Raw genomic sequence first — 72,089 nt, 5'->3', positions numbered from 1 at the left:
GAGCATGACTGCAAACAAACAGTAGCACAAACTTGAGCAGCAAGAGAGGACCTCAAGGAAACCCCCTTAGAGAATCCAGACTAGATTCTCTTTACAGATGGGAGTTCTTTTGTAGAACAAGGAACCCACAAAGCAGGCTACACAATAGTTACTTTAAACCATATGGTTGAGAATGCACTTCTTTCCTCAGGTACAACTAGCCGAACTAATCACCCTCATGAGGGCACTCAAACTAAGCAAAGAAAAGACACTTAACATCTACTGATTCTAAGTATGCTTTCCTAGACCTCCACACCCATGCCACTATCTGGAAAGAGAGGAACTTCTTCACAGCTAATGGGTCTGCCATTAAATACCATCAGGAAATTAATAGCCTATTATCCCCAGTCTTCCTCCCATGGGAAGGTGTCAGTCATACTTTGTAAAGGCCACCAAAGAGGGATAGATGAAATAGCTGAGGGAAATAGACTGGCAGACTAAGCAGCTAAAACAGCAGCCAGGGGTCCCCAGGTCTCTGACCCACTTGAAGCCCTATTGATCTGGGAGGGCCCCATCAGAGAAATAAAACTGCAATACTCTCCTGCAAAAATAGAACGGGCCACCTCTCAGGGATACATCCTTCAGTCTTCAGGATGGCTACAATCAGAACACGGTAAATTTCATCTACTTGCTGCCAACCAATGGAAAATTTTTAAAAGCCTTCACCAGGCCTTCCACCTAGGTAAGGATAAAACCTATCAAATGACCCAGAGATTGTTCTCAGGTAAAAACCTAATACAGACCAGGTGTGGTGGCTCACGTCTGTAATCCCAGCACTTTGGGAGGCCAAGGTAGGGGGATCACAAGGTCAGGAGATCGAGACCATCCTGGCTAACATGGTGAAACACCGTCTCCACTACAAATACAAAAAAAATTAGCTGGGCATGGTGGCGGGCTCCTGTAGTCCCAGCTACTCGGGAAGCTGAGGCAGGAGAATGGTGTGAACCCGGGAGGCGGAGCTTGCAGTGAGCCGAGATCGCGCCACTGCATCCAGCCTGAGGGCAACAGAGCGAGACTCCGTCTAAAAAAAAAAAAAAAAGAAAACTAATACAAATGGTTAAACGAATTGTTAATGCTTGTGAGAACTACATTAAAAATAATCCCCTCAATTGATAGCTTCTTCCTCCAGGAACCCAAAGGACAGTAGGCCACCAAGAAAAAGAGTGGCAAATGGATTTCACTCATATGCCAAAGGCAAGAGGCTTCCAGTCCTCCTAGTGTGGATAGAGACTTTCACTAACTGGGTAGAAGCAATTTCATGTCAGAGAAAGCATCTGAGATGATAAAAGTATTAATCAATGAGATAATCCCTCGATTTAGACTCCCTAAGTACCTCCAGAGCAATACTGGCCACTCGTTCAAGTCAGCTGTCACCCCAGGGTTCTCAAAGGCACTAGGTATACAATACCATCTTCATTGTGCCTGGAGACCACAATCCTCAGGAAAGCAAGAAAAGACAAATGATATTATCAAAAGGCACCTCAGGAAACTGTCTCAGGAGACTCATCTCCCCTGGACTACCTTTCTCCCCGTAACCCTGCTATGTTTTAGAAACACCCCTTCGAAGCTAGCTTTGCATCTCCTTGAAATGATGAATGGATGGCCTTTTCTCCCCAATGATCTCTTGCTAGACTAAGAAACCTCTGATTTAATTAAACACATAACCTCTTTGGCCCATTTCCAACAGGAATTGAAACAACCGTCAGAGGCCCAAGCCCATGAACCAGACCCACCTCTTTTCAAACCAGGTGACCTAGTGCTAATAAAGGTACGCCCTTCCCTTTCTCTCTCTAGAGGCCCAGATTGGGAGGGAACTTACACTATACTCTTTTCTAGTCCTGCAGCAGTAAAGGTCACTGGAATAGACTCTTGGATTCATTATAGCCAACTAAAGGCCTGGGAAGCCAGTGAAGTCATCTCCATTGACCCAGAAGAACACTCGAAGTACCAGTGTGAAGAGCTCAGGGACCTCAAGCTAAAAAATCACATAAGTGTTAATAATTAACCTTCCAAGGATATCTTCTTCATAGCCTTGCCCATGCTTGCTGTTCTTACCTTTGTTCTGTTCTATACCTTGGAGCACAATAATGTTTTCAAAATAATTAGTACATTTCATTTCTTATTTCTATAATCCTTGGCACTAGGTTCTTTCCTGTGTAATACACATGTTTAACCCATGCATACTAAACCTTATAAAACTTGTTTTTTCCTCTCAAGCCTAGAAGCCATCAAATTCCAGACGAGGTTCCCCTTTGCCAGGAACCCTTAGGTAGACCTCTGGGATGAATCTGACTGCTGCTTTTTCCCCAAAACAACACCCCCGTCATCAGGAAGTAGCTCATACCGGTCACCACCTGCATTCTTCTTTTTTCTTTTTAATTATACTGTAAGTTCTGGAATACATGTGCAGAACGTGCAGGTTTGTTACATAGGTATACATGTGCCATGGTGGTTTGCTGCACCCATCAACCCATCATCTACATTAGGTATTTCTCCTAATGCTATCCCTCCCCTAGCCCCCCACCCCGCAACAGGCCCTGGTGTGTGATGTTCCCCTCCCCGTGTCCATGTGTTCTCATTGTTCAACTCCCAATTATGAGTGAGAACACGCAGTGTTTGGTTTTCTGTTCCTGTGTTAGTTTGCTGAGAATGATGGTTTCCAGCTTCATCCATGTCCCTGCAAGGGACATAAACTCATCCTTTTTTATGGCTGTATATGTACCATGGTGTATATGTGCCACATTTTCTTTATCCAGTCTATCATTGATGGGCATTTGGGTTGGTTCCAAATCTTTGCTACTGTCATCACCTGTATTCTAATGGCAGTTAGATGTACCTCTTCAGAGGGGGAAAATGATATGGGCGGGAGGCAGGGAAGTGCTGAGTAGAGAAGGGTGGGGTCCCTGGCTAGGGCTCCACCCTCAGGCCTGTGCCCATGGACATAGGTGAGGATAGGCATTTTTATTTTTGCGCCCAAATGTTGCATTTTCCAAGACCACTCTGGACTGCCATGTCCTCCCAATCCTATGCCTGTAAAAACCCCGAGACCTTAGTGGGCACACACACAAGTAGCTGGACATCAAGAGGAGCACACTGGCAGAAGAACACTGATGGTGAGATGATGTGGACACTGAGGGAAATTTGGCTGAGGGTGGTTGGAGGTGAGCCCGGCTGCTGAGTGGCCTGACTCCAGGGGAGGACCACCTTTCCCCTCCATCCCCCTTCTGGCTTCCCACCCATTTGCTGAGAGCTACTTCCACCATTTAATAAAACCTTGCACTCATTCTCCAAGCCCACATGTGATCCAATTTTTCTTTTTTTTTTTGAGACAGAGTCTCGCTCTGTCACCCAGGCTGGAGCGCAGTGGCTGGATCTCAGCTCACAGCAAGCTCCGCCTCCCGGGTTTATGCCATTCTCCTGCCTCAGCCTCCTGAGTAGCTGGGACTACAGGTGCCCGCCACCTCGCCCGGCTAGTTTTTTTTTTTTTTTTTTAGTAGAGACGGGGTTTCACTGTGTTAGCCAGGATGGTCTCGATCTCCTGACCTCGTGATCTGCCCGTCTCGGCCTCCCAAAGTGCTGGGATTACAGGCTTGAGCCACCGTGCCCGGCCGCGATCCAATTTTTCTAGTACCCTAAAGCAAGAACCCCAGGACACAGAGAGCCCTCTATCTTTGTGATAAGGCAGAGGGTCCAATTGATCTGATTAACATAAGCCACAGCTAAGCTGAAAGAACACAATGCAACACGTGCCCACTGGGGCTTTCGGAGCTGTCAACACTCAACCCTAGATGCTGCCATAGGGTTGGAGCCCACACTCCCCACTACCTGCCCACTTGCATGCTCCCCTTAGGGGCCTGAGCTGTGGGTCACCAAAGAAGCAAGCCACTTCCCCATTGCATGCCATGGTTCTTGCTATGTAGATGAAGCCCCCAGGTATCAGTCTTCAGAGAGAACTGATGGGAAATATTTCTCATCAGACCTTAAAAAGTGTCCAACTCTCAGTTAAATCTCTCTGGTCAGGAAAAGATCTGGAAAAGGAAAAGGATTCTCCACAGAACGTAACTTTTTCCCACAAGAGATGGCTTTGCAGGGCCATTCCAAAACATGTCAAAAAAAATTTTGGGGTAAAATACTTCGATTTCTTTTAGAACCTGTTACCTGTCTTGCGATGTTATATACCAGAGGCAGGTTGTGGTGGGTAGCTTACTGCTACAAAGTCTCTGTTATGTCAGTGTTAGAATCTCTAATATGAATGCTCATCAGTTGGGTCTAAACGGCAACATGGAGAGGGTATAATGAGGCATATCCAAACCCCCACTTCCTGTTATTGCCTGAACTCATTTTTCAGATTTCTTTGGAATCCCCTTGGCTGAGAAGGGAGTCCATTCAGTCAGCTGGGGAGCTTGGAATTTTAGTTTTGGTTTACCAATTGAATATTTCACTTTTTCCTTATTAGTTTTTGTTTCCTTATGCATCCAGTAAATCAACTCCCAGAAGTTGAATCCATCTCTCAATGCCACTGGTAAATATTACCTTCAATAGCTGAGCTGAGCTTTTACCTTTAACAGCACAGCTGCAGCTCCATGTCACATGGCCACCCAAAAATCGAAGGCTCCTCATTCCTTCTCTTCTATCCATTTAGTTTTATCTATATCATTATTTCCTTCATTTTCAAACAACCTATACATTGCCTCTAAACTAGACAAAATTGCTTTTCTTTCAAGCAAAACTACATCTTCATTTTTTATGAACTTCTTTACCAAAAAACATCTTTCTTTCTATATTCCGTATATGGAATTGGTACTCTTACATCTAGTAGTTTTAATTACCTATATTAACTACTATTCTAAATCTTAGTAAATCTAATTTCCTGTGAAATTTCTAGGATTATTTAATTTAATATAACATGATGTTAAGATTTTAAATTACTCTACAGAATTTTGAAACTAGTTTTATTTACCAAAGATTACTAAAGTCATGCAGACCAAAAGGCATTTGAGCTAGCTTTTATTTTTCTGATAAAATACTTGATTTAAGTGCTTACTTTTCTTTAAGCCAATTGGTTAGACCCCTTTAATATAATTTGGTAGTGATATACCATACACATGACACAGACATATAGACATGTAGACAGAAGCAGATTTTACAGAATTATAAGATTCTTCTTTTGTCAGCTTTCAAAAAGTTTCTATCCCCCACTTTAGACTATGAATCTCTTGATTACTGGTTCCATTGCCTTAAATGATTGCTAACTAGGCAACTCTTAATTTGCATCTCCTATGGCATGACTCTGGTGAAACAAGGTAGAAAATGTACATCTCAAAGGCACAAAACTTAGGTCTGAAGAGAAGTAAGGTTTGTTGTGTAAACTTTAAATCATTACAGTTCCCATAATTAAAGTTCCTAGTGGTTTAGTTACAGATAGGGATATGCCCTTACAAATGGAGATTTTCTTTAGAGATGCAAATTTCTTTTACAATGAGTATCAAAAGATTCTGCTAAATATCAGAAAGCAGTATTTTGGCTTTTTTATTTGGCTTCCTTCTCCATTAGATTACTGGCTTTTGGGTGGAGCCCTTTAGTGAGTAGGGAAAAGTAAGCATGCAGTTTTTAGGGCCTAAACTGCACTTTTTAATTTGTTTGCTTGTTTATTTTTGTTTGTTTGTTTGAGATGGAGACGAAGTCTCACTCTGTCGCCCAGTGGTGTGATCTCGGCTGGAGTGCAGTGATGTGATCTCGGCTCACTGTAACCTCCACCTCCCGGGTTCAAGTGATTCTCCTGCCTCAGCCTCCCAAGTAGCTGGGATTACAGGCACGTGCCACCACACCCAGCTAATTTTTGTATTTTTAGTAGAGATGAGGTTTCACTGTTACGTGCATCTGTGTGAAGAGACCACCAAACAGCCTTTGCGTGAGCAACGAGGCTGTTTATTCACTTGGGTGCAAGTGGGCGGAATCCGAAAAAGGAGCCAGCAAAGGGAGATGGGGTAGGGCAGTTTTATAGGATGTGGGTAGGTAGTGGAAAATTACAGTTAAAGGTGGTTATCTCCTGTGGGCAGGGGCGGGGGTCACAAGGTGCATGGTGGGGAGATCATGAGACTCATTGTCCAGGGGAGAGATGTCACAAGGTCGATTGATTAGTTAGGGTGGGGCAGGAACAAATCACAATGGTGGAATGTCATTAGTTAAGGCAGAAACTGACTGTTTCACTTCTTTGGTGGTTCTTCAGTTGCTTCAGGCCATCTGGATGTATACGTGCAGGTCACAGGGGTTATGATGGCTTAGCTTGGGCTCAGAGGCCTGACATTCACCATGTTGGCCAGGCTGGTCTCGAATTCCTGACCTCAGGTGATCTGCCCACTTTGGCCTCCCAAAGTGCTGGGATTACAGGCGTGAGCCGCTGCACCGGGCCCTAAACCATGTTTTTCTTACCCAAATGTGCAAGAAACAAGTAGCCCACTGTAGTAATGGCCGTTTACCATAAACAATTTCCATCAGCCACCTTTAAAACTGTATCTCTTACCCAACCATTACACGCAACAAGGTTTAGTTTTCTCACAACATAATGTAATTTCTGGTACCCCCCAAAAGCAAAGAGATTAGGTAACAATTCAAAAGACGGCAGAGCGTTAGACCCAAGAAGACCATCACTCTTGAATCTTCACAAGGAAAACGGAAGACCTCCACAAAAGGGATGAGTAATACATTTTTCTGGGTTCCTTAAGGTGTCTGAGTCTTTTCTAGATCTTTTCAAACAATACTGAAAATGGCAAAGAGGAAGGAGAAGTAGGAAGAGTGAAAGTAAAATGGGAGAACAATTTTTAAGGAAGGAAATGAATAGGGGCATTAAGCATATGTGTTCATTTTTTGAAAAAGATGTTTTAGTCCACTAAAATATTTCCAAAAACAGGATCTAAAAAGAAAAAGCAGAAAGGACTTAAATGTATATATGTATATGTATATATATATTTATACTTATATATAGTATATATATCTATATATGTGTCTGTATATATATTTTATATGTATATGTGCATATGTATAGGTATGTGTTTATATGTAAATATGTATGTATTTATATTTTATATAAATATATCAGCTTTTAATTAACCTGACTTCTAACAGTAGGACTCTTCTTAAAAATTTTTTCAAATCTTTTATTACCAGATTTTAGCTGGGACAAATAGCCGATATTTCAAGTCAACAGAAATATCAAACCAAAAGGGACCGATTCCTCATTAGGAAGACAACCCAAGCCATGACGGGAATTTTAACCACCAAACTACAAAATGGACTAGCCTCCATGTTAATCCTGCATGGAGTTCAAAGTGGGCAGTTTCAGTGTAACTGTTTTAGGTCAGATTTTTGCTCTTTGACTTAGTCAAGATAATTTTTAAGGCTAGCCATGAAACTATTATATCTCCTTCTTTTCATTTGATCTTCCCACCAATTGTTAAGAATAAGAGCTCTCTAAAATCCCTTTCTTTAAAAAAAAAATTCAGGTGTCCAAAGGATCAATCTTTTGGCCAATGACAATTAGAATTTTCAGTGGTATATTTAATCCCAATAGCAGCTCAATTCAGTAGCTCACTCAATTCCAGTGAGTGACATCAATGAATAGCCACATGCCTTTAATAGTGTACACACCATACTCTGGGGAACATGGCCTCCCTAGGGACCAACTTGGTATCCAAAAAGGAAATGAAGTCTGTTTGTATGAACCTTTCTTAGGGGATGCTTGTCATTGTCTGTCCGTTGCTGAATTCTTTAATTTTCCATTTGTTATATAGCCAGATACAGAATTTTGCCAAGGATCAATATCAAGTTTAAGTTTAAATTAACCAGATCTTTGCTGTTCCCCTAAATGGAGATCATACAAACATTGTCAATTGCTATACTAGTTCTCAACACACACACACACCTGCGTGCACACACACACACGTTATTACAAACAGTGACAGTTATAATCAACTGAGCCCCTGTTACATGCCAGGTCCCCTGCACTCATTCTTTATAGTCCTGACAACCCTGAAAGCTATGTATCATCCCCATTTTAAAGATGAGGCAATGGAAGTTCAAAGAGGTGGCTTCAGCCTTTACTCAAATATACCTGTATTTGAAACTCAACTCTGCCACTTACTTACTAGTGGCAGAATTGAGTTCCATTGTTCTCTGAAATTTGCTAAATGTCACCCTGGAAAACCTCATACCTTGTAAATATACAAAATATTTTCTTTCCCATGGCTTTCTAACTTTCTAAAACTATCTACTTTTATAACTACCTGGAAAGTGTAGTAGATACTGTTAGTTGCAATCCAGCACCCATTCTCTGCTCTTCCTTCCCAAGAGAATGCCAGTTTCATTTAGGTTTGTATCATGCATATCACAGGACACAGGAGAATTTGGCGTCACTCTGAAATCCAGGGGTAGGCCTGACTGGGCTAAAGCTAAACCACTCCTGGTCAGTGGTTGGTTTGGCCTTGAGCATGTGACCTACTTCTGGACAATGAGACATAACAAGAGGCCTGCCAGAGGCTTTGGAAAACTTCTCTTTATTCTGAAGAAAATCTCAGGAAGTCACTTTTCCAAGGGATGTGAGCAAGCACCTTGAAAACTTGATTGCTACCAACAACTGTCCTAAAACCACAAGGGGAACCAGTCTTATCGTGAAGCCAAAACTGTGGCTTGCAGAGCAGAAAAACAGAAGTGAATCACATGGGTCCTTGATGACATCATCAGACAACACTGAAGGCTACCCTACCCTGGACTTTCTCTTTATGAGCTAGTAAATTATGTTTATTAGACATAAATCCATTTAATACCTTTCTAAACCAGTTTGAGTTCTCTTTTCCGTTGTTACAGTCCAAAATACCCTAATTGGATACTGACAATAATACAGCCAATATGGTAGACAATGGTTTAAAAAAAAAAAAGGCTAAAATGGAGCACAAAATGAAGTAAATGAAGTGGGAAATCTGCCCACTGGGGGATAAGGAGACCACCAGATGAAGGCGTAAACTCCTTGGGGTAAATAATCATGACTATGACCTTGGCATCAACTGTCTTCATTAAACAAATCAGTAGTTTTCATCGTGTTGCTCTGACACCAGCCGCATCAGCAACACCTTGGATCTTGTTAGAAATGCAAATGCCTGAGCTAAGCCCCAGCTCTAGTGAATCAGACAACCTGGGGTGGGGCCCAGCCATCTGTGTTTTAACAAGCTCTCCAGGGGATTCTTACACAAGCTCAAGTGTGAGAACCACTTCCTTAAATGTACTGGGAAAAGTGAATTTGCCTGAGTGGTTCTCATTATTAACTATTAGCACTTGACTTGAAGTCAGAGTTTAGAACCTGCTGTCTTTATTCCAAACTTTTAGTGTGGAGGTCTCAGATCCTCATGTGTTTAGAGTCTTAAGTCACTGAGTAGCCGCTTCTGGCAAACTGAATCTTGTGCATGTTGACCTAAAGCCAAATTAGAACTCCCTTTACTGCTGTTAAGAAACCAAACTTCACAAAGCACCAGTCCACCCTGCAGAGTAAATGGGAACAGTTTTATTTGGTACTGGAGGCACATAGAGAAGTGTGGTATTTTCTACCTCTTTAAATTGCCACTTCTGGAACGTTTCTAGTGTAGTTTTGGGCTGGCTAAGTATAGATTTTTAAATTAACGTATTTTTTTTTCTTGCTAAGTAATTTTACGGTTTGAAAAATTTTTAGTATGCAATTGGGAGGTTTAATGCTCTAAGCTCCATGAATATTTCTGTAGAGCAACCTGCTCATAGACAATTATTTTAGCAGTATTCTGGGACTGATCAGTATCATTAACACAGTGTGATCATGTTAAAAGGAAAGTCTTTCACCCAGGAAATCTAGCATGTGGTTAGTGTCTCGATAATTAAACCACTGCCCTTAAAAAAGAAGGTAATCAGAAGCAAAGACAATGAACTCCTTTCAGGCGATTTCCTTTGTATCTTCACTCCCATCTTAGAAATGAGATTCCAGAAGGACTTGAAGGAAACAAGACAGGGACAGTGAGATCCTATCAGAGGTGCTGATGAGGCCACTGTGCCAATGAATGTTAGGTGGTGCTGCCGGATGTGAGGAGGTTCTCTCTCTTTTCGTGATTCTACTCTATTCCTGCGACACCTCAGAAACATCAGGTGTCATGGCTTCCAGACAGGTGCTTTTTATTAGGCACCAATCCTCAATCACTCCCCATTTCATCACCTGTAAAATGATGATATGCCTCTTTCGGAGGCTGTTATCAGCATTCAGTGCAATAACTATACGCAGAAAAGATTTATAAACTTACAGTGTCTACTTATAAAAGACATTTTTGTTGACAGTTCATACTTGGACGGCTTCCTTTCAGAGGTTTCCGTACCTTCCATCAGAGCACTTCAAGGTGTATAGTAAGTCACTCTGCACAGAAAAGATAAAGATAATATCTGCTTTTGTTTTGTTTTGTTTTGTTTTGGAGATAGAGTTTCGATCTTGTTGTCCAAGGTGGAGTGCAATGGCACAATCTCTGCTCACCGCAACCTCTGTCTCCCAGGTTCAAGCGATTCTCCTGCCTCAGCCTCCTGAGTAGCTGTGATTACAGGCATGTGCCATCACACCCAGCTAATTTTTTGTATTTTTAGTAGAAACAGGATTTCACCAGGTTAGCCAGGCTGGTCTCGAACTCCTGACCACTGGTGATCCACTCACGTTGGCCTCCCAAAGTGCTGGGATTACAGGTGTGAGCCACTGCACCCGGCCCTATCTGCTTCTTAATATAAGGGACTGGAAGCGTGTGATATAATTTCAAGTTAAAACAGAGTCATGTTAAGTTACTAAAAACTGCCATTCCATGTGATGAGAGAAGAATGTTCAGAATGCTTCAAACAACACTGACGGCTGTCCTGTGCTGGACTTTCTCTTTATGAGCTAGCCAGTTCTGTTTATGAAATGTAACTCTTGCTGAGATAGGTGTGAGGTGCCGGGGAATGATTTCCAGAGGGTATGAAAATACGTGAGGAATTGAGCAATGTTTAGAGTTAGCCAGGTGAAGGAGGGGCAGGAGAGTAAACAGCATGAACAGCAGGTGCAAAAGATTGTGGAAAAAAAAACTGGAACACACAGCCCATCTGGGAAAATGCAAGTAGCTCAGAAAGGTTAGAGTGTAGAATGTATTGGGAGGGGAGTTGGGTGGGGAGTAGCAAAAGGTAAACTTAGAAGTGGAGATAGGAGCCTGCTTTGTAATAAGCTTGTTTGCAACCTATTTCAAGGGTTTATGACACACTCAGATACACATGCACACACTAAACCATAGAGACTGGATAAACCAGAGGCAGGGCCAGAAATAACCAGATCAAATGTTTGCCCGATTATCTATTTTGACTTGGCTTTTCATTAAATTAAATAGAATCTCTCCAGGATGGAAATCCTTGACTCTTAGGTTCATTGGATCCCTTCTGCACCAATCTCTGCCAGTTTCATTGATTCTGTTCTGCACCAGTCTGCCGGTTTCAATACCGTACCAACTCCTATCCCACCTATCCCTACTTCGGATGAATGGATGGCTAGGATAAATTTGGGATGTTATCTCAATGGAAATAAGAAGCCAAAATTTTCAGCATGTGCCACCACTTCTCTCCAGGTAATATGATAAAATCACTAGACAGAACCTGGCTTGTGAATAATTTTCTGAGAGAACTCAGTCAATCTTTGGCCTTTATTTTTCTGTCCATAAAATAAGGAAGAGAATAAATGTGCTGGGTATCTGAAAAAGTGATAGTGAAAAACAGAAAAGAAAACAAAAAGTAAAATAAAAATCAGAGTTATTCCTAGAAGAACTGAATCCTGAATGGAATCAGGATGCAATACTCCCCAAATTTCTCCCAACAAGTATCTCAAATACATGACAACTTTATGTACATAAATAATGGTCAAAGTGAACACTAAGACTGTTCTAAATCAAGCATCCTGAGAAAAAACAACAGGGGAGGATGAGTTAATTCCTAACAAAGCTATTTTATATGTAGTGAATAATTTCTACCTTCCTATACCCTATATAGCACCCCTCAGTTATGAGAAGTTTATGACAATTGTCTGCTTTGCTTCTGAAATTTATCTTACTCTTCAATGCAGCCTTTGGCCCCCCTGTTGCATTTTTGTAAGTGATAATATATTACAGGTGGAATGAACTGCAAATTATGCTGAACTTAGAGTTGTAACTGGTGGAGGAAAGGGGCTTGCTAGTGATTAAAATCTAGAGATGGCTCCAGTTTCAGGAAATATTGACCAAGCACATTCACACTGACTTTCTCACTATGTGCAGCTCTAAGTCCTGAACAGAATGCATGAAGTAGTTATTCAGGGCCTACGAAAAATAACTGGTAGCAGGTAAACTAGGAAAAAGGATTACAATGTGAACAGCCATCGGACTGGGAGTGTGAATGGATTTACCATCTTTCCTCTTATGGTGTCTCCAATATGAAATCAAGGAAGCTTGAAACCAACAGGGATCCATGCAGACAGACAGAGCTCTAGGAGAATCCCTCTAGTTCTGTATTGAGAAGCAGGAATGAAGTATCCTAATATTCTGGGAGAGTGGGGGAAAATCTCCCATTTTAAAATTTTTGTTCATTAATTTCTTATTTTTTTTATTCCCCTCATCCCAGGCCCCAGTGCCTGTAGTGGCAGCAACAGTAGTGGAAGAGGGGACCCATGGAAGTCTAAAATTCTGAACCATCCTTTCTTATCAGAGGAGTTGTGGTTCCAGTGGTGTGGAGATCTTTCCCTATTACTTTCTTCCTCTTTCTGCTCTTCTGCAGTTTGTCAGGCACGTTACAGAAAGTATATAGTAGAGCAACGCACATGAAACCCCATCTTGCTGATCATAGAACCAAAAAGAGAGCCTCAGGAAGCCTGAAAGTGCAAGGGTAATCACAAAGAGGAAGGAACTCAGGAAAGAGAACTGGACTTCATACAGGTGTTTAGGAATTCCCAACCTCACCCACAGGTTGTGTATGTGTGAATCTGACACTAAACAGCAAACCAAAGGCTTCGGGAACTATAATTAGGGATATACTCCCATCCAAGTACCAAACTGGCCATAGGGTAGATCCCACGTGTGACAGATCCAAATAGCACTGTGAAGGCACTGAAAATGTAGCCAGCACTAAAACTCCATCCATTGAAGGCTGATGAGACTGTCAGCCTGAACTCATGTGGTTGATTGCCTTTTAAAGTAAATATATTGATATTCATCATAAGATTTACTTAAGTCCCAAAGTCTCATATGATAATATTCAATATAATTAAAATACAACAGAAATGCATATAAAAATGTAAGAAATTCTCAGTTCAGATGGAAAATGAGAGTCAACAGAAGTGAATGAGGAGATAACACAGATATTGGAGTTATCTTATGAAGACTGTAAAGCAGCCATCATAAAAATGCTCTAAGAAGTAAGAGTAATACTCCTGAAATAAATGAAAAGATAGAAGGTATCAGTAAAACCATAGAAAACACACAGAATAATCAAGTGGAAGATTTAAACCAAAAAATACAACTAATAAAAATTTTAAACTTGCTGAAAAGGATGCATAGTAGAATAAAATGACATTGGAAAGAGGCAGTCAATTTGAAAATAGATAAATAGAAATTAACCAGTCCTCAACGGGAAGGGAAAAAAAGTTCAAAAATGAACAGAGACTGAGAGAACTATAAGATAGTAGGAAAAGGTTTAGCATTTGTGTCATAAGCATCCCAGAGACAGGGGAGATAATACATTGCAGGAAAAAAAAAAAAAAAACCTTAAATAAATAATAGTGAAAACTTCTCTAATTTGGCAAAAGATATAATCTTATAGATTTAAGAAGCTCAACAAGTCCCAGAAAGAATAAATTCAAAGGCTAGGCATGGTGGCTCACACCTGTAATCCCAGCACTTTGGGAGGCCAAGGAGAGTGGATCAGCTGAGATCAGGAGTTCAAGACAAGCCTGGCCAAGATGGTGAAACCTTGTCTCTACAAAAATACAAAAATTAGCCATGCATGATGACAGGTACCTGTAATCCCAGCTACTCAGGAGGCTGAGGTGGGAGAATCGTGAATCGCTTGAACCCAGGAGGCGGAGATTGCAGTGAGCTGAGATGGTGCCATTGCACTCCAGTCTGGGTGACAGAGTGAGACTCCATCTAAAAAAAAAAAAAAAGAATAAATCCAAAAAGTCCATGCCCAAACACGTCCTTTAAAAATGATAGAAAAGTAAATACGAAACAAAAATTTTTGAAAGCAGCCAAATAAAAATGAAAACAAAGAGAAACATATTTATTAACATAATACAATGATTCAAATGGCTAGATTGGCTCATGCCTGTAATCCCAGCATCTTCAGAGGCCAAGGTGGGAAGACTGCTTAAGTCCAGAAGTCCAAGACAGTGAGACTCTGTCTCTACGAAAAATTTTAAAAATTAGCCAGGCAGGGTGGTGTGTCCCTACGGTCCCAGCTACTCAGGAGACTGAGGCAGGAGCATTTCTTGAGCCTGGGAATTCAAGGCTGCGGTCATCTGTGATTGTGCCACCACACTCCAGCCTGGGCAACAGAGTAAGAACCCATCTCTAAAACAAAACAAAACAAAACAAAACAAAAACAAAAGAAGGAAAGAAAGAGAAAAAAAAGGAGACAATAAAGTTAATATTTTCAAAGTCCTGAAAGATATTGCTGTCAACCCAGTCATATATATATAATGTTATCTTTTTTATTTTATAGACAGGAAAATTAAAGCCAAATATTTACTGAGTTCTCACAGAAACTTATCCACAAAGCCAGGTTCTGTTTAACGATTTTATCATATTACCTGGAAAGGAGTGGCAGCAGATACTAAAAATTTTGGCAATCATGCAATATGAGAAAAAGATAACTAAAAACAAGAATCTTCAAGCATATGAAGGGTATTATGTAAAGGTAAAAATACAGAGATAATTTCCTCAACAAAACATATTGAAAGAATTTTCTTGACCCTCAGAGTTACAGAACTCCCAGAGGTCTATACCCAGTAAAAATATTCTTCAACACTGAGGCTAAAACAAAGATAGACTCAGTGAAGAAAAACTAAGAGAATCCATTTTCAGCAGATCTGCTTCTTTATAAAAGTAATTCTTCCAAAAGAAAAAAATAATACCAGAAGTCCACTTAGAGTATCAGAAATAAAGGAAGAGTAAAATAAATAGTAAATATCTGCATAAATGTAGTAGATTATTGTTCCCTTAAATTCTTTAAAACATAATTGATAACTGAAATTTGAAACTGTAACATTGCTGGGTTTTCAATATATGCAGATGTGATAAATAAGACACCACAAGATAAGAGGAGAAAATGATGGGAACTTAATGGCGACAAGGTTTCTATATTTAATTTGAAGTGGTAAAATATGTATTTTAAATACTGAGAAAAATATGTATGTATATTGTAATCACTGTAGCAATCATTACAAAATTATACCAAGAGATATTATCAAAAATAGGTAGATAAATTCAAATAGAATACTAAAAGTATTTAAACAACCCAAAATAAAGCAGGAATATAGAGCAAAGCTATGAGGATACAAAGAAGAGGAAACAGAATTAAATGGTAGACTAAAATGCAAATATACCAATATTCTTTCTTTAAATATAAATGCATTAACTATACTAAATAAAAGACAGAAACGATCTTTATCATGAACCAACTTTATATTGTCTAAAGACACTCAGTCTAAATATAATCATACAGGCAAGTTAAAAACGAACATGTATAGGCCGGGCGTGGTGGCTCACGCCTGTAATTCCAGCACTTTGGGAGGCTGAGGCGGGCGGATAACAAGGTCAGGAGTTCGAGACTATCCTGCCTAACACGGTGAAACCCCGTCTCTACTAAAAATACAAAAAAATTAGCCGGGTGTGGTGGCAGGCGCCTGTAGTCCCAGCTACTTGGGAGGCTGAGGCAGGAGAATAGTGTGAACCTTGGAGGCAGAGCTTGCAGTGAGCAGAGATCGTGCCACTGCACTCTAGCCTGGGCTACTGAGACTCCATCTCAAAAAAGAAAAAACGAACATGTATAAAAAGGTATATTATGCAAACACTAAATAAAAGAAAGCTGTAGTGGTTACATAAGTCTATGTATACATTAGAGCAATGAAAATTACCGGGGAAGCCGGGCGTGGTGGCTCAAGCCTGTAATCCCAGCACTTTGGGAGGCCAAGACGGGCGGATCACGAGGTCAGGAGATCGAGACCATCCTGGCTAACATGGTGAAACCCCGTCTCTACTAAAAATACAAAAACTAGCCGGGCGAGGTGGCGGGCGCCTGTAGTCCCAGCTACTCGGGAGGCTGAGGCAGGAGAATGGCGTAAACCCAGGAGGCGGAGCATGCAGTGAGCTGAGATCCGGCCACTGCACTCCAGTCTGGGCGACAGAGCGAGACTCCGCCTCAAAAAAAAAAAGAAAAGAAAAGAAAATTACCAGGGAAAAGGAATGATATTACATAATCCTAAATATACATGCATGTAACAAAAGACATTCAAAATGTATGAAACAAAAACTGACAGAACTGAAAGAACACATAAATAAGTCCACCATATAGCTGAGAATATTGATACAGGAGTGGGACAGGGAAGTGCTGGGTAGAGAAAGACAGGGTCCCTAGAGAGGGCTCCACCCTTGGGCCTATTCCCATAGACCTAGGTAAAGACAGGCACTCCTGTTTTCATGCCCAAATGTTGCATTTTCCAAGACCAACCTGGGCTGCCATGCCCTGACCCTGTGTCTATAAAAACTCCAAGACCCTAGCAGGCATGCACACAAGCAGCTGGACGTCAAGAGAAACACACTGGCAGAAGAACACACCAGCAGACACCAGCAGGGCATCTATGGCAGGACAACGTGGAATTTGGTTGGCAGTGGTTGGAGGAGAGTCTGGCTGCTCAGCAGCCCTCAGGGGAAAACCACCTTCCCACTCCATCCCCCTTCTGGCTCCCCATCCATCCGCTGAGAGCTACTTCCACCATTCAATAAAACCTTGCACTCATTCTCCAAGCCCAAGTGTGATTTGATTTTTCCGATACACCAAGGCAAGAACCTCAGAATACAAAAAGCCCTCTATCTTTGCAATAAGGCAGAGGGTCTAACTGAGCTGATTAACACAAGCCACCTGACGACGGCAAAACTAAAAGAGCATACTGTAATACATATCCACTGGGACTTCAGGAGCTGTAAACATTCACCCCTAGTCGCTGCCATGGGGTTGGAGCCCCACAACCTGCCTGTCTGCATGCTCCCCCTAGAGGTTTGAGTAGTTGGGGCACCAAAGAAGTGAGCCACACTTCCGTCGCACGCTCTGAGAGGGGAATAAGGGAACTTTTCCCATTTCAATATCAGCACTCCATTTTTAAATAATTGATAGAACTGGTAGATAAAATATCATTGAGAGTACAGAAGAACTGAACAACACCATTAACTAACTGTATCTAGTTGACAGTTAAAAAATATCTACTCAACAACAGCTGAATACACATTCTTTTCAAGTGCACATGAAACATTCTCCAATATGAACAACATCTGGATTCATTATAAAACAAACCTTAACAAATTTAACGGAACTAAATTATATAAAGTGTGTTCTCTGATTATAATGGATTCAGCCTAGAAATGAATAACAGAAATGTAAAGGGAAAATGTTCAAATACTTGAAAGTTAAACAACAAACTTCAAAGTAATCAATGCAATGTAGAGAAAGTTCCAAAAAAAATAGAAAATATTTTGAACAGGATAACAATTCAAAATTTACAGGAAGCAGCTAATGCAGTGTTTAGAGGAACATTTATAGAATTAAATGTGTAAAAAGAAGAAAATTCTCAAATCTATCATCAAAAGTTCTTCCTTAAGAAACATGGGGGGGAAAAGAACAAAACAGGCACAGCATACACTGAAGAAAGGAATTAAAAATTGAAATTTCAAAAATTAAACAAGATCAGTAAAACCAAAATGTGTTTCTTTAAAAAGATTGATACCTCTGGAAGGCTGACAAAGAGGAAAATAAAAGAAAATAGGCACATTACTAAAATTACAAGTGAAAGAAGGATCTTCCCATGACCACAGAGTCCACAAATTAGATAACTCAGGAAAAATCACTTAAGCTGCAGCACTAGATCAAAATAATCAACATTTTCCATTTCAGAGTATATAATATATCAAGTAAAATTAGTTCAGTTGCAAAGCAATATTGATTTCAGGACAATGAAAATACGGAAGTAGTCTGCCCAGAGCTGGCATAGTGCTCTAGCATATCAGAGTCACTGGCTCCTAAATTTTTGTTGCTCCACCATTCATAGCTTCCGTTCCAAGATGACCTCCTTGTTCAAGATGGCTGCCAGAGTAAATCATTAAACATCTATTCTGTCCAATAGGAGGGAGAAAGCTACAAAAAGAGGTAGGGATCATACCTTGAGAGACTCTCTTCAGAAGTTGCAGATCACTTTCATTCTATCCTATTGGCTAGAATTTAGTCACATGGTCACTTCTAACTACAAGGGAGACTGGGAAATGTGATCTTTAACCCAGATATCCATATCTCCGAGTAAAATAATAAAGGAAGAAGTAGATAAGTAATTGGGTACAATCTGTAATATTTGTCACATATCCTATTAAAGTTCTTCTAGATATTATCAGAACAGTGTGTACTTCAGAAACTGAAGTTCCTTCTGCCAAGAAAAAAAAACAATGCTCCTTGTGGGACCATATTAGAACTTCTACCTTTAGAATTCAAAATTCTATTCTGAGCTAAGTTCCTGTGAATAGGTGATGTCTGTTAAACTACTAAAGTCTTGTGTTTTTCTCTCATAAAATAAGCTCTTCATATTCACTCAGAACCATCCCCATCCACTAATGTTATTCTCTCCCACCACTAGGGACACATCAGCTCAAATATAATTCTGATCTAAAAACCATTCAGTAGCCATTTGGAAGAAGTTCAAAATGAGCCATGTCAAGGGTCTTTCAAGAATCCAAGAAGTTGAGGTGTTCTGCTTTGCACTGTGACCCTTGCCTAACTTCTCTTGCCTTTTTTTTTCCCCTCATATCTTTGATGTGGAACAGGCAAGCCCCAAATCTAGGGCTTAGTCTGGGGATGAGTTTTGGCTTTGCACAGCATATAATTCAAGGGTGAGCTAATGGTGTTAGACAATGTTTTACTGAATGGTACTGCTCCCTGTGGAGCAGGGCTAACTCATAGGCACTACACCCAAAGTTGGCAACTATGGGCTCTTGACAACTGTATTTATACTCAGAAAAATTCACTTTCAATTACATGCAAATTAAGAGGTGAGTCAATGCAAATTGAGGGGAGGATTATTTAGAACTTTCTAAGAAAGGGGCAGTAACTTCCAGGTCATTGTCTTGGAATGGGGTGGTAACTTCTGGGTTGTTGTCATGGCATTTGTAATCTGTCATGGCACTGGTGGGAGTGTCTTATGCCAATGAGTAATGAGGGCAGCTAGGGCTTACTTTTGTAGCCATCTGCTGGTTCCTGCCGGTTTTTCCACTTTATCTTGTCTGGACCAGATCCCGTTTTTGTCAGAAGGGTTGTGAGCCAAAAATAAGTCCTTCTAGTCTCCTACCTCATCTTCTCTTCCCCTCATAACCCTCATCCAATCCACCAGTAATGTTTTTTAGCATGAATCTTCAAAATACACTCTGAATCCTACCACTTCTCAATTCTATAACGTTGTCCAAGCTTTCCTGACTCTTGACACTTCTTTATTCTTTATGTCTAAAACAGACTTAACATTCTCATAGGTCTACATCAGGAGTTGGCAAACTTTGTCTACAAAGGACCAGTAGCAAAGTTTTCAGACCTTGCAAAAAATATGATATCTGCAACTACTCAACTCTGCCACTGTAGCATGAAAGCAGTCACAAATAATAGGTAAGCAAATGATCATGGCTGTATTCCAATAAAACTTTATTTACAAAGGCCAGCAGAAGGCGGGATTTGAACTGGCTATAGTTTGCCAACCCCTGGTCTAAACTCACTGTGGGAAGTCCCTGCAGCATATTTCACATTCTTTAAAACACATTTTTCTGTCTTCATTTTTACTCGTGATAACACAACCACATTTTTAGCACAGTATTCTATATTTTATTACATGCCATTTTCAGCTACATTATTTCATTTGGTCATACACACATCACAGTGACTTTTTCCATATAGTGTTGTAGGGTAATCATCCTAAACTCCTGAAATCAATATTTCTTCATGTCTGACCTTTCCAGATAATGATCTATGTGACATAATTGTTCCACAGATACCCACTTTATCCCTATAGGAAAACTAAACACTCTAATTAATGACTCCTCTAATTAAACCTTTTCCTTCACCCTGAACTTTAGCTAAAAATATAAGGACAGCCAAACTGAAAATAAATCAAGCTTGCATTTTTCTTTCTGTTGGAGAATATCTCAGGACTCAATATACAATTTGTTTCTAGAAGTTTTCCAGGTTTGGAATGAGACAGTCACAGCATAACATAGGAGGCAGGAATATAAAGTTAGGGAAAAAAGAAAGAATGAGCATGAGGTAAGAGAGAAGTGACAAACCAATGGTACCTGAGTTCAATCCAACCCAGAGACATGTTCCTTGGGCTTCAAAGTAGTTTTAAACAATTTGAGCCACCGCTAAAAAAACAGAATTATTTTGATATAAATTTACATGCCTCACTTATCTAAAAAAAAACACATGAGGTAATAGCTATTTCTGGCAACAACGGGACCAAGCTATTTCAAGGCAATAACAAGCTGGAGCTGAACAGTGCCAATTACTTTTAGATAAAAACTGTTCCCCGGTTTTCCACAGTCTCCACCACTCCATATTGTGTACTTAATACTGAAGCAAAGTATCGGCTGCCAATTACTATTATTTTTGCACTTTTTTTATAGTAAATATTTTTCTGTGCTCTTTTTTCCAACCAAAATCATGCAAATAAAAAACTGAGAAGTCCATGTAATTTAACAAAAAAAATGGAAACAAGTAGCTCATTTTGTTGCCTATCTGACCACTATAGGCATTTGAATTTTCCTCCAGTGCAAAAGAAAGAGCCTAGCCTGGAAACTGGATTTGAGTTCTAGTCTTAGTTCTTATTTAGTATGAGGGATTTTTAAGCAGGGTATACATCCTGTTTTAGCCTCAATTTCTTCTCCAACAAAATAAGAGTTTTTGTATAAGTTAGGGTGTCTTGGTTGTGAGAAAAAAGTAGTTAATTTCATATGGATATCCAATGTAATGAATTGATTCAAAAGCTAAGGAACCAAGTTTAAGAAATAATAAGGAACAAAGCAAGCAGTATCAACTACAGAAAAAGAAGCATTATAGAGCAAAAGTGAGCATTGACTGGGGAAGATAAATCCTGACCATTACTTTTACCTTTGCATTCTTTGTTCACTCTTCAAAGTTCCAGCGTATGATTGGCCAAGCTTGGGGTAGGCGGCCTTTTCACTGGATGTACCAGGTCAGAAAGCAGGAAAATCTAGGATGGTGCCCCAGAGACCCCTTTGATCTCCCACTGCAGAATAAACACCTAAATTTCCAGTCCCACCAAGACAGCATATAGCAGGGGAAGAGGTAATGTCTGGAAAAGAAATTGGGATGCTGTTGGGACAGGATAATCCATGCTTCCCAGACCAAAAATCAAAATAAATATTATCTTTTAGATTAAGCAAAATTGTATATGCAGCCTAAATATAAAAAGCGTAGGAAAGCACAGCAGCTCCAGCTGAAGCAGTAGTGGGCTACCTGGATCCCAATCCACTCTGTGACCCCTCGTTCTGCATTAGCCCCTGAAGTACTTCTGGTGACCCAAGATATCCCTGAAGCACAGGGTGAAAACCACAGGATGAGATGATCCCTTGAAGCTGCAATTTTGAGATTTGAATGACAGAAAAATTAGCTGAGTTTCCACTGGTTGACTTGGCTCAGAGACTCTAACTAGATGATGGCTACAAGATAAATCTTGACAGCCAACTGAGCCATGAGAATTGTTCCCCTGGGAACTGCAATAGCACTAGTAAATCATTCTCATTGACTGCTGATGAGAGAAACTGGCTTCTAGGTTACCACCACCAGAGACAGGGTTGGAAACATTGACCTCAATGTTAACAGCTGAAGGGTTGATCATCGACCCCTGAGCCTCTGAGCCCTCAGACATATGGAATGCCCCTGGTTTTGGATTGCTGAGGACATCTCTGTGGCCCACCTCTCTCATGCACATTAATATGTCTTCATTCTTTGTTTAGCATGGGAAAAAGAAAGGGGAAGAAAACAAGCTCTTGTGGCCACTTAGTGTGAGCAATCAGCAGGAAGAAATGAGGAATGGAACAAAAAATATCATATTTATCAAAGATCTGTTTTGAATAACCAACCACTCTGGGTAGCAGGCAGCTGGAAGCACATTATGAAACTATCACAGTATTTATACAGAGCTGTGCTAATAGTGAGCACAATAGTGCAGAAAACCCCAGTTGCAGAAATCATTAACTTTTTGGAGATTTCAGGATACTTTTTTTCTATTAAGGAAATATCTCGACCCCACACCGATCCGTTTACTGAGCCTTTCTTGGGACTGGTGTTTACATAGACCAACACAGGAAGCTCAGTGAGCTGATCAAAAGTTTTCTCCTTACAAAAGGGTCCTGTTTATTGCATTATCTTAATTTGTTCTTCATATGTGACAGTGTTTTACTCTTCTGGGTGAATTATTGCTGTGTTATGAATGTTTGTGCCCTGCCCCCATCCACTTCTCAAAATTCGTATGTTGACATTCTAATTCCCAAGGTGATGGTATTATGGGTAGGGTGTTTGGTGGGCCATTAGGTGATGAAGGTGGAGCTCTCGTAATGGAATTAGTGCCCTTATACTCCCGTGGGACTTCATTAACCTCTTCTACCACGTGGGGACACAGTAAGAAGGTGTCATCTATGAACAAGGATGCAGGCCTTCACCAGACGCTGAATTTGCCAGCATCTTGGTCTTGGACTTTCCAGCCTTTATAATTGTGAGGAATAAATTTCTGTCATTTATATACCACTCAATTTATGGTATTTTGTTATAGAAGCCTGAACAAATTAAGACAGTTATCAACAAGAAACTCCACTACCTTAGAGAGAAATGAGCCATTGGAGGAGCTCAGATGGATGTTACAAGCGTTGTCTCTTACCCAAAAGAGTTCAGCTCTCCAGGAAGATACAAGAAAGAAGCTTGGAAAGTTGGACTTAGTTTCATCTCTTCAGAAGTCAGAGACTCCTGACTACCATCATGAAGGAACATTTCATCACTCTCTTCAGAGGACAGGTCACTGTAATTGGTTCTAGGAGTCACAGTAAGACATCAAACCTTCCTTCACATAGTTTATAAGCTGTTCTGCCTGGCAGGATGTACATGAGTCAGATGGGAGAACCCAATAAATAGACGAGCTGAACAGCCTGTCCAGGAAAAAAAACAAAGCCCTCAGATATGTGACCCCCTGCACTCAGGCCCCATGTGGCCAGAAGAACCATAAAATACCATATACAGTAGCACAGGAACTGGAGACATGTCAAGGAATGTGGATGTGAATCCAGCTTTATCACATATAAGCTTCATGACCTCCACAATACTCAGTTGCTCAGTTTTTCCATTCATGAAATGGAAGTAAAATCTCATTGGGCACGTGGAGGCCTGAAAGAGATGATATATGTTGTAAAGATCCTCTCACAGTGCTTCGTGCATCATACGCCCTCAATAAATGGTAACTTTCATTATCATCAACCTTACCCAACAAATTGCTGAATGTTATAAATTAGCCTAGTGATTCTCAAAGCTGAATGTGCAGTAGAATCACATTTTTTTCAATAGAGTGATATTTTCAATAATCTCCATGGACTCTACCCCAGACCAGCTGCATCAAATGACTCAAATTACTGAGGATGGAGTGTGTGTGTGTGTGTGTTTGTGTGTGTGTACGTGTGTCTGCATGCGTTAGGTTTTCCAGATGATTCTGATATATGATTCTGATATAGCTCATGTCTGGACTAGAATTTGAGACCCAGTGTGTATAACTGGAGACAACCAACATATGCAAATGTAGTTAACGCCAATCAGAAGCCACAGTCACATACCTAGCATGATCTAAGAGAATAAGGAGAGCAGAGAAGCAGAAAGAAGGAGACACAGAGTCAACACATAGTGACCATCTCAAAACCGATCTAACCTATGTCAACTGAAGATGTTATTTATTAAGGCCTTTCTAAGCACAGTCTACAAATAATTTGCAAATCTCTCATTATTAAAAGGCTTAGTCAAAAGTGCTAAAACTACGTAGCTAACACATGCAGGGAAATAAAAGATTCCTTTTGTAAATTTAGGCAACGTAACAATGAGCCCTCCCACATCCTTTTTTCTTTCAGGAATGACTATCGTCACTCATTCGTAAAAATGACACAGCCTATGTTTGCCACCTACATTGAAAGCATCGTTCCAGGGGTGACTTTTTATCAAATTTAGCAGTGTATTGTGTAAACCAGAAACCATCTTGTAGAAGGCAGAATAGAGAACTGGCTACTTGTGTGATCTTAGACTGGGAAAGGCTTTCCAGACCCCCTTTTCTTTGTTTTCTAATGAAAAAATGCCTTCAAAGAATTAATATTTTGTGCTGTGCTTTTCAATCCTGGCCATGTACTATTATCTCCTAGCGAATCTTAAAAAATTCTAAATTCCAGCTTCAGATATTCTGATTCAGTATAGTTAGGGTGGGAACCAATTGTTGATTTTTTTTTTGAGATGGAATCTTGCTCTATCGCCCAGGCTGGAGTGCAGTGGCACAATCTCAGCTTACTGCAACCTCCATCTCCTGGGTTCAAGCGATTCTCCTGCTTCAGCCTCCCAAGTAGCTGGGATTACAGGCACATGCCACCATACCTGGCTAATTTTTGTATTTTTAGTAGAGATGGGGTTTCACCATGTTGGTCAGGCTGGTCTCAAACTCCTGACCTCATGATCTGCCCACCTCAGCCTCCCAAAGTGCTGGGATCACAAGCGTGAGCCACAGTGCCTGGCCAATTACTGATATTTTTAAAGCTCTTTGGAAGACTTCAATATACAGGCAAAGTTGATAATGACTGCTTCAATGAAAATTTCAGACCCTGTTAAGAACAACACCATATTCTCTCACATTGAGAGAATATTTTAAGCTATTAACATCTTTTTAGGCACTAGTATTTCCAACAGTTTCTTCTGTGAGGTACTAAAGGGTTGCCAGAGAAAATATAAGACGCCTGGTTAAATTTGACTTTCATATAAACAACAATTATGGGATATACTTATACCAAAACATGATTCATGATCAGAAATGCAAATGTATCCATATGCTCTGTGTTTTTATTTGCTGTTTCTGACAGACAACCCTACACTAAGGGCATCGGGAAAACTGGAGAGAATCTTCTAGCAGAATTGGAAAAAGAAAGAAACTGTGGACATCTGTTGGTTTTTCTTGGCATTCTTCCTTCATTCCACACTTGAATTTTCTTTAAGGAACACCCCTTCCCCCCTCAGTCTATGTGGTTGCAGTGGACACACAGTCTAGACCTGCCAAAGAGAGCAGTCCATCTCCCTGGACACAGTGATCAACATAGGCATGAGGGGCGCTTAAACCAGCCAAACCTAACAGACACTGTTCCAGAACTTTTTTTATGTAACTGTGGGGCAAGAGGTACTCTTTCCACAAAGGTAGCTGAGAAGATAGACTATAAACCAGCAGCTACTGGGGGTCTCCTTACTGTCGTGTATGAAGGGCCTCCCTGTATAAAGCCACTAAGAAAGAGTAGAGCTGGAAAATGAAGGGAGTCCAAGCCCTAATGGGCACATAAAGGAAAATTGGATATCCACATGCAGATGAATGAAACTAGATCCTTATCTTACACTGTATACAAAAGTCAACTCAAAATGAGTTATAGACTTAAACATAAGACCTGACACTGTACACCTACTGAAAGAAAACAGGGAGAAAGCTCTATGACACTGGCCTAGGCCTAGGTAATGATTTTTTTTTTTTTTTTGGACACAGAGTCTTGCTCTGTCACACAGGCTGGAGTGCAGTGGCATGATCACGGCTCACATCACAGGGCAACCTCTGCCTCCCCAGGGTAAAACAATCCTCTCACCTCAGCCTCTCAAGTAGCTGGGATTACAAGCATGTGCCACCTCACTTGGCTAATTTTTATATTTTTAGTAGAGACACGGTTTCACCATGTTGACCAGGCTGGTGTCAAACTCCTGACCTCAAATGATTCACCCGCTCCAGCCTCCCAAAGCACTGGATTACAGGTGTGAACCACCATGCCCGGACGGCAATGATTTTTTGAATATGATCCCAAAAGCACAGGCAACAAAAGCAAAAATAGCTAAGTGGGATTCCATCAAACAATACAGAGTGAAGAGACAACCTTTGAAAGGTGAAAATAGTTTCAAACCATACATCTGATAAGGGATTAATATTAAAAAGTATATAGGAAATTCAAACAATAGGAGGAAAACCAAAAATCCAACTAATGAGACTGTGGATCCAGTCATACCTGAAAATCCGTATCTTGCACTTTTTGTGATGCCAGTCAACTCTCTTTTTTTCTAGCTTATACCAATTTGAGTCAGTTTTCTGCCATTAACCCCCAAGAGTCCTGAATAATACATACAGTTACAGACTGAAAAGCTGGAATCCCAAGATAAGGTTTCAACCTATAAATGACCATGTTTTTTTAAGCCTATGAAATGCTTCTTCCACATGAACCAGTGTTTAACTCCCCTAATAACTTTCACTGACCCCCACTGTTCCTAATTCACTATTTCCTCCTTTGTTCCCCCCATAGCTTCTACTTTCTGTCACATCATATCTCACGTTATAGCTATTTATACCCATAGCGCCCCCAGATGGTTTCCTGATCATTGTATTCTTAGCTGGAGTCTGACACATAATAGGTACTGAATGAATGTTGCTTAAATTAAATTAAAGCAACTGTACAGACAGGTTGTGATGATGATGTCTTGGAAAGCTAAGTTGAGCCACAGGCTGAGGTTATTCCAGAAGTGAGGGAAGGTTGCAGAGGAGAGAACTGACCCCAGTTGCACAGAACCATTGCTTCCATCAATCATCCCTGCATATGTGGAACAGGGCCTAAGCTTTGGGCTTTGTGTTTAATCTAACCTCCAGTGTCATCAGATTTTGTTTTACCAAATTTATATGAGCCACATACACTATTCAGTTTACAATTACATTCTAGAGTTCAGTGGCCAATAGTCATTTCCAGGTAACTTGAACAAAAATGGAATCAAATTAGATAACTGGCTTTTCCCCCATGAAAATAGTCCTTAGTTACTGAGGTTCACTATGTGAAGAAACACAAAAAGATATATTACACAGATGATACGTGATAGGGTGGAATCTGATATTGAATGGTTTGAAGTGCATGGCAACCCTAAAGGGATAAAATGTTGCTCAGAGTACAAAATTACCCTGCTTATGTGAAGGATCAAGTAGTCCTGGATTTCCTATCACCTAATTCCTGGATCCCGAGTCCATTTTTATAGCTGCGCTTGCAATGGCAAAAATAAAAGGCATGCTGAAGAGTAGTGAATGATGTGATTTTGTTTTTCGTTTTTTTGTTTGTTTGTTTTGTTTTATTTTTTTGCTTCGCATTCAGATTGGATGCCATGAGGACACAGTCTCCTAAAAGCATGACATCTGACTTACTGTCTCAATGTGCATCATTGTAGATTGGCACAGACATTCCTTTTGAACTCCCCTGTGTTTTTTATAACTATGATGAAAATCACTTTCCCTCTCAAATTAAACTCACTACAAGCTCTGCACACCCTGCGGGGAGCCTCAACCTTGGCCACTAAGAATTCTACGCTATCAGGACCTGTGGAAGTACTTCCGGTAACCAAGCTGACTGTTGATCTAGCAAAACTGACTGGTACTTCTTAAAGTCATCAATTAACAATAAGTGAAGCCTTAATCCAGCAGGAACCTCTCACTCTCAGGCTAATCAACACTTTGAAGTGGGAAGGGGTGCCATGGAGCTCATGTTCAGAGGATTCCCTTTGAGTGAGTAGCTTCTCATCTTGGGGTGACATTATAGGCAGTGTCAGCCCCTGTCTGAGGATCTTGACTAGAAGCTGCCATCACAGGAGCTCCAAGACGAAAAGTCTCCATGTTCCCCTTTAGAACTGCCCATCATCCATTTTCTCTGGGAGATTTGCTTGCCAGTTAGTAAAACCATCCCGAGCAGCCGTGACAGGGATAATTACAGAGGAAGACAGCTCCTCACACAATTCTTTTAAATAAAGAATGGGAGGAAAGCATGGGGAAGAAAGAATGCTCCAAAGGTTTGACTTCAAACAGCATTAAAGGAGGACAATTTTAATTTCCTGCATGAGTTTATTAGTATCCATCTCCTGACCTAAAGGAGTTATCAAGATAAGAGAAATTCCTGGGAGCTAGCCATATCTGACTGCTACAATACCATAGATCCTGGGTGAATTCCAGGGAAACTGAAGATCTAGTGGAGAAGAGCACAGGTCCCCTTTCTTCACAGAATCAAAGGATCTGAAGTGCCGGGACTACATTCAAGGCCACACCAGGCAACCTTCCATCCAACGCAACATCTCTTGTCACTTGGTCTTGCTTTGAGTATTTCCAACGATGGGAAACTCTCTGCTTTTTTAAGGGAGCGTGATCTTTCTAAAAAACAGTTCAAGCCAGGCACAGTGGCTCATACCTGTAATCCTAGCAATTTGAGAGGCCATGACAGGAGGATTGCTTGAGGCCAGGAGTTCAAGGCTTCAGTGAGCTATAATAGTAGCATTGCACTTCAGCCTGGGTGACAGAGGAAGAACCTAAAAAATAAGTTAATAAATAAAAAATGTAAAAATACAGAGTTCAGTTTGCTGAAAAGCTCTTTTTAGGAGACTAAATAAAATCTGTTTCCTAGTAACTTTCAAATATTTGTCCTGGTTTTACCACCTGGAATAACATAGCACTAATTTAACTCCTCCTTCAGATAGTCATCCTTTGACCAGAGAGGGTTACCATGTCATGAATATCTCCAACTGTTCCTTATATGGGTTAGTTTTCAGTTCTACATCATGCCAACTCACTGCTTCAGTGTCTCCAATATTACTATTGCTTTTAGAAACTCTGGCAAGCATCTTTAAAAAGCAAGAGTGGTTTTTCCCTGTGCCTGCCCAACCTAGTTCCTTAACCCTGGGAGGAGGCTACTTGAAGTCACATACCCCAGTGGCTCAGTGAGCATCACACATGTTATTTATACAGTGAACATCTACTACCAGTGAACATTATACATGTTATTTATACAGTGAACATCATACTATTAATTGTGTAGTACAAGTATTGTCATTGTAAATTGCAATGACTGGGCCAGACGCAGTGGCTCATGCCTGCAATCCCAGCACTTTGGGAGGCCAAAGTGGGTGAATCACCTGAGGTCAGAAGTCCAAGACCAGCCTGGTCAACATGGTAAAACCCCATCTCTACTAAAAATACAAAACAAAAAATTAGCCAGGCATGGTGATACATGCCTGTAATCCCAGCTAGTCAGGAGGCTGAGTCAGGAGAATCGCTAGAACCTGGGAGGTGGAGGTTACAGTGAACCAAGATCGCGCCACTGCACTCCAGCCTGGGCGAGAGCGAAAACTCCGTCTCAAAAAAAAAAAAAAAAAGGACAATAACTGACTTTGTTCCTTATTCAATAAACTTTCTTAAGGTGGCAGGGGTGGTTGTGGAAGAGTGAAAAGAAACAACAAGAAATAATCCAGGGGACCCTTGGTTATTATTTCCTTGATGCCAACAAAAAATAATCCATTTGGTTAGCAAATCAGCATTTATTGGAGAACAACTGCTGGGAAAATAGAAATAATTTGGCAGCATGCTGGTCACAGTTGGCTATTCTTAGGAATTCTGCTGGTTCCCAGAATAATATGAAAGTAATCTGGGGCCGGGTGCGGTGGCTCAAGCCTGTAATCCCAGTACTTTGGGAGGCCGAGACGGGCGGATCACGAGGTCAGGAGATCAAGAGCATCCTGGCTAACACGGTGAAACCCCGTCTCTACTAAAAAATACAAAAAACTAGCCAGGCGAGGTGGCGGGTGCCTGTAGTCCCAGCTACTCGGGAGGCTGAGGCAGGAGAATGGCGTAAACCCGGGAGGTGGAGCTTGCAGTGAGCTGAGATCCGGCCACTGCACTCCAGCCTGGGCAACAGAGCCAGACTCCATCTCAAAAAAAAAAAAAAAGAAAGTAATCTGGGACTGTCCGAGACACAGGACTCTCAAGCAGGACCGTGAATGTGTAGTATTCTCTTTTCATGGTGTGTAGCATCACAAGTGATGCTCTCACATAAACCCATGGGTGGCCCTCAAACGTCCATGTGTGTTTCTTTGCTGGTGATGTGACTCAGGGGGCGTTCTGTGGCTGCGTTTCCACGTCCTATGGGCTCCATTCTTTTAAACTGAATTGATTCACCCATGAGGTTAAAAATCAGTCAAACCAGTGTTAACACGGTCTTTGAGTCTCTTTCCTGCAAAGACTAATCTAACCAGCCAGACTGCCATTGATCCCCCCTCCCTTTTGCCAATATTGACACTGGAGGGCAAACAGCATCTCAGGAATAGATCTGTCCATTTGCCTGGGTGCAGAGCCCCAGGTCAGCAATGGTAAAGCCTAACATACCAGCAAAGGTTAAAAGATAAGCTCCCGGTGTATTGAGCTGTGTTTGTTGTTTTGACAAAGTAGAGAGTTTAAGGACATAGAGGGCAGTTCATTTCTCCTGTCAGTGTCACTGCAGAAGATGGATGTTTTTCAGGACAGGAGCCAGAGAGCCAAGAACCTTGGCATAAGGCCAAACCATCTTGTCCACATCAGTGATTAAGGGAATCAACCCGTAGTACTCATGCTGCTGAGCTGACTTATAAGAGGCTGCAATCAGAAACCCAGAGCCACGGGGTGGCTGGCCTGGGGCCTGGTCTCCATCAAGCACTATAGTCATAGTCAGCTGTTCTGAGATTCTTCCAAACAGAAGGCCAGGTGACCAGTGAGGCTGTGGCCCAGCAGAACCTATGTCTTGGGCTTACAATGATGGAGTGAATCGGGGCTCTCTCACTGTTTTCTGCCCTGTAAGTGATCTATTTCACAGAATCCCTATGAGAAATGGGGGTGGACACAGTGCTGCCCTGTAGACTCACATTGGATAAGTCACAGCAAGTGCTTCTTGACGATATCATTTATTTCCTTGCATTGTGTTGATTTTGTGCCGAACACTAGCTTTAAACAATATCATAGTTTCCGGATTAGGAGGAGAATGAGTGCAAGGCTTTCAGATGGATATTTAACAGTACTTGAATGTTTTCTATACATTCTCTCTATATAAGATATACATATATATAAACATACATGTTGTGTATAATGTATAACATGTTATATATGCATAACATGTATGGATATGTACATATATATACAAAATATATACACACATACACATACATACATATGCGTGTTTTATTATTGCAGTACACATATGATCTTTTATATATTTATAGTAGTATATTCCAGAGTTCATTTTATATTAAAATAATTCACAAATGTCATTCTCTTTCCTATTTATTATCAGTACCTCAGGGGCAGGGACCACGAATCCCCCCAGGGCATTCTAGGATGGTTTCTTACACATTGTAGGTGTTCCATCAGTGTTAGTTGAATTGTCATTTCAGTTAGATAGGTCCACACCCACTACTGCTCTGTGCTGTCTCTTTATAAAGCCATTTGCTACACCCGATTTCCTGCCCATTGTCTGGGTAAGCCTATTTGTCTTTCTTATCCCATCTTTTTCATCCTCTTTTCCTAGAAAGGAGGCCAATTTTGTTTTTTCCCCTATCATCCCCTCCCCACAAACAGGAAACTTGAAGCCACCTCTTGTTGCAGCATTTACTCTGTAACTCCAGAAAATTACTTAAAGCATCATCAGCTAAATACTGCCTTTTGAGGGTTGAAAGTGGTCATTTGGTTTTATGACCAAGGGATGCAGCTTGCTTACTTCTCTCCCTAGAGCTTTAAACATTAGAGATTAACTGATAGCTCATTGTCGTTTTCATACAGGCTTAGCAGACTTGAAATTTTGCAACCAAATATGCATCTTCTTCACTAAAATATTCATCACTGTACTTAGTTTCCACTTTTGGCCAATTTGGTTTATATGTCTCATTTGTCATGACTAATAAAGAAGAAATGCCCTCTTCCACTATCTCTGCCTACTCCTCTAGGTATTGCTGCTAGAGGAATAACAGCTAGAGGAATGCAATGACATGTATCCAGTAAATATTGCCTCTTAGGGTAATTCACCAAAGAGGCCTTCCTCCATGAAATTAATCTCTTGAAAAATACTGACAATTTACACTTTGAGTCTCTAGATCATTTTGCCTACTAGCATTTTGAAATGCTTAACTGATATATGTACAATGCTCTGCACTAGTAGATACTAAATAATTATTTGTTGACTTAATAAATAAAAAACCTATTTTAAGGATCCTTTACCATCCAATCCAAGCCCTTCTGACACCCACCACTTTGTCAATGCTTTTTCTTTCTACTAGACTAGACAGTCTCTGTAGGTGTCTTTTTAAAAACACTGTAATTAGACATTTGCTTGTTTATTAATTTGACAACAATTTAATTACTATTCTGGATGGCACTTAGTAGACACACACTAAACAAATAATTTGTTGAATGAATTAATGGAAGAGGAGTGAGAGATCTAAATACCACGTCCTATAAGAGACATTTGACACCACGGCAAGACTTCAACCCAGAAATAGAGGCTCTTAGAAGGCTTGGAGGCTCTGAGAGGTTTTTAGACACCTGTCGAAAAATATTTGAAGGACTGTCATGGATCTTGTCTTTTTAAAGTTTGATATGTTTTTTATCGTAGATTTTTTTATTAGTTTGCTTTTTAAAATACTTCATTGAAATATTATTTAACTTGATTAATAAGCTTTTTGGCATCCCTTTGAATTCTGTCCTTAAGGTAGGTGCCCCAGTAAGCTCACTTTAGACCAAGCCCCATATGTGACATTTACTCTACAGGCTCAGTAATTTCCCATCTCCACACATTCAAATCATGCATCTTTTAAAGCTCACATTAGGGTTTTGAGGGAAGGGTATGTGAAGACTGTTAGCTGCCACTTGGATCGGGGAACCAGGTATATTCAAATGACTTCTTTATCACAGAGGCTCAACAGGGAACATGCAAAGGGAACAATGACAGATCAGATTGGAACTCAAAGTCATCACTTAATTTTGACCTTGTGGCAAACAATATTGGAACACTGGTGCACATTCAAGCCTTAAGGAAGACTTGGTTATGGACCGTGATGGTTAATACCAAGTGTCAACTTGATTGGATTGAAGGATACAAAGTATTGTTCCTGGGTGTGCCTGTGAGGGTGTTGCCAAAGGAGATTAACATTTGAGTCAGTGTGCTGGGAAAGTCAGACCCATCCTTAATCTGGGTGGGCACCATCTCATCAGCTGCCAGCGCGGCTAGAATATAAAGCAGGCCGAAAAAATGTGAAAAGACTAGACTTGCCTAGTCTCCCAGCCTACATCTTTCTCCTGTGCTGGATGCTTCCTGCCCTCAAACAACAACAGACTCCAAGTTCTTTAGTTTTGGGATTTGCACTGGCTTTCCTTGCTCCTCAGCTTGCATACAGCCTATTGTAGGACTCGTGATTGTGTGAGTTAATACTTAATAAACTCCTCGCTCTCTCGGAAAACTTAGCCACAGACACGGACAGAGGGAGAATGCTACATGAAGAGAACCAGGGAGAAGATGGCCATCTGCAAGCCAAGGAGAGGGTCCTGGAACAGATCCTTCCTTCACAGCCCTCAGGAGGGCTGCCAACACCTTGATCTCAAACATCTAGCCTTCAGAACTGAGAACATAAATTTCTGTTTTATAAGCCACCCTGTCTGTGGAATTTTGTTAAGTTATAGCAGCCCTAGAAAACTAATATGGACTTTTACTCTGCTGTAATACCAAAGTTGTATCTTACCACAGTCATTCTGAAATGAGGCTAAGGTAAGCCGGATACAAAGGTCCTTGAGAGAAAGAGACTAGCAAGCAAGATGGCAGCCTCTGAGGGGAATCATCCATTCAGCCTACACAACTATTGGTGATAGGATTGCTGGAGATAAAAGAGAGGACAGTGCCAAGATCAATAGAAATTTATATATGGAATCAGGGAAGGAGAGAGACCACCACATCATGCATTTGACCTAACTTCTTTGGCCCTATCCCCCAGGAAATGCGAGCCATCCATGGCCCAAGGTTTAATCAATTCTGTATACCTTCCCCTCCAGAGAAACAAAAAGATGGTGGAGGAAGAAATATACACTTCTTCCTCCCTCACGCTCAGTTCAAATGTTACTTCTGAGAAAAAGCTTTAAGTGTTACACCCATCTTCATTCTCAAAGCTGGAAGTAAATTCATTAATTTCTAGACTCCCACATCATTTACCAATTTCTTTTTTCCTATGGAACTTAGCACTCTTTTATAACTACCATTTATTGAGCCAGGCAACAGGAGTTTACAGATAGTGTGCCATTGAATCTTAAAAACAACCCTATGTGGCCAGGTGTGGTGGCTCACATCTGTAATCCCAGCACTTTGGGAGGCCGAGGTGGGTGGATCACGAGGTCAGGAGTTCGAGACCAACCTGGCCAACGTGGTGAAACCCCGTCTCTACTAAAAATACAAAAATTAGCCTAGCATGGTGGCGCACACCTGTAATCCCAGCTACTCGGGAGGCTGAGGCAGGAGAATTGCTTGAACCTGGAAGGCAGAAGGTTGCAGTGAGCCAAGATTGCACCACTGCACTCCAGCCTGGGTGACAGAGCAAGACTCCATCTCAAAACAAACAAACAAACAAACAAACAAACAAAACCCAACCCTATGGGTTAGGTATTCCCCACACCATTTTAATAGGTCTTAAAATAATTTATTTCAACAAACATGTACAGAGAACCTGGTATGTTTTATCAAATCTGTATACCTGAGGGCCATAAAAATGCCCTCAAGAAGAGTCAAGGACATTTATGGAGAATGCAGTAGAGACCATTTTTTCATTGAAAGTGGTTAGGGTTGCCAGGCGCGGTGGCTCACGCCTGTAATCCCACCACTTTGGGAGGCCGAGGCAGGCGGATCACGAGGTCAGGAGATCGAGACCACCCTGGCTAACACGGTGAAACCCCGTCTCTACTAAAAATACAAAAAAATTAGCTGGGCGCGGTGGCGGGCGCCTGTAGTCCCAGCTACTCGGGAAGCTGAGGCAAGAGAATGGCGTGAACCCGGGAGGCGGAGCTTGCAGTGAGCTGAGACTGCCCCACTGCACTCCAGCCTGGGCAACAGAGCGAGACTCCGTCTCAAAAAAAAAAAAAAGAAAAAAGAAAAAAAAGAAAGTGGTTAGGGTTTCTTACTGTGAAAAAAAATTGTAGTAAGATAATTGACTCTGTAATCAGTGACCACAGCATGAAGCCCTTTCCACACATTTTCTGTTCCGTGAGGAGATAGGCCAGAGGCTGTGGGCCTCTTGGAAGGAAAGTTTTGCTGAGCTGATGCAGGTTTTTGAGTGGCTGCACATGGGAACTCATTCATTTCTTCCATTTAGAAAAATGCTTATAATATTGATGTACTGCTAGTCTGACTGATGACTTAGGGAAATCACACAAAAGGAAGCTCTCTTCACTCCTTCCACACTAAGCCCTCCAACCTATACATAGCCACTAAGCAGCCACCATATTTTCTCCTTGAAAAGCATTTTTTCCCTTTTTTTAACTGAAAGTTTTGCTTGGAATCTAAAAATTTAAATCTATGCTTCTACGTAGAAGAGCTCATCTGGACTGTCAAATTTATCCATTAAATGCTAAACTTCCCACAACAGAAACATCACGGCATATTGAGAAAATAGCAAGGGAAATAACACCGAAAAACCTTTCTTTGTTCTGGCCACTTCCAGAAAAGACGAAGAGCAGCCAGCGTTGTTTAGAAGCACCTATTGGTTGAATTGAGAAGCTATTAATTTAATCCAGGTGTTACATTGGCTAGAAGTTCTTTCTTTAAAATATCCCCATATCCCTGATGATCAATAATGGCCAGAATTTTCGGTTAGTTTTAAGTTCCTCAGTCTTTAGAGTTAAGATTTAAAAAATCTTCCAGCAAGAAACTCAGTTTTAAGATATGCATCAGTCACGGAAGTAAAACTAAATGGGTTTCTCCATCTCCTCTCTGGGCCCGTTGCCAGAATTAGCCATTTTATTAAAGAACTCTTTTCACAATACGGCCGGTTGACTTTCTGTTTTCAGGGATGCAAGCGTCATGTTATAGAGGGGTGAAGGCCAAGATCCTGGATTCAGACTACCCATGTTCAAATCCTGGCTTTGCCTCTGACTGGCTGTGTGGATTTAAGCATGTTGCTTAACTTCTCCAGGCCTCAGTCTTTCTTCTCTAAACAAAAGTACTCATTATAGCAACTCTCTCACTCTCTTTCTGATTTTCAGTGTGTGTGCACGAGTGTTTGTTACCTTCTGCATGCATAAGTTACCTGGAAAAAAACCTAGAACCCAAGGAGAAATGAAAAACTTGAAAACATAAAATATAGGTTTTGGTAATAGCTCTTTCCTTCAGCAACCATGACCTTGTGCCCATCTTTCTGTGCCTTGGTTTTACCCTTTTGGAAAATGGAGAATGGTTGCTAAGTCAGGAGAGCTCTTCCTGATAGTCTCTTCTTCTTCAGAAATATCATAACAAGTTCATATCTGTAAGTGGAGTACAAATAAAATTTTAGGGATTGTCGCTGGGCCTAAATATTAAATACAAGGATAATCTTAGAGTCAGGAAAAAAAATTAATTCCATGTTTGAGAGACTTCTCTAAAACTCAAATTTGTATTCATTTAGTAATAAACCAAGTTTCCAATATATGTATATTTATCAAAAACTATTTTAATTACCAATTTATCACGATGTATCAAATGAAAGTTGCATATTATGTTAAAAGTAAAAGACAAAAAAAAGCTATTAAAATAAGGCTTTGTCAGCCTGTACAGGACTATAAGGATAAAGGCATAATTTCTTGACATTTTTTATGTATACAAAGTAGTTCAGAGACCTTACCATCATTTTGGACCTCTCGAGGTTAGGGAACCCCAAGTTGAGAGCCATTTGCTCATAAAACCCTGAGTCAGTGCTGAGAAAGCAATAATGGCTTGCCCACAATTGTGTAAGTAATAATGATATTACTAATCATTTACAAGAGCCCACTAGGGACTTCGGAAATAACCTCAAAGCAATTAACTAATGACCTACCTTTGATTATATCTCCGGCTTTGAAAGCAAAAGGTTAGAGTTCATATGCCAAACTGATGTGAAGGGAGTGACAGAGCACGGTGGCCAGTTCTCTTCCTGAATACATCACATAACTCCTACCTGCTTAATCTCCCTTCCGAGTGCACTTCCAGAAGATGGTAATCTTTATAGCCTTTTAACATTTTTATAACATCTTTTTTCATTCTAATTAAAACTATTGCTCAGTGCAGAAAACTTGGAAACTACAGAAAGACACGAGGCTAAAAAATGTTACTCATAATCCCATCATGCTCCCCAAAACTACTTTTAACTTTTTTGTGTTTGCCTAATTTTTCCTCATAGAAATCTACATTTTACTTAAAAAGCAGCAAAGTATTTACAAGATTGTTTCACCTGCATTTTAATCACAACACATTTTGAGCACGTTTTCATAACAATAGCTATTTTATGTGGTTGTACAATCTTCTATTTAACTAATTCCCTTCTGTGGGACATTTAGGCAGTTCTAAGTGTTCCACTCTGTAAATAATACAGAGATTCTGTTATTTCATGTGCTTAGTGACCCCCCCCCAGTATGTCTCTTTTCACAGAAAAAACAGTTCCTTCCTACTAACGTATTTACATTGATAGAATAACATTTTACAAAAGGAATCAATATCAATGACAAACACCTGGTTTGATTTTTTAGCTATTTCCCCCAGAACTATTATTTTAATTTTCATTCTCTTTGGAAATATACTTGAAAGTACCATTAACAACTCAAAAGTTACTGATTTTAATAATATTTACATATTATTATGTGTAATAATATATACATCTGATCATATTTTCACTTGCATTTCTTTGATTTTTAATCAGGCTGAATATTTTTCACATAGCAATTGGTGATTTTATATCTATCTCTTATTGAATCGCAATATATGCCCTTTGAATATTTTTCTACCAACATATTAACCTTTTTCCGTTTGATTTTTTTGGTTGTTTTCTTTATTGGCATATTATTGTATTGTCGTATTATTGTGGCTATCTCTACAAGTTGGTAGATCGTCTTAAAAAGTGTTTTATATACATATACAAAATGGACACTTTTACATGAAATGAATCGTATCATACATGATGTGATTTATAATACTGTCCATTTTTTCTTCTCTCCACTTGTCAGGTTCACCCACATCTTCACCGACACACCCACAATAACCCATGTTAATGACCTAGTATTTATTTTTCTTATTTTTCTCAATGTTCACAATTTTATTTCAATATATACCGATAAAAGATAGACAAGTACAGGGTTTTGTCATTTATGATTTCATATAAATGATAGTATAGGAAACATTTTCTGCATCTTCTTTTACTCTCTCAAGGATACCACATAAAAATCCTGCCAAGGTAATTGGTATAATTCTAATTCATTCTTTTTAATAGCCACATAAGGTTCCCTGGGGTGAATGGACCACAATCTATTCAGCCATTCCCCTATTACTGGCATTCACTTTGTTTCTAAATTTTTGCAACTACAAATGGGGGCTGCAATAAACATGTTTGAGGAGATGTGCTTACTTATGAGTGTTTTTATTTTGATAGGATCAATTCACAGGAAGAGTATTGCTGAGTCAAAGAGTATGTTCAATTTATTTTTATTTTAATGGATGCTGCCAGATTGCTTCCTAAAAAGGCTATAACAATTCATAGTTCCACTGGCAATGTATGAGGAATTTCCTATATCTACATTAGCAATATGTATTATAGCTCTTTTCAATTTTTATAAGTCTAAAGAGTGGAAACATATGGTCAACCATTCATGAGCTCAAATGACATATGATTTTATTGAACATTTGAATTTCTTCTCTGAATCCATTTATTTCTTGGTACTTTTTAAAATTTTTTCATGTCAACTTGTATATTTTCTGTATACTATAGAGTTTAATACTTTGTCAGCTATATTGCAAATAACTTTGTTCCAGAGTTCACCCATGTATATATACTTTCCTTATGGAAGTGTTTCTTAAATTCTCTGTGGCAAAGGCCCAGTACTGGACAATATTTCCAATCTATAGCAAATCATTGTTTTGTAAAAGACAAAATCACACACTTGGATGTCATAGCAATATCAAATATCTATAAAAGTCTATAAATGCTTATTCTCAGTTTCTGTACTTGCCTAGGAATGGGTTGGTAGGACAAGGCAGACTGGACAGCTCTACAAACTTACAAACAGGTCTAAGTCACACTAGTTTGGATCCTTTTTTTAAAATCAAAACTTTCACTTTTACATAGTCAAACATATTTCCTTCTATAGTTTCTAGACTTTGTCTCTTCAAAAAATCATTTAAGATCTGTTTCTAGGAATTATATTGCTAAGATGGCTCTATTTAAGTCTCAAATACATATAGATTGTTTTTCTAATTGTATCTTATCTTTTCCCCCTTTTTTGTCTGGATTTTTTACCTACATGGGATGAAGTCCAGTGCTATTTTCTTTCAGAAGTGCTGCCGTGCTACCTTGGTCGTTGCGGAAGATATTGTGATCTGGCTCATTCAGCTGCCACTCCCTTCTAGTTTGCCTTCTTATACAGTCTGAGGCTAAAGGCAAAAATCCAGCATTCTTAGATCCAGTTGTACTATTGTTACGTATGAGATGAGGATGCCAGCAAACAGACACACCCAAGCAAGTCTTACAGCAGAGAGGTCAATATAAGTAGTTGTACAAAAAAATGTTTATTCTCTTAGAAAGCACAGTGAAATTGTCTGGGCATGGTGGCTCACACCTGTAATCCCGGCACTTTGGGAGGCCAAGGCGGGTGGATCACCTGAGGTTAGGAGTTCAAGACCAGCCTGACCAACATGGTAAAACCTTATCTCTACAAAAATACAAAAAAATTTGCCAGGCATGATGGCGGGTGCCTGTAATCCCAGCTACTCGGGAGGCTTAGGCAGGAGAATCACTTGAACCCAGGAGGCAGAGGTTGCAGTGAGCCAAGATCATGCCATTGCACTCCAGTCTGGGTGACAGAGCGAGACTCCGAAAAAGAAGAAAGAAAAGAAAGAAAGAAGAAAAGAAAGAAAGAAGAAAGAAGAAAGAAAGAAGAAGGAAGGAAGGAAAGAAAAGAAAGAGAGAGAGAGAGAAAGAAAGAAAGAAAGAAAAGAGAAAGAAAGAAAGAAAAGAGAAAGAAAGAAAGAGAGAGAGAGAAAGAAAGAAAGAAAGAAAGAAAGGAAGGAAGGAAGGAAGGAAGGAGGGAAAGATTTTGAACTAGGGACGGTGGCTCACACCTGTAATCGTAGCACTTTGGGAGGCCGAGGTGGGTGGATCACGAGATCAGGAGTTCAAGACCAGCCTGGCCAACATGGTGAAACCCCATCTCTACTAAAAATACAAAAATTACCTGGGCGTGGTGGCAGGTGCCTGTAATCCCAGCTATTCAGGAGGCTGAGGCAGGAAAATCATTTGAACCTGGGAGGCAGAAGTTGCAGTGAGCCAAGATTGCACCACTGCACTCCAGCCTGGGTGACAGGGCAAGACTCTGTCTCAAAAAAGAAAAAAAAAGAAAAGAAAAAAGAAAGAAAGAAATATTTTGTTCTGTTGCGGTAGCTGTGAGGGGATTTCTCAAGTTCTTATATCATAAATCCCAACCAATAAGAGTAGCAGCAATGCTACTTCCGTTTGAAATGTCTCACGTATGGTGAACCCTCTTCTTGGCTGCATAACATCCAAGCATGGTTCTTTCATCTAGAAAGCTACCTAACCCATCCTAGTAGATCCCCTTCATTTGAATTAGCTAGAGTAAATTCTGTTGTCTGCAACAAAAAGCCTTGATCAAATCATATATTAAATGATCTCATATACTGAGACATTTTACTATAGTCATTCTTTTGTTTCTGTGATGCATTTTGAATGGATTCAATATCATTAAGTTCATACCAATCACACTTTGATCTTACCACGTCCTGAGATGTTTATCTTATTTTCTCTTCTTAGGAATTTATACTTTCATTTGGACTTTAAGATAATTATATCCCCTTAAGTAAACAAACAGAAAGAGAAACAGAAACAAGAAACACAAACCCCAGCTGAACAAAAGTAAGAAACTTCCTTAAATCCAAGCTACAATATCTGAAGACAAAGACTGAAGGAAGAAATGGAAAGTGACTCAAAAGCTGAGGACAGTCAAACCAAAGCACTCATGGAGTCACATATTCATCACCAACTTGAGGACCTTGGAAAACTAACAAACTAATGGCACTAGGTCCAGCCAAAGATTGTGGGGGAGTGCTATATAAAAGCATATAAAAGAAATAATTAAACTCCTAAATGTCCACCCCTTCCCACATCCCCGACAGTTAGGCAACCACCCTTCTTCTTCCTCTGTAGGAATGGGAGGTATATTCTCTGACGAAAATGTCCTACAGAACCTTGTATGTCACCAGACATAGAAGCGGACAGAGATGAGGTCTAGGGCAGGAGTCAGCAATCTTTTTCTGTGGAGATCCAGATAGCAAATATTTTAGGTCTTATGAATGATCTGGTCTCTGCTGTAACTACTCGGTTCTGAAATTGTATCACCAAAGCAGCCATAGACAACACTTAAACAAATGGGTGTTGCTGTGTATCAAAAAACCTTTATAAAAAAGATGGTGGGCTGGATTTGGCCACTTGTTCATAATTTATAGACACCTGCTTTAGGGCGGTACCAGGAGTTTTAAGAAAAAAGTCTACAAGCTGAACAGGGAAACTCTCAGCCATCTTTCTCTGACCACTTCCTCTGTTAAGTTTATTGACCACAACCCACTTTCTACTAGCCCTCATCCTCCCCTTTCCCTTGCCAAAAAACTAAATTAGTAAATAAGAATATTATTATCTCAGTCCCTTTTCCAATGGTTCCTCTAATTTTTCCAAACTCTTACTGAAAATTGATCTATTCAAACTTCCTACTTCTTGAGTACAATTTGGTGAATTATGTTTTGTTAAGAAATAGTCTCTTTTTCTAGGATTTTAGATGTATTGCCATAGGAGTTGGATGTAGGGTTTTTATGAACATTTTAATTTTTTCTGTGAAAATATCTCCTTTCTTACGTTCAATTTTATATATTCTTACTCTCATTCTTTCTTTTTAAGTAGTCAAACTCACAAGAAGTTGACTTATATTATTGATCTTTTCAATGATCCAGCATCTGAATTTGTTTATTCTTCTTATGATTTGTTTCCATTTCAATAAATACTTGTTAAACAAATAAATGGCAGTCATCAGCAAATAGCTTGTTGTTACAGATCACCTGAGAGAAAACGTGTTGAGTGAGAAAGAAGGAGCCCTCTTAAGAACACCAGTATCTAAGGGTTGGGCAGAAAGAAAACAGTAACCACAAAAAAAGGAAATTGAGAAGAAACAATCTGATCTGATTAAGTTGGAGAAACACCAAAAAAGCACAGTGTCACAGACACCAAGATAAAAGTGTTTCAATAAGGAGAACCTTGTCAACAGTGTCAAATGCTGCCCAGAGGAGATTTCTTGCCTAAGGACTTAGAAGTGTTCCTTAACATGAGCTATAAGTAGGATGACCCTTGCAAGGACAGTTTTATGGAGTGATAGGAGTAAAAGTCAGATTTCAATGAGTAGAAGTACAAGAAAACAGCGAGAAAGTAAAGATAACAATTGCAGCTAACTCTCAAAACAGATCTTTGGGGACAGTAAGACATGCAATAGAGAGAAACTTTTATGAAGATCTGAAAATCTCAAGCATATTTAAATATGGACAGACAAAAGCCAGTCAAGGGTTGGGTGGAAGATACAGAGGATTAAATGTCACGCAGAGCACAGATGCAGGTATTAGACAGACATCTGAGAAGGATGTCCCTTCCCTTATGACAACAAGGCAGGAGGATAAGATATCTGTGGGCCAGCGTGGGTGAGCATGTTTTTATAGACATAGCTGGAAGTATAAAAAAACTATAGGATTTGAAATCGCTACAGTAAGTTTTGGAAGCAAAAGATAACTTGGGAATGGAGAAGAATGACATGTCAGCACTGAGAGCCTTGTTAAGCTTGGAGACCCCACAGTTATGAAAACACCAAGGCTAGGAGTGAGGGTTAACAGAGGCTGGATCCAGGCTTGCCTGTTGGCGTGACAGTCCCGGGTGATAACTAGTGATACTTGGGAGATTCTCACAGCTCCTCTGGCTCTGCCCACTCTGCACCAAAGCAGCCACAACTCAAAAGCTTTCTCTTCTACCTTTTCTACAGAAGGAAAAGAAATAAGCCTCTACTGCACTTTTTGGAATAAATTCCCTTTCTGTCTCTCAGCGCCAACTTTTAAATTGTGGGCTTGAAGAGTGAAGAATCCTAAGGTCTCCTTCCTTGTACTGAGATGGGACTGTTCCCTTGACCCCCTTCATGGGCAGAAACTGGAGTGGCTCCTTTCGCTCAGTCGGCCTCTGGCCACTCCCCGCAAGAGGAAGCAGGCAAGCAAGCAAGTCCAGGAAGTGGAGGGAATGAAGGCTGGAACCAGCCAGTCGCTCCTCTCTGGTGGGAGCAGGCTCTGTGCTGCCCTGCAGCGTCCAAGTCCCTGTCTCCTGGCACCTGAGTTCTTATCCAGTGTCCAGAAAAATTCAGGTCACGCAAATGGAGTGAAGGGTAGTGCATGTGGAGGATTTTATTGGGTGATGGCTGTCATCAGGATGGGAGTTGGAAAGGGGATGGTGCAGAAAGAAGATGATCTTTCCCTAAGCCACACCTCTGAAGTTAGCCATATCTATCTATAGTCTCAACACTCAGCCACTTGTATCCTTGACATTCAGCAGCTTGGATCCCCGACGCCCAGCCACTTGCATCCCCAGCCCCTTGCACTGACTACTTGCATCAGCCACTGTGTTGCTCTGCCAGTTGAAGTCTTTTTATGGGCACAGGATAGGGGCATGGCAGGCCAGAAAAGCAACATTTGGGCAAAGAAATGGGGTCAGCTGTTTGCACTTAGGGTCATGGTTCTAGGCTTAACGGTGAGGTCCAATGGGGAGCCTGGAGCCCAGCCATTCTACATCATCTCCCCCCTCTGAAGAGGCACATCTAATTGCCGTTAGAATATGGACAACGACCGGTCTTAGCTACTTCCTGCTGAAAGGGGACATTGTTTGGGGAAAATGGCAATCAGATTCCTTCCAGAAATTTACCTAAGGATCCCTGGCGAAAGGGAGCCATGGTCCGAGGCTCTGGCTGCCTGCCTGTTTGGAGCCTTGATGGCCTCCAGGCAAGAGAAAAAACAAGCTTTATAAGGTTAAGTATGCATGGGTCAAACATGTGTACTATGCAAGGAAAGAATTTAGTGCCAAAGATTACAGAAATAAGAAGTGAAATATACTAACGACATTGTACCCCAAGCTGTCTCACCCTGGTGAAAAAAATTAAGTCTTGTATAGGAGCAGTTACACTTTTGAGAGAGAGAACTGTTCTTGCCACATCTGTGGTGGTTAACAGTTGAACGTTAGGAATTCTGGGGTTCATGGGCTTGCACTATGGTCATTAAAGCTTCTGCCTCTTTCTTAGATCTAAAAGACCAAGGTGGCCACTTTCAGGAGATCCTCCAAAGTACTATCTAGACCCAGGGTCTGTTTCTGAGTATAAACTGGAGATGATCAAGTTTGTTGGTTGCCCATTCTGAAAGGCAGGGAATTTGAGGCATCCCTCATACCCTTCGTTCTTTCAGCAAAAACTTGGGGTGTGAGGGAGAAAGAAAGAGGGTGTTCCCCCCTTTTCTTTTCTGTCTTTATCTCTGAGTCCCAGTGACCTTGGCAGATGCCACCCATGGGTGCCAAAGCGGCTTGCACCCACGAAGCAGGGGGGCCTAGGGGGTGGAGTACCCACTCTTATCCACATATGCCTTATCTCCCCTGCTGTCCACAACCTTTGAGTTCCCTGAGCCTCACCTATGCCATGGAGCACGGCCTCCTTCCATGAAGCAGGGTTTTCGTTGGCAGGAATTGATCCCGCCCATTTACATTGTGCCTGTTACCTGGCTTTGGATCCCTCAGATCTCATTTTCCTTTCCAGGACCTCAACCTGAAGCTTGGAATCAAGTTTGAGATTAAAAAATGGTATCTGAAGGGCCGCAGAGATTCACTTAGATTAAGTCCCATGGGCGTTGGCAAATTTATAGCTACCAACCACCAAGGGTTGCGCCTCTGTCGTTTTCCTACCGTAAGCAGAGTGCTGAGGTAGGAAGAGAACCCTCTGCCTTAGAAAAGCAGAAAAACAACTTAAAGGGCAGAAGGGCAGTGGGGTGCGGGTGAAGGAAGAGCCTCTGCTCTGTGGAAATGGGTTCCTTTTATCCCTTCCCCACTTCAGATCAGCTAGACCTCCATAAAGGGAAACAGAGCCAATATTCCTTTTACCCAGTGGGAAGAGAGAGATGGCAGGGTCTTGAAAAAAAGGCAGATCCGACAGGTCCGCATGTTAACTTACCATCTGTTGCATGCCGGACGGGTCCCCAGATGAGACGGGATTGTTCCCTCGGCCTCCTTTGTGGGCGGAAACTGCAGCGACTCCTTTCAGTCAGTCCGTCGCTAGCCACTCCCCACGAGAGGAAGCGCGAGAGCTAGAGACTGCGAGAACTGGAGGTAACAAACGCTGAATCTGGCCGGTCGCTCCTCTCTGGCGGGAGCAGGCTCTGTGTGGTCCGCAGCAGCGTTCAAGCCTCTGCCCTCTTGGCACCTGGGTTCTTGTCCGGCGTCCAAGAAAACTTAGGTCCCATGAACGTATTGAACGGTAGGGTAGTGTATGTGGAGGATTTTATTGGGTAATGGCTCTCAGTGGGATGGGAGTGGGAAAGGCCATGGTGTGGAAAGAAGATGATCTTTCCCTGGAGCCACACCATCTGAAGTTAGCCGCTTCTATCCTGAGTCCCCAACACTCGGTCACTTGTATCCCCAATGTTCAGCAGCTTGTATCCCTAATGCTCAGCCGCTCGCATCCCCAACCATTTGCATCACCTGTTTGTGTTGCTCTGCCTGCTGAAGTCTTTTTTATGGGCACAGGATAGGGGCGTGGCAGGCCAAAAAGCAACATGTGGGTGGAAAACCAGGGTCAGGTGTTTTCACTTAGGGCCGCGGTTCCAGGTTTAAGGGTGGGGCTTAGCCAGGAGCCCAGCCATTCTGTATCACTACTTTGGAGTGGCGACACTGGGATAGGCAGCCTCTGATAAAACTATCCTTGACCTGAAAAAGTTAGAGATAAGAAGGACATGAACTGAGATGGGTCTTTTGCCACATGAGCAAGGTCTTATTTTTCTTTATTGCTATAGAAATTGTTCATCTCGGCTTTATTTTCTGTGAATTATTATTCAATTTTATAAAAGAAACACAAACATGTATGTTTATATGTGTGTGCATGTTTACATATGTGTGTGTGTATATATATACACACACACATATATATATATATTCTGTGCAAAGATCCTGTAGTCAAATAGTTACATGCATAGGAAAAAGACTCAATGGATATATGAAATATGATAGTAGAAAGTGAAAACTTTTCTTCTTCATATTTGAGCCATGAACATGTACTCATTTGTAATGAGAAGAAAATCAATAAAATGTATTTTTAAAGTCAACATATTTGAACAAATATTTTTCTAGCGGCCACGTTCAAAAATAAAACCATATTCTGGTCTCATTCCTTTGCATTCAGGAAGCACTTTTCAAATATATCTTCCACGTTCCTGATTTGATTTTCATAGAATAATTCTGCTTTGAATGAATTTTTAAATTCCATTAGAGCTTGTTTACTTACCTGAAATTCTTTCCTCATCTAATTTCTTTATAATTTCTGCTTTATCTCAATCTGTTCTCTTCTCAGCTCAAATTTCTTATCATTCATCTTTCCTGTCATTTATCCATGTTTCCTTGAGCCCTGAGAGTACAAGGCACATGCTGGTGAATAGTTTCTTCTGTTTATTGCGGTAGTATTTTAAAAACAATATTTCCTTCTTTTTTTTTTTTTCTTTATGCTATAGCATTACTTCATAGGCTCCCTACTGGTTTGCATTTAATTTCCTCATCCTTAAATGATAGGAGATACATCAAATACTATTTATTCCAAGATAAGGCATTCTGCACACTGCTTGCAAGCTGTTAAATGCAGGGTCTGGGATCTGAGCCTCCAATTTTGAACCAGTTCAATGATTCCCAGCATTCTGGGAAGAGTGGGCAAGAGGAAGTTCCCCTCAGCTGGGAGGTGTTTTGGTTTTCAGTGGAGTCTGTACGCTGGGGGCCAGACAATATAGCTTGACTTCCTTTTAATTTCTTTGGTAAGAAGTCCTAACCCAATGGTGGGAAGACCCTCCATTGCCACCATGCTCAAGAACTTCTGGTAACAGCCGTTGACCCCCTGACCTCCAGCTAAAATTTCTTCTCACCTCCTCTGATTACTTTCCAGTGCCACCCCCTGCAACTTAAGAGAAGAAACTGACTCTAAACAGAGGTTGATCCCCAGCCACTGCTCTGGTGGAACTGAAAGGTTTCCATGTGGAAGCCCCTGACCACCACCACTCAGTTCAGGTGAGGGACCTGAGTCCTTTCCCCCTTTTTTTTTTTCCTTTTTCTGAATCCTATTCCTTTTTTCCTTTTCCTGAGTTCTTTATTTTGATGTTTTTTCCTTTTTCAGCCACTGCTGAGCCCTTAGTATGGTGTTGATGCCTGTGCCCTGGACCTCCCACACAGCTGCTCGTAGATCTTTCCTTCCTCTTGTTCTGGGGTGTCACCCTTGCATCCTTCCTACTCAGTAGCTGCTACAGTCCTCATCACAGTTGTCCTGGAGCTCAGTCTGCAGAGACACTTCTAAGAGAAGAGTTTGCCCACCTTACATCCTGTCTCCAACTCCACTGCTTGCCTCCAGCTGAGGGGTGCTCATGGAGTTTAAAATTCCTGATTTCTGTCATGTATCACGCCCTGTTGACATTTTTTTCACATAAACCCATCAATATTTTATCTAGAAGAAACCACTGTACATTTCTAATATGTCATTCATACTCTCCTAGCTGTAGTAAGAATGCAGATATGGTGCCTAAGTTTGAGGCAGGAGAATAGGATCTGGAGGCAGGAAATCTAAGGCCAATTCATGCTAACTTCCTAGAACTAAATTGAAAGGAAAATCCCAAAATTTCACGCTGAAGTAACAAAAGGACTGGATGCCACTCACTTTGCAACCCCGCCACCCCTTCTGCACGGCAGATGGAAATATTAAAGTACCTCTGATTGGTTGCTTTCCACAATCAATCAGATGTTTGCATAGGAGTGTAACTTTGTAACTTCATGTTAGCCTCTGATGGTTGCTTTCTGCAACCAATCAGACTGATTGAGGGCCACCACTTCATTTGCATGGGGCGGACGCCAGTGGCCAATGGGAAACCTCTAGGGGGCATTTTGACCCCAGAAGATTCTGTAACTGGGGCTCTTGAGCCACTGCTTGGGCCTTCTCCCACCTTGTAGAATGTACTTTCATTTTCAATAAATCTCTGCTTTTGTTGCTTATTCCTTCCTTGTTTTGCTGTGCATTTTGTCCAATTCTTTGTTGAAAATGCAAAGAAACTGAACAACTTGCAGTCAAGACCCTTTACCGGTAACATATTTTGGAGAGCCAACCAGGAAATAAGCCCAAAGTTGGGGATTTATTTTTCTCCTTGCCCCTTTTCTTCTCTGCTGCATACAGGGCAATCTTTCTTTTTCTCTCTCTCTTTTCCTTTCCAACTCAGGACGCTCGACGGACAGCACCTAAGCATGGAGGCAACTGCGAGTTGCTGGCCAGGGCCACTCTCTGTTGAAACAGAAAAGTTTCCACGTGGAAGCCCCTGACCACTACCCAGTTCAGATGAGGGACCTGAGTTCTTTCCCTTTCTTTTTTTCCCTTTTCTGAATTCTATTCCTTTTCCCCTTTTTCTGAGTTCATTGTTTTTTCCTTTTTCAGTGTTTTGACAGCTATTTCCTAGTAGCTCCCTGGTAAGTGAGGGCAACTGGCTGGGGCCACTCTCCGGTGCTGTCTGAAGGCCAAGGAATGAACAAGGATGACTTCCCTGCCCAAAAAAGGAAAAGACTGTTTTCTACCCTTTCTGGTTATAGTCCCTGGTCCTTATGTGTGATGCAGCTGGCAGTGGCAGCTTGTCCAGGGCGAACTCACACATGTTTCAGGCAACTTGAACCTTCTTTTCTTATCCTAAATTCTTCCCTTCCTCTACTTGACTGGCAAAGGACAAAAAACCCACCTAGCTATGCAAAAAAGGTTGTACAGCTAGTTGTTTAAAGCGAGAGATGTTTAGGACAAGTCAGAGGGTCCAGGCATGTTGTAGGTGGTGTATGTGGGTCATGGGTTGAGGAGAGTCATGAGAAAGGGAATTTATGCAGGAACTGATGAGTGGGTTTATTGCTTAAATCTAGAGTTAAAGGGTTGCTTTAAGTGGGATAGAAAAACCTTGAGGAAAGTTCATAGTACGTCATCAGTGGTGAAGGAAAACAATCCAAAGTGGTGCCAGCACCCATCGAAGGTCAGAGACATTTGATGGACTAAGTCAGCGCCCTAAACTGAGGGCACCCCTGGGGACCCCAGTCAGGGCCTAGAATTTTTCCAGGGGGCATGACCCAGGTAAAATTTGGGTCACTTGATAAACCCTCCACTTTTCAAAGTCCTCTTCTCTTTTCCAGGCCACTATGGACAACTCTGAATCTATTCCACCTGATTCCTAGCTTGACTACATCCTCCACCACTGGAAGCAATTTGACCCTGACAATCTAAAGAGAAAAAGTGTATATATTTTTTCTGCAATACTATCTGGCCCCATTATGAACTGCCCAGCCAAGAACAATGGGCAGTCAACAGTAGCCTTCATTATGACACCATCCTGCAATTAGACCTATTTTGCAAGAGGCTGGGCAAATGGTCAGAAATCCCATATATATAGGCTTTCGTGACCCTATACCAAAACCTAACAATCTGCAAAACTCCCAGAACCCACCCCCTAAAGGAAGGTTCTAAGGCACAGCTAGATATTATAGATGACCCCATTTTACAAGGACCACCTGTCTCTCAGGGTGAACAGCAACTGCCCCCATGTAGCCCCTTGCCAAGTGCTGCTGAGGCTAAAACCCAAGGGCAAACACTGGGGACCCTACTAAGTCCCCCTCACACTTGGAAGGGAACACCTTATTCAACTCTCCCTCCAGCCCTGCTACCCCTTAGGGAAGCAGCAAGAACTAAGGGGCCCATCCTAGTGCAGGCCCCCTTCTCTATAACTGATATACAACAATGTAAGGGGAAGCTATTCTGAGAATCCTAGGAAATGTCCAGATGGGTTCCAAACTTTGAACTTAGCCTTTGAACTCTCATGGAGAGATGTTCAATTCATTTTAGAACCTGCTGCATTCCCTCAGAAAAGGAACAAATCTTTGAGGCCACTCCCCCGCCTCCACCCAAGAAGTGGATGAATTATTCACTCCAAACCCTCAGAACGATCACCAGAGCCTAGATACAGTTCCCACTACTCATGCTAATTGGGACTATAACACCCCCATGGGAATGAACGACCAGGCTAAATTTCTTGAGGCTCTCCTTGGAGGAATGAGAAAGGGAATAACTAAGCCAGTATATTATTATAAAGTAAGAGAGGTTACACAAGGCAAGAAGGAAAATCCAGCCATGTTTTACGGGAGGCTGGAGGAAGGCTTTAAGAAATATACTAATCTGGGCCGGGCGCGGTGGCTCAAGCCTGTAATCCCAGCACTTTGGGAGGCCGAGACGGGCGGATCACGAGGTCAGGAGATCGAGACCATCCTGGCTAACACGGTGAAACTCCGTCTCTACTAAAAATACAAAAAAAACTAGCCGGGTGAGGTGGCGGGCGCCTGTAGTCCCAGCTACTCGGGAGGCTGAGGCAGGAGAATGGCGTAAACCCGGGAGGCGGAGCTTGCAGTGAGCTGAGATCTGGCCACTGCACTCCAGTCCGGGCGACAGAGCGAGACTCCGCCTCAAAAAAAAAAAAAAAAAAAAAGAAATATACTCATCTGGACCGGGCGCAGTGGCTCACGCCTGTAATCCCAACACTTTGGGAGGCTGAGGTGGGCGGATCACAAGGTCAGGAGATCAAGACCATCCTGGCTAATACAGTGAAACCTCGTCTCTACTAAAAATACACAAAATTAGCCAGGTGTGGTGGTGGGTGCCTGTAGTCCCAGCTACTAGGGAGGCTGAGGCAGGAGAATGGTGTGAACCTGGAAGGTGGAGCTTGCAGTGAACCAAGATTGTGCCACTGCACTCCAGCCTGGGCGACAGTGAGACTCTATCAAAAAAAAAAAAAAAAGGAAGAAGAAAGAAAGGAAGAGAGAGAAAGGAAGGAAGGAAGGAAGGAAGGAAGGAAGGAAAGAAAGAAGGAAGGGAAGGAAGGAAGGAAGGAAGAAAGAGAGAAAGAAAGAAACTAATCCAGACCCTTCTTCTCCCCAAGGCAAAATATTAATGGCGTAGCATTTCATTAGTCAATCCACCCCAGTTATCAGACATAAGCTCCAAAAGCTACAGATGGGGCCACAAACTAATCAAAATCAACTTCTTAATATCATCTTTATGGTGGTATTATGACCCTGAGAAAGGAAAAAGGGAACAGAATGAAGAAAAACAGACAGCCAAATTTATGGCAGACATCATTGTTGATGCTCTGAATGCCCAAAAAGCGTTTAAGGGAAACCCGAAAGGCCATAAACCACCACCCTTTTCCGCAGGGTGGATGGAAAACTGGTTGCAGAAAGCAATGAATCAGACGTTTGTATGGGAGTGTAACTTTGTGACCTCACTTCAGCCTCTGATTGGTTGCAGAAAGCAACCAATCGTAATGATTGTAGGCCACCACTTCATTTGCATGGGGTAAACACCAAGTGGCCATAATGGGCTCTTAATGGCAGCAAAGGCTTTTGCTTCAAAAGCAAGAAAAATGGGCACTGGGCAAAGGAATGTACTCAGCTTCCATCAGGCTCCTGCCATCAATGGGAAGGCACCAGTCGTGACCCCTGGCACTGGAGAATTGACTGCTCCTGCTCCCACTGAGGGGCTCAGTCAGGCAAAACTCTAGCAGTGCAAACGGAGGAATTAGATGAAGACTGAGAGGGCCCAGTGTCTTCCTCACTGCCCCTTTCCTGGAACACTGTAATTACTACTTAGGATCCCCAGGTAACTCTGAACATCAGGGGCACTCCAATTCAGTTTCTTTTCAATACAGAGGTGAATTACCCTGTCTTTACTGCTTCCGTAGGAAAATTTTCCTCCTGGTCCATGGGTGTTATGGGATTGGAAGGAAAGTCACAAACAAGATTCTTTACCTCTCCTTTGATTTGTCAATTTGAGAAACAAATCTTCCATAGAAAGTTCCAGTAGTACCAAGCTGCCCAGTCCCCCTGTTTGGAAGAGATATTATGGTTAAAAGCATCCAGCCTGTTGCCCGGGCTGGAGTGCAGTGGCGCAATCTCAGCTCACTGCAACCTCGGCGAGGTTCAAGCAATTCTCCTGTCTCAGCCTCCCGAGCCTTAGACTGATCCAGTTCTCCTCACTTTCTTGCTTGCCGTTCCAAGAACAATGTAAAATGTGCTGGGAATGGAACATCCTGAAATATGGAGGGATTGGGCAGAGCAGCCTGAGCTCTGTTTCTGTTCAAAACCTGCCCCTAGAAACAAAATGTCCTTCAGTGCTTTAACCCAGCATGTCATGTCCATGGGGCAATACATGGGAACACAGGGAAGGGTGTTCTGGGGTCCCTCAGCTGCAGTGCTAGCAGGGCACACACAGACAAGACTGTCCTCTCCAGCCAGCTTTCCTGAGGCTCATAGGATCCGCACATCATGAACACTAGGCTTCTGCTGTCCCTTGATGCCTATTAAGTAATAAATCAATTTCATGTGACTTGCGTGCATGGTGTGTTCTGTCTTACCAGACTCAGACAAGTTGGTAACCAGTGCAGTGAATTGGCTTCACAGTGATTCTGCTTCACAGTACCTTGTTCTTCTATCCTGAAAGAACTCTTGGGTGATATACGCACTGAGTACCACTGGCTGTCGGAGTCATAAAGGCACCTTGCCACTCTCCCCTTTGTCTACTCCAGGCCACTTGCCACTGAGCAATGCACTGGCATCTCATCCCCTCAGCATCACATCTGCTCATGCAGCTGCTTTAGTCTTTCAGATTCAAAGCAACACAGACCCTCTGGGCTTCAAAGCAACTCTGTATTCCCAGCCCAAACATTTCTTATATTTGTGGCTAAATAATGCTATTGCACCACGAATGTCTTACTTTTCTTTAGTGAAAACACCATTCGGATTTTATTGGCTTCTCCCTTTCTCCCTGCAACAGAGACATGAATCCAAGTTAGGCTGATGGATTGTAGTAGTGAGGAGCCATGGGCCAAGTGAAAGACTTTAGAATTAATTTACTCATTGTATTAATCAGGGTTTTCCAGAGGGACAGAGCCAATAGGATTTTTATAGATATATATGAAGGATATATATATATATATAATGTAATTATATATTTATATATTTTTTATATGTATATATAAAATGTAATTATATATTTATATATATATAATTTTGTTTTTGAGATGGAGTCTCACACTGTAGCCCAGGCTGCAGTGCAGTGGTGCGATCTCAGCTCACTGCAACCTCTGCCTCCCGAGTCCAGGTTCAAGCAGTTCTCCTGCCTCAGCTTCTCAAATAGCTAGGATTACAGGAACGCGCCACCATGCCCAGCTAAATTTTGTATTTTTTTTAGTGGAGCTGGGGTTTCACCATGTTGGCCAGGCTGGTCTTGAACTCCTGACCTCATGACCCACCCACCTCAGACTCCCAAAGTGCTGGGATTACAGGCATGAGCCACAGCACTCGGCCATATATACATTTTTATATATGCATACATAGTACATATATATTATATGTAGCAGATATATGAATTTATTAGAAAAAACTCATGTATTGGTTTATTAGAAAATACTTACATCCTGACAAAGCCAAGAGTATTTATATATATATAAATATATATGTAGGATATATATATAAATTTTTATATATACATATATGGTGCACCTTTATATGCATATATGAAAATATGTATATGTGTACCATATATATGAGTTCCTTAGAAAAAACCGCATTTATTAGTTTATTATATGAGTTTATTAGAAAAAATCAGCTCACATTATTACACGGCAAAGTCCGATGATGGGCCATCTGCAAGCTGGGAAAAGAGAGAAGCTGGTAGCAGCTTAGTCCAAGTCCTCAAGTCTCAAAATTAGGTAAGCTCATAGTGCATCCTTCAGTCTGAGGCCAAAGGCCAGGAAAACCCCAGGAGGCTGCTAGTGCAAGTCTCAGAGTCCAAAGGCCAGAGAACCTGGAGTCTGATGTCCAAGAGCAGGAGGAGCAGAAGAGTTCGGCACTGCACTGGGAAAGAGAGAGAACAAACTCAGCAAGCTGCTTATGCCCCTTATTTCGCCTGCTTTGGTCTAGCCACGCTGACAGCCTATTGATTGGTGCTCACCCACAGTGGGGGCGGGTCTTCCTCTCCCAGCCCACCAACTCAAGTGTCAATCTCCTCTGGCAACCCACTCACAAACACACCCAGAAACTATGCTTCACGAGTCATCTAGGCATCCCTCAATCCAGTGAAGTAATATTAACCATCACATCACCTAATATTAACCATCACCCTCACTCATTAACTTATTTATTCGTTTATCCATTCAAAGGAAATATTTGTTGAATGCCCTTTATATGTCAAACATTGTGGTAGACCCTGGGGGCATGGCATCTTTCTTCCCAGTGGGACCTTGGATTTTATTGTTTTTTTTTTTAATTTTTAAAAGATTATGTTTAGTTGGCAAATAATAATTATACGTATTTATAAAGTACCATGGGATGTTTTGATATATGCAACATTATGGAATAATTAAATCCACCTAATGAACATATTTGTTACCTCACACGCTTACCATTTTTTACTGTGTAGTATGAACACTTAAAATCTACTCTCTTAATAATTTTGAAATATACATTATGGGCCGGGCGCGGTGGCTCAAGCCTGTAATCCCAGCACTTTGGGAGGCCGAGACGGGCGGATCACGAGGTCAGGAGATCGAGACCATCCTGGCTAACATGGTGAAACCCCGTCTCTACTAAAAATACAAAAAACTAGCCGGGCGAGGTGGCGGGCGCCTGTAGTCCCAGCTACTCGGGAGGCTGAGGCAGGAGAATGGCGTGAACCCGGGAGGCGGAGCTTGCAGTGAGCCGAGATTGCGCCACTGCACTCCAGTCTGGGCGACAGAGCGAGACTCTGCCTCAAAAAAAAAAAAAAAAAAAAAAAAGAAATATACATTATGATTAACCGTAGTCACCATGCTGTGCAACAGATCTCAAAATAATTGGGTCAAATTGGGTACCCAACTCTCTGGGCCACCAATAAATTCTCTCCCACAAGCTTTCTCAGTCCCTTATGCAAAAGTATTCTAAGCAATAACACCAGAATAAACTCAGAACATTCTAGTTGTGTAAGGAGTCCCTTAGTCTGTCTTACAGCACCTTTTATTAGCATCTATGTGCCTTCAGAACAGGGATCATATCTTCATCAACCAACCATCCTCTAAAGGAGTATTTTTATAAACTGTAATTTTTCAATATCATATGAGACCATCTTTCAAGACACGGTCTTGGACCAACTGAATTAGATCACTTAGGATTTTTTTAAATTAATGAAATACTTACATCCTGTATCAGAATCACTGAGGATGCTTGAAATGCAGATTCCTGGACCAAATCTTGAACCTTCTAATGTTGAATCTGGAGAGTTCCACAGGACACTCTGCGAAGCATCCTAGGGCATTTTTAACAGGCTCCTTGGTGATTCTGAGGCACGTGAAAGTCAGGTAGGTTCTTCATATCTGCATCTGTTCACATATAGGAAATCTGCAAAACTTTATTTTAAATAAAGATTATGTCATTGCTTAAAAGAAAAACTTGACAATAATTGCTCTAAAACACGCAACCCAAGGGTGCAGTGTGAGATGAACTAAGAATTGAGATGAAATCATAAAATCGTTAGGAGAATAAAGCAAAATAAACATGGAGGTGAGCGGAAGTTAGGAAAGAGGTATCCATAGAAGTGCAGCCAAACCTAAGTCGGAGGAACCAAGTTTGTGTGGCCCTCTGGGGCCTTGATCTAAAGGCTTTAGCCAAGTAGTGAGCTCAGAGAATTTTGGAAGCCTCTACTGAATGGTCCAGACAAAGCTGCAAAGACCATGTTAGGGAGCAGCTGGATCCCCTTTGAAAGACTGGAGATTCTACCTCGTTATTGTGTCTCTGCTGACCTTCAAGGAACTGTGCTCATTTTTGCCAAAGCCACATCTGAGCTGAGAACAGGAGCATGAAGGCGAACAGGTAAGCCAGTGTCTCCCCTGCTCTTATCATTCTCATCTGTAAAGCAAAGGAGTTGAGCCAGGTGTCTCTTCTATGTCTCTGTCAGGAGCAGCATTTGGAACCTGGGGAAAAGTGGTCAGCCTGCCAATGGAACTTGAGCATCCATGGATCCCATCAATATAGACTCAGATGCAAAGGTATTTCTGCATTCACATAAATCAGAAAAATAAAAATTAACTGTTGAGCCTCCTAGGGAGAGAAGAGCATCAAGGAAAAAGCAGTATTTGTGGTTCCTCTGCTCCATAAGTACTTCTAGAAAACAAATGACTGACTTCAAAGAAATGAAGGGATTCCTTGTATCTCATGAAGAGGCTTCCTGTCTAAGAGAGAGGTGGAGAAAATGCAGTCATCACTGCCAATTCCAGATCATCTTTGAGAGGAGGGGACATGTCTGTGCAGGATCTGGCTCCCTTAGAGATAAAACCAGCTTGAGGAAGAGCCAGCAGTCTGATGAGTAGCCCCAGCTCACTTGGAGAAACCATTTTCACTGAAATTTTTCAGAGGCCAGATCTGGATTCCAGAGTAACTTTGTGAGGTGCTACTATAAGTAATGAATGGATATTTGCCAAATGTTCCAGAATTTACAGAAGTGAGTGTTGAAAATTCTTTTTTGTAAATTTCTCCAGAGCCTGCACCAGATCTTAATCCTTGAGTGAGATTTGAGATTTACAAACAGGCAATAGACAGTTGGGAACAGGGAAGGTGAATCGGGTCAGTGCCCAAGCCCGGTAATTGGGGTCATAAAAAGGTGACACTTTTTCTATAATGAGGATGCATCACTTTTATGATAAATCAAAGTTAATTTTTAAAAATCAGACTGCTTTCATTATGTGACTCAAATTAGCCTTGAAAGTAATCTGCCAAGAAGAAAGAAAGATGGCTGATAGCAACAGCAGCACCATTAGAATTCACAGACAGCTGCCCATGGTGATGATATTGTAGGAAACAGTCCTCACTAGAAATACTGGCATTTTATTTTAAAAGGTCTTCATAGAGTTCTGAAACACACACCCTGTTCAGAGACACTCCATCACCCGCATCACCGCCATGAACCACCTCCACTCAGGAAACTTAAGATCCTGAAGCATCGAAATCCTCAGTGGTACTTTGCTGCCTCGACTAGCTCAAAACACATCTCACCCCACTCAGGGGGGAGGCCCCAGTATAGTCTTGGTATTGAGGAAGGTTACAGAGACTGGAGGGAAGCCAGGGGATCAGACTGACTTCCTAGTGTGAGGGCTATACATAAATGGATGTTAATGAACAGAAAAAGATCCAGACCATGCCAACAGCCTCCTTCCTAGCCCCTCTGGCACTGGTCTCGCCTGTCCTGCATATAATCCCACAGCACTCTCAGAGAGACTCTCTGACAGTCAGGTCACACCGCAAGTCACAGGTTCAAAGCTTATAAGGGTCTCATCACTTTTCCAGGAGAAAATACAAGCCCACTTGCATGGTGCACAAGACTTTCTCCACTGCTTCCCTGTTAATATAGCTTGGATATTTATTTGTCCCCTCCAAATCTCATGTTGAAATTTGAATCCCCATGTTGGAGGTGGGGCCTGATAGAAGATGCTTTGGTCATGGAGGTGGATGCCTCATGAATGACATGATGCCTTCCCTGCATAATGAGTGAGTTCTCACTTTGTTAGTACATGAGAGAGCTGGTTGTTTTTTAAGAGTGCAGCACCTCTCCCCTCTCTCTCTTGCTCCCTCTCTCATCCTGTGACACACTAGTTCCCCTTCCTCTTCTGCCATGATTGGAAGCTTCCGGAAGCCCTCACCAGAAGCAGATGCTGGTACCATGCTTCTTGTACAGCCTGCAGAACTGTGAGCCAAATAAACCTCTTTTCATTATAAATTGCCCAGCCTCAAGTATTGCTTTATAGCAGCACAAAACGGACTAATACATCTGTCTTACCTGGTCACCTGCCACCCTTTCACACCTTATACTAAAGCCATACTGACGTATCTACAGTTTCCTTGTGGACTTGTCAGTGTGCTGTTCTTTTCCTCTCAATAATTTTCCATGTGATTCTTGCCTTCTACTCAAGGGATATCCCGAGGCAAACTGTCCCTTCATTACTGGCCCCATACATGTGAAGAGAGGGAAGCTGAATGATTTCTTTGAGGACCAGTCTGGAAACAGCACCAGTTCCCAGATGCCATAAAATAAGTTTTGTCCTGGTCTGATTTCTGCCTGAACTCACTGCTAAAACCTGTATTAAGATGTCTCTCACTCTACCAACTGTCTCTACATGGAGCCTGGGGACTCACACGTCAAGTTCTGACCAAAGTTCTAAATCCAAGCAGATCCCTATAAGTAATTCATCTGGACACATTCACTTGGACAATTCACCAAGAGAGCGAATTGGGTCAGTTTCACTATGCTTGTGGGTCTTAAGACTGGCTGTACATTAAAATAGGTCTAGGAAATATTTTTAATGTAAAGCCAATGAATTAGACACTCGGAAACTTAGCTTGAGCATCTATTACATTTTCAAAACTCCAAAGGAAATTCTAATATATGACCATATTGAGAACCATTGCATAGTTTCCTCAACTTCCTTCTGCTTGGCTCCCTTTTTCTCTTTATTATTGCCCCGATACCTTCTATGTGCCTCACCCATCCTTCTGTGACAGAGCCTAGCTCACCCAATCACAATTATCCAGTGGAAATAAAACTAGGAATTGAGTTGGGGTTACATGATAGGTAGAATTCTAGGCTCTAGAAACACCATTTGGTCACATTCAATAAAACGCACCACCCGGCTTTTCACAACCACCTGGTTGGTTTCTCCCTTTGGAAGGAATTAGGCCAGACTCAAAAGAAGCTGATTTGACAGATGGATATCACGTAGGGTTTCAGAAAACTAAGGCTGCTGGGCTAATAAGGTACTTATTACTTAGAATGGCCAAAAGCACAGATCCAAGTTTGAAATGAAAAGACCTGTCTGTAGGAGGGTTCTAGAGAGATAGAATGACTGTATTAGATCCAAACAATGGGAACCAAAAGGAGAGAGAGAGAGAGAGAGACAGAGAACAGAGATCGGAGGTAAGAAGACCAGTATGATAAAGCAAATGGGGGTTGTACCAGCTTGATATTGAGGGGTGAGAGTTTACTGGGAAGGGACTTGAAAGAACATTGTAGGGTAATGTACATATTCTGTGTCTTGGGCCAGGTGCAGTGGTTCATGCCTGTAATCCTAGCACTTTGGGAGGCCGAGTTGAGCAGATTACTTGAGATCAGGAGTTTGAGACCAGCCTGGGCAACATGGGGAAATGCCATTTCTACAAAAAATACAAAAGTTAGCCAGGTGTGGTGGCACTTGCCTGTAGTCCCAGCTACTTGGGAGGCTGTGGTGGGAGGATTGCTTGAACCTGGGAGGCAGAGGTTGCAGCGAGCCAAAATTATGCCACTGCATTCCAGCTTGGGAGACAGAGTTACACTCTATTTCAAAAAAAAAAAATAAATAAAAGGCTGGAAACCATCATTCTGAGCAAACTATCACAAGGACAGAAAACCAAACACCACATGTTCTCACTCATAGGTGGGAACTGAACAATGAGAACCCTTGGACACAGGATGGGGAACATCACATACTGGGGCCTGTCGTGGGGTGGGAGGAGCAGGGAAGGATAGCATTAGGAGATATACCTGATGTAAATGATGAGTTAATGGGTGAAGCACACCGACATGGCACATGTATACACATATGTAACAAACCTGCACATTGGGAACTTAAAGTGTAATAAAAAAAATTTTTTTAATTCTGCATCTTGATTGTGGTTATGGAGGTACATTCACTTGTCAAAACTCATCATTTGGATGACTTTTATAGTATGTCAATTATTCATCAGCACACTTGATCAATGTTTTTAATTAGGGAAGAAGAAATAGGCGAATAAGTTTTTAAAGGGTTATAAGTGCCCAGAGCCCACTATATTGACAAGAATTGAGGGCAAAGGGGAAATCCAGAAGGTTGTTCTGTTCCTCCCTCTCTCAAAATATCAAAAAAATCATATCTCAGAGCTGGATTACTTTTCTGAAGTATATTCCACAGAACACTAATTTCATGAGTTGCTCCTTGATTCAAAAGAATCTGAAGTCAAATAAATTTTGGAAATGCTCATACTTTATCCACTTCTTGGATGATCCCAACATATATTAGACCAGTACTGTCTAGGAATATTATAATGCAAGTTCCATTAGCAATTTAAAATTTTTGAGAAGCCATATTTTTAAGTCAATTTAGGTTTAATAAAATATTTATTTTATACCTATAAATACACACACATACACACACAAACACACAGAAACAGAGAGATTTATCACAAGGCATTGGCTCATATAATTAATTATGAAGGCAGAGAAGTCCCAAGATCTGTATTTGGCAAGCTGGAGAGCCAGGAAACTCAATACAGTATAGTACCAATCTGAGTCCATGTTTCGAGGCAGAAGACCAATGTTCCACCTTGAAGATGGTCAGATACAGAAAGAAAATTCTTTATTGCTCAACCTTTTATTCTATCTAGGCCTTCAACAGATTGGATGTGGCCCACCCACATTAGGGAGTTTAATCTGCTTTCTGTGGTTTTCTGATGCAAATAGTAATCTCATCCAGAAACACCCAGCGATCGTGTTTAACCAAACATCCATGTGCCTGTTCAAGTTAACAATAAAATAAACCACATTTACATGTTTTTACACTTAACAGCACATCTCAACATAGATGAGCCACATATCAAGTACTAAACAGCCACTTGGCTGATGGCCGCCATATTGAAAGTAGAGCATTAGAGTAGTAAAGGCTCTGAGAAGACTTAGAATAAAGAAACGTCTTTAATGTTGTTTAATCCAGTGTGTTCAAAATTTACTTGACTGCAGGACCCTTACTTCCTTTTATTGATTGAACAATTGATTGATTGATTGATTTTTACAGGTTTCATTTATTATTATTTTGTTCTACAGCAACACACTTTAGAAATATCAACCTAGTTCATAGTCCATAAAGTGGAGGTCCAAAAATTAGAAATAACCTACAGATGAGTTTTAGTTGCTTTTTTGAGTGATTTAAAAAAAATTTTTTTTGAGTCATTTAAGCCAGCTTTTAAAACTTAGGAGAGTTTACATATAAATCTGGATTTGTAATTTAAAAGTGGAAACACCTGATCATCCTGAATCTGTATTTCCTCATGGCAACAATAGGCTAAAATTGAGTGTCTGCTGCTGTCTTTATCATGGGGTGGGGAGTGGAGTGGGCTCAGAGGCACACAGCTCAGGGCATCCACACTAACGCTCCAATGCACTTATGCATACCCACACCTGGGCACTGCATCCATGAGAGTTACCTACTTGCCCTGTTAACAATTAAGTGCACATGCCCGGATCAAGCTCAGTCATGCCACTTTCGGATACATAAATTTAAGCCTAGAGAGTTTAATTTAGGTCATTCACCTAAAGTCATTTCATGAGTTAATGGCAGAGCAAGAACCATTCCCCGTTTCTCCCGATGGTTCTATATGCTGTCCTGACACTTCTAGTGATGTTCCTTCTCCCTCTTTACCTTCTGAGAAGCACAGAATCTGTGAGCCTGACTTGCTAACTCTTCACTCTCTCATTATGCTCCCTAAGTTGAAGTGATTCTCTCTGCCTGACACTATTTGGTTCTGCACTCATCACTCATCATGAGATGCTAACTTGAAACAGCTCGAGGGATGAGAGAACCTTTGTGGAGGTCAGTATCTCCCACTCTGGTACCAGAGACAGTTCCAAATTCCTGGGATAATCATTCAGTCTTCTTGTTTGGACTTAATCAAAACATTGTGTCCACTGCTGAGAAGGAGCATCCCGACTGAACAGAATCCCAGCACAAGGCATCAGGAGATAGTGCATCTGGGCAGGATGCCAGAGCAGCCAGGATTTAGGTACCCCCAGAGGGACATGCGTTCCTCCCAGCATGATTCCAATCTCATATGGCTGATTCTTATCTTGAGGCCAAGGCCAATAGCATTTTTTTTCTTTATAACAACAGTTAATTTTCCTAGGGAGTTTCAGCTAGTTTTAATAAGAGAAAATTTATCCAAGAATGTGGAAGTGTGTGTGTGTGTGTGTGTGTGGTGTGTGTGTGTGTGTTTGAGAAGGTATGGGCGCTCTAATATCCGTTTTAGTGTGAAACTTAGTAACCTTGTACGTGAAAGGCTTCTTTCTCATCTCTATGATTCCTGCTTGGTGGAGAGTTAGGAAGTGATCTGCGGAAGAGAATGAAGAATCAAGTCAGAAGTTTTACACTCAGCGCTAACCTCATTGGCTTAGAAGACAAGGAGTAAAAAGAAAAGGACAGCTAATCCAGAGTGGCCCTGTTTCTAGTCACCTAATCGACTTGTAAGTCTATTGCGTGTTGGGAGCTAAACCTAGAGATTAAAGAAATGAGACGCCATCCCTTAGATCACACTGTTTTCAAATGCAGACTCTTGGATCTTCCTAAGGAAAGTCCTTATTTCCTCAATTTCTTGCTATAGCCCAAATCATGAGCAAAGAGTGACTTAGCAACCTGGCCAAGGAAGCACCATGAAGAGCTACACAAAGAGTGTCTTAAGATTGGCCTAGGAAGATGGTTCCCTACTTGCCGTCCTTCAGTTGTAGTTAACCTCATAAGTACTTCCAAAGGCTGAGCTGGTTTGAGAAGAACCATGTTTCCTTTCTCTATGACATCTAGCAGAGTTTTGCACTTGGTAGTTATATTTACCTGGCTTCCCCAGAAAGCAGAGCCCAAAGCAGAGGCTTCTGTCTGCTGTGGAAATAGGAAGCACAGCACCAGGCGGCAGGAATGAGGAAGAGGAGGTAGGCAGGGACAGAAGAAGAGCCAACAGGAAGTTGTGTTCCTGAGTGGCCATCCGTGGTATCAAGTGTGACTTGAATCAAGCATTCCTTCTTGTAGGACAGTCTTACGAGAGTCTGCATAAGCAATTCCTTCTTAGAGCAGTCTAGTGGGCAAGAAATATTTTTCCTGTTATCTCAGTTTTAGCAGAGACCACAAGGACAAGAAGTATAGGCAATACCACTCTTCATTTTACTGTGAGGTGCTAAGTCATCTGCACAAGCAATGGCCCCAAATTATTCCACTTGCTTGCATTCCCCCATTACCCACCTCAAGGTTAATAATGGGAAGCCCAGAGATTGGATAAAGAGAAAGATTAGAGAACATTTCTTTACAAAGAACAGTGTTTCTTTTCTCTCACCCAAGGTGGAAAGAAGTGAGTGTTCCTCCCTCCCTTTCATCTATATTCATCAGGAGAATAACTCAGACACTTGACTTTTTCTCATGGAATTTGTAGACACAGGGACTGGTACCTGTCTCACGCCTGAAAAAAAAAAAAAATGAATGGAACGGGTTTTGGGCAGCAGGAGGAGGGCAGGAGAGCAAAGAGAATGGCCCGAAATCTCAGAGGTTGAGGTAACAATGCGTCCTTGTTGCTTTAGATCATGTGAGGACCTTCCAAAAGAGCCCCAGCCATGAGTTGCTTTGAAATGGACCCCACCTAAGAAGGTACAGGAGCAAGGTGACCCCAATGGAGAAGTGGGCCAGCAGAAGCCAGGAGACGAAGGCATCATAAATAGCTGGGTAACTGAGGGATCACCTCCTCAAGGAACTGTGGGATAGCAGAGCTCAGCATGGAGAAGAATGCATGGGAAGGAGCTCTAAAAAACTCAAAAATATACGCAAGAGAAGATGTCAAAATGTTCACCATGACACAGTCACAGCATACTAATGCCAGGTAAAGCAGCACCACCCACATGAGACTGTGCTCTTCTCCAAGTTCACCATCACCTTCCCAGCTAGTGAATGAAGGAGTAGGTAACCAGAGGACATGAGGGAGAAGCCAGGCTGTGTCTCCTTCCACGACATGGAGTAGAGCTGCCCAAGGGAGGCTCAAGCAGAGGGAGGGAAGAACTTTTCAATTGAATAAGAGCCCAGCGTTTTGATGGTAGGCTGGCCTGGATTGTATTATCATTATTACCCCCAAAGAAATAACCAGAAAAGCTTTGGGAATTTTCTGGGACTCTTTCCAGAGGCAGAGAAAAAAGTACATGAACAAAACAAGTTGGAAAGGGGTGGTGATGAGGAAGGTTCAAATTGTCCTCTATGTGCCCCACAGAGCAATGCAGCAGCTCCAGTGATCAACAGAAGGACTGCATTTGTAGGGGCGCATCGGCAATGCTGTGTGACTTCTTTTGTTAAGTAGATGTCAAGACAGAAACTAGATGTCGTATAATCCCATCAGTGATTCTTTTCTAGAGAAACTAGTTTACTAAAACATCACAGGAAAGTCCCTGGACATGTGAAGAATTCATTGAGCAATCTCTGTCGTGTTCCTCTCAACTTCTCTGCTGGGTTTCCCTCCTCCTCCTTAACTGGCAAATACACTTTGCCAACAGCAAAGATGTCAAAAGCAAATTTCTAGGGCAAAATATACTGACTCTTGACTGTGAAACTAAAATTCTTAGAGAATACATGAGAACCAATAGCAACAAGTTGGTTATTTTCTTAAAAAAAAAAAAAAAAAAACTTCACTGTAAAAAAGACGGAAAAAGCAATAAAAAAATAGAATAATAAGTCAACTGGAGCTTGAGGAAAATCAAGGGAAAGGAAGAGAATAGAGATACCCACAAATTGGGGGGATACATATGAAGGAAAAGAAGGTTGGCTCCCAGCTGTTATTTGAAAGTGGCAGCCCTGGGGACAAAAAAAGAAAATGGAAAATAGTGGATGGTATATTTAAAGATAAGATTGGAAGTGGAGTTAAGACTTTTCTGTGGGCCTGGGAATGGTGTGAGAGGGATCTCTAAATTTTCCTGGGTCCAGAGTGAGAGGCAGGAGGCAGCTGCATGGTTGCCTTGACCAGCCCCAAGAATTTCCTGATAAAATGAAAGGAAACACATCAAAGCAAAATACTGGGGTCTCTGCCAGATGTGAGGCTGGGCAGCTGCATCTGTGTAGGAGCACCCATGCCATATCCCCACGTTGCAATCGGGTGTGCCACTCCCCAGAGACACCAATGCATCCCTCCTGTGCCAGGTGGGAAAAAAAGAACGCACAAGGACAACAGCTGCTGACGATGGAGACTTAAAAGAAGCCTTCAAACAGGACATCCCTCCGCCTGGACTCATCACCTGGCTGAGGTTGTTGCTTTATAATCAGCAACAGCAAGGACAGGAAGCAGAAAAGAAATTCAGATGAAGAGCTGTGAACAAGACTGCTAGGAATCACTAGATTGGAAGCTCCGAATGGGCTGAATTAAGTGATTTATAGATAGTAGGTAGTGGATCAGAGCAGAGATCAGACCAAAATTACAGAAACAAATTCTGTTTTCTGCAAGTTGCATCTTATGGACTGTTGTAGCTGTGAAAGGACTCAGCCTCTGGAGAATGCAAAGCTTTCTCTTTTTCTCTGTTGGCAGAGACAGGGAAGCAAAGTGGGATGGAATGGCTAGGTCCTGACTTCCTTTGTATGATTTTCTTATTCCTCGTCCCTCCTTGATCACATCGGTAAAGAGACAGAAAACAGACTAAGCTACTTAAACTACATTTCTTTGTGATTTCTTTTTTTTTATTCCGCTGGAATAAAAATGTCTCTACCCCGTTCCCTTCTTTTCCATTATGTTCTTTAAAAGCTTGCATCAATTTGTTTAAAGGTTATACATCAACCACCCTTAAATTCCTACCAGTTTAAGAGCTCCCTGGCAGAACCCAGCTTCCACACGGAGTTATGCATTCGTTTTTCTGAATATTTAAGCAGAATAAAACCATTTACAGATAAAAATATGTAATGGCCACCTTCCTTCCTTATGAAATTGAGGGGCTGTCAGTTCCAGCTCCCTCTTACTGAAATGAATATTTGGACTACACCAGTATGAAAATAAAACGTCTTGACAGTTTCTTGAGGTTAATGGTGCAGAACTACCTGTATTTAACATTCCGACTTCTACTCCATTAACACGCCTAACTCAGTTTTCTTTATCTGCCAAGGAGAAATGGAACAAAAATCAATATCCTACCCAAAGCATTGATGAGGTTTCACTCCTCCTCAAATCTCAAAGGAATGTCACACCCGTTTATGGCAAGACTCTCCCTAAACAAATTGCGGGTTGCCACTGTGTGAAGCAAAGTTGTATGAAATCAAGAGTTGAAACGGTTGCCACCTCATTATTTATTTTCCATCCTGCAACACATATTTCATGTTCGCGTTAGTGCATTCAGATGCCAAGGAGATAAGTACTTTAACAATCCTAAGACAGAAGTCTGTGGAGCACTTGTTAATAGCTTCAATACATTTCCTTGTGTTGTAAATTTCAGCTTTCATATCTTTCCAAGAAGTTCCTCCCACTATTTTGGCAGTGAACGAACTTGCCAGGAGGCCTTTTCTCCATCCTCCCTTTCTTCTTACTTCATCTCCCACCCGGACCCAGGCCCAGCCTTCCTGAGGCACAAGCTGCACACCAGGATCCCTCCCCAGCTGCCGGCACACTCTGGGAGCCTTGCCCACTCACGCCCAAGGAAAAGGGCCAGAGAAAGGCTGGTGCTGCTGTGGGAATGAGGTGGTGGCTCCTCCTTGGCTACATTGCTCTAGGCTGATTCTCTGCCTCTCAAAGTGGAAAGTGTGTTCGCCTAGACCCTTCTCAGCCTCCAATGGCCATTCATACTTCAACTACTTCTTGAACCTCAGCTTCTACTTCCCTGAGTTGCACTGGCTGCTTAGCTGTCCTGTTCCTGCCCCAGCGCTTATCTGATTCTTCCTATTTATAGAACTTCCCCCTACCCCAACCTAGGGATACTCTTGGTCCTAGTCAGTTCTTCCTGCCATTTCACCCTTGCCATTTAAACACCAGGGGCATGTGCCCTGTGTTTTGAGTGTACACTTTATCTGTTAGATCAGTGGTCAGCAAACGTTTCCTGTAAAAGGCCAGAGAGTAAGTTTTTGTTGTTGTTGTTGTTGTTGAGACGGAATCTTGCTCTGTTGCCCAGGCTGGAGTGCAATCGTGCAATCTCGGCTCACTGCAACCTCCGCCTCTGAGGTTCAACTGATTCTCCTGCCTCAGCCTCCCGAGTAGCTGGGATTACAGGCATGCACCACCACACCCAGATGATTTTTGTATTTTTAGTAGAGACAGGTTTCGCCATGTTGGCCAGGCTAGTCTCGAACTCTTGACCTCAAATGATTCACCCGCCTCTGTCTCCCAAAGTGCTTAGATTACAGGTGTGAGCCACTGCGCCTGGCCAAGAGTGAGTATCTTAAGCATTATGGACCATGCCATCTCTATCCTAACCACTCAGTCCTGACTTTGGAGCGTGAAAGCCACCTTAGCCCATAAGTAAACAAATGAGCCTGGCTGTGTTCCAAGAAAATCTTATATGTGGACACCTGAAATTTGAATTTCATCTAAATTTCACCTTGCAAAACATTATTCTTCTTTTGATTTTCAAAAAAACATTTAAAGATGGAAAAGCAATTTCATACTCCCGTGTGAAAACAGGAATGGGGCTTCATTTGCCTGGTCTCTATGTTAGGAATTTCCAATAAGCTTCTTTAGTAGGTGGCAGAGTAGATGTGCAAAGAGTAGTTACATTGTGAATAATTTTTTTAAAAGGGATAAAGAACTGAATAATGGAATGAAGGGCTGAATGATAAAATGAAAGGATTAATGAAGGAATGAAGAACGAAATACCTATGAAAACTGTTTGCTCCAAGGAACCCTGAAAATGCCTTTGATCATTTTTATTTTTAATTCCAGTCTCCATTTCCACCTCTAGAATACCCTGTATCCAGTCTTCCTCCCCATGTCCCATTCACTCATTCAATAAATGCTTATTGGACACCTGCTAAGGTACCACCAGGCCTGGTGCCAGGCACTGAGAATAGAACAATGGAGAAGACAGGCCCCATCCTCAGGGAGCTCAAGCCCTAGAAGGGGCTTTAATAAGTGAGCAAGAAATCATATTACCATGTGAAATGTCTATGAAATGGTTCAGGGTACTCTGGAATCACATAGGAAGTTACGAGAGTCCAGATGGAATCAGGCTTCAAAAAGATTTAGGAATTCGAGATCAGCCTGGGCAACATAGTGAGGACACTGTCTCTATAAAAAAAAAAAAATAGAAAAAATTAGCCAGATGTGGTAGTGAGTGCCTGTAGTCCTAGCGACTCAGGAGGCTGAGGTAAGGGGATCACTCGAGCCTGGGAGGTCCAGGCTGCAGCGAGTCATGATTATACCACTGCACTCCAGCCTGGGTGACAGAGCAAGATTTTGTCACAAAAAAAAAAAAAAAAAAGATTTAGGGAGGTCAAGGAGATGAGAGATGGCCAGGTGGACACCGTGACTTCCGCCAAGACAGGACTCCCTTACTTTTTGATCAGACAAAACCCATGTAAGTCAGTAGGTAAATTCTGGGATCCTCAACAGGACAGAGCCCAAATGACATGCTATACACTGAATTTTGATGTCTCTCCCCCACCCCAAATAAGTTGAAATCCTAATCCTCAATGCAGTGGTGTTTGGAAGGGGGCCTGTGGAAGGTGATTGCGTTGTGAAGGTGCAACCCTCATGAATGAGATTATTGCCCTTATGAAAACACGAGAGGTCATTTTTCTCTTCACCATGTGAGAATGCAAGGAATAAACTGCTACAAGCAAACCAGGCTGAGTGCAAACCAGACATCACATCTGCCTTGGTTGTGGACTTCCCAGAGTCCAAAACAGTGAGAAATATAGGTTTGTTGTTGAGGTCATTCAACCCATGGTGTTCTGTTTTAGTAGCCCAAATTGACTAAGACAGGTTCACCTAAGGTTCAAAAGACTTATCAGAAGTTCTCTTAGAAGCCCTTTAATCATCAATTTGCATGTTTGTTGTTTATAAATCCCAAGAAGAATTTGAGATAAATTTTAATCTTGAAACACATGTAAAATATTTTCTTTAAACAAAGAAAAATCATGCCGCAGTTGCCATGTGTTTTAACGAAAGATACAGAAAGGTTCTCAAAAGGGGTGTTTCTTGCACTGCTCTCAGATAAAAGCTAGGGAAACGCATTAAATCTTAAGAGAGTGGAAGCATTTCTAAAAGGGGCTAAGATAATATGGACCAGACACATGGCTTTCTGCAGAGCAAACTCAATCCTGGGCCTGAGCTCAAAGAATGTAGATGGATGGATGTTTAACATGAACCCTCAACAGCCTCTTACACACATCACATCTCCAGCCAGCTTCTGGCAAGTGCTGAATTGTAGTAAATTCATGATGGGTTTCCCTGATGAGTTCCTGAAGTGTCAGTGGACCCTGCTTTAATCACTGAAAGGCAAAGACAGCCTTCCGGGGAGGGAGACAAAGCCATACATAGTGCGGTCGGAGAGGCAGGAAAGCCCGCTACTCAAAAACATCTGCATGCATCCAGGTGCCACAGAGCTGCAAGCCTTCCATTAGAGCAAATCTCATCACATCACTGCCCCTGCTCAGCTTTCCGCAGGAATTCCCTATGAACTTCCAGATAAAATCCACACCCCTTGGAGTGATATAAAGGGATCTTCAGAGAAAAAAAAATTAAGTTAGATCTCTACCTCATGCTTTAAACCAAAATAATTTCCAGATGGGTTGAAGAGTTAAATGTAAGAAATAAAACCTAAAAGAACTTGAAAAAAATATACATGAGTAAGCATTCTGTGATCTAGGGATTGCAAAGATTTACTAAACATACAAGCAAAAAAAGGAAAAGGTGGATAGATTGGACCATATAAAAATTAGGAAGGTCTATATATCACAAAAATGAAACCAATGAAATCAAAAGGTGGGTAGCAAATAGGAGAAAATATTTTACTACATGATGGAGGGCTAATGTCTTTAAAATTAAAGCAGTTCTTTACAAATAAATGAGAGAAAAAATACAATAGAAAATAAAGGGATATAAGACATGAACAAAAGAAGAAATAGGAATTTATTGATTTGTTCAACAAATATTTATGCTTACTCTATGCCACAAGCTGTTATAGGTGTTGTACGGCACACGGTGTCCTGCTCCTGGAAGTGGTGGCTGCCTGGGGCAATGTCTGAGTCCCTCTCTAGAAATTTCCTCCAGCAAAAGCAGCTGACTGATATGGTTTGGACCTGTGTCCCTGCCCAATTCTCATGTCAAATTGTAATTCCCAAGGTTGGAGGTGGGGCCTGGTGGGAGGTGATTGGATCATGGGGGTGGTCCAGGAGATGGTTTAGCAGCATCTTCTGGTGATGTTTTCATGATAATGAGTGAGTTCTCACAAGACCTGGCTGTTAAAGTGTGCAGTACCTCCGCTCTCTCTCTCTTCCTCCTGCTCCAGGCATGAAAATGTGCCTGCTTCTCCTTAGCCTTCCACTATGATTGTAAGTTTCCTGAGGCCTCCCCAGAAACAGAAGCTGCTATGCTTCCTGTACAGCCTGCAGAACTGTGAGCCAATTTAATCTTTTTTCTTTATAAATTACCCAGTCTCAAATATTTCTTTCTAGCAATGTGAAAACAGACTAACACACTGCCTCCTCCAACATATGTCCTTCCATTGGGAGAGCCTGCACCCAATGGCTGGCCCAAGGAGGAGCTACAAAGGGTGGATCCCATTGCCTTGGGTCAAGATAACTCTGAAGGCCACCCCAGCTCCCAATCCAGCCTCTCTCCTGCCTGTCTGGTTGGCTCACTCTTTCAGGTGATATCCTGAGATTGCCGTCCAATAGGCACTTGGCAGTCAATCTATCTATCTCAGGTCTGTTTCCAAGGAACCTGATGTAAGGTTAAGTGTCCAGCTTACCCAGTCATCAAAGAAACACAAAGGGAAGCAATGAAATGCCCTTTTGCCTATCCAGTTTAAAAAGATATATTTTTAAATGAAAATACCTGATATCTCTTAAGGAAGAGGTGCTTTTCTATCAGCCTGATGGGATGCAAATTCGTATCACTTTTCTGAAGGACAGTTTAGCATCATGTGTCAAGCTCATATGAAAACACAGAGGTTACTCTGATGTTTCAAATTCTAAAGACTTCTCTCCGGGAAACATTTGTCAGTAAGGTGACTTTCATTTCAGACAAGC

Source organism: Trachypithecus francoisi, unplaced genomic scaffold (assembly GCF_009764315.1).
Source record: "Trachypithecus francoisi isolate TF-2019V2 unplaced genomic scaffold, Tfra_2.0 Lachesis_group20, whole genome shotgun sequence".
NCBI lineage: Eukaryota > Metazoa > Chordata > Mammalia > Primates > Cercopithecidae > Trachypithecus > Trachypithecus francoisi.
This window is presented reverse-complemented; position numbering follows the sequence as displayed.